The sequence below is a fragment of the Sapajus apella genome, unplaced genomic scaffold (assembly GCF_009761245.1).
Source record: "Sapajus apella isolate SASKATOON/1434 unplaced genomic scaffold, GSC_monkey_1.0 scaffold32, whole genome shotgun sequence".
Classification (NCBI taxonomy): domain Eukaryota; kingdom Metazoa; phylum Chordata; class Mammalia; order Primates; family Cebidae; genus Sapajus; species Sapajus apella.
In genome coordinates, this window is record NW_022436972.1 from 4,134,806 (window position 1) to 4,206,607 (window position 71,802).

The 71,802-nt window shown below is 44.7% G+C and overlaps 1 protein-coding gene and 3 long non-coding RNA genes across 4 annotated transcripts; 2 read left to right on the plus strand and 2 right to left on the minus strand.

The window, feature by feature from the left end:
- Positions 1-12,004: 12,004 nt before the first annotated feature.
- Positions 12,005-16,929, minus strand: LOC116562274. The gene is made up of 3 exons (XR_004273857.1): positions 16,598-16,929; positions 14,355-14,484; positions 12,005-13,503 (listed from the first exon to the last, which is right to left on the minus strand). It is a non-coding gene; the product is annotated as an uncharacterized LOC116562274 (long non-coding RNA).
- Positions 16,930-31,428: 14,499 nt separating this feature from the next.
- LOC116562275 lies at positions 31,429-33,215 on the plus strand. The gene is made up of 2 exons (XR_004273858.1): positions 31,429-31,465; positions 33,012-33,215. It is a non-coding gene; the product is annotated as an uncharacterized LOC116562275 (long non-coding RNA).
- A 6,394-nt stretch (positions 33,216-39,609) lies between these two features.
- Positions 39,610-43,031, minus strand: LOC116562276. The gene is made up of 2 exons (XR_004273859.1): positions 41,277-43,031; positions 39,610-39,873 (listed from the first exon to the last, which is right to left on the minus strand). It is a non-coding gene; the product is annotated as an uncharacterized LOC116562276 (long non-coding RNA).
- Positions 43,032-50,665: 7,634 nt separating this feature from the next.
- Positions 50,666-51,562, plus strand: UBE2L5 (ubiquitin conjugating enzyme E2 L5). Its single transcript, XM_032294409.1, has one exon. The coding sequence runs from the start codon at positions 50,885-50,887 to the stop codon at positions 51,347-51,349; it is 465 nt and encodes a 154-aa protein (XP_032150300.1). The 5' UTR covers positions 50,666-50,884; the 3' UTR covers positions 51,350-51,562.
- The last annotated feature ends 20,240 nt before the right edge of the window (positions 51,563-71,802 follow it).

Here is a 71,802-nt window from a genome sequence, read left to right on the forward strand (position 1 = left end):
AGGCCTGGAGCTGGCAGCTGATCAAGCTAAGGGTAAACTTGTTCACTGTAGAATCTTCACAAAGCTCAGGTATCTGGTACCTAACAGCACCAGGTACCTCTGGAAATGGAGGTTCAAAGAGGGTGGTGGAAATAAGGCCTTGGTAAGGACCCCAGAGATACACATCTCAAGATTCCTTCGCTGGTTCTTTGTCATCTGGAAGCTGCTTTGCCTCCATCCCATCATAAGTGAAAATAAGTGAATTAAAAGGATCAGGAAACACACACACCCACATCTCACTCTCTTAAGAGTGCAAAACAGAAGTTTCTGGACTTGGGAAGCTGAAAGCACCCTGTCAAAACCAAGAAGATTAAATGACTGTATGCACAATGGATGCTGAATGATGAGACCCCCAGACCCTCTGTCCCTGGCTTAGCTCCCAAAGCGCTGATGGCCAGATCTTAAGCATCCAGGCAGGAGACTAAAATTCTGCTCCAGAGAGGGCCGGGTGTGGTGGCTCACGCCTGTAATCCCAGCACTTTGGGAGGCCGAGGTAGGCAGATCACAAGGTCAGGAGTTCAAGACCAGCCTGACCAACATGGTGAAACCCTGTCTCTACTAAAAATACAAAAATTAGCCAGGTGTGGTGGTGGGTGCCTATAATCCCAGCTACGCAGGAGCCTAAGGCAGGATAATCACTTGAACCAGGGAGGCGAAGGTTGCAGTGACCTGAGACTGCGCCATTGCACTCCAGCCTGGGCAACAGATCAAGAGAGACTCTGTCTCTCTCTCTCTCTCTCTCTCTCTCTCTGTCTCTCTCTCTCTCTCACACACACACACACACACACACACACACACACACAAAATCTGCTGTAGAGAATCCGACCACTCAAGAGAAATCATCAGAAGATACTGAAATTAGTTTCATTCAACAAATGGTCCAGTCAGCCAGCTGACCCTGCAGCCAAGCTCCCAGGCAACAAGGCCTGCCTGGCACTCCAAGCTTCCAGTTAGCTTTTTGGTACTTAATTCTTTTTCATGAAGATACAGACAAAACAAACAGAAGGAAAAAACAAACTGGAGTGTATGCAGGGAGAAGAAAACTTCCTCCAAAATAATTATCCTCAGAGAGATGACAAAAGATCCAGGCAAAAAGGACAGGAAAAAAAACCCCACACAGAGAACAGCAACAGCTGGAAGCGCTCTTAAGAATTAAAAACCGGAGCATACAGATGACAAATTAAATAGAGAGCCTGGAAAATCGAGTTGATGGGAAGTATTCCAGAAGCTAGAGTAAAAAGACAAAGCTATAAAATGAAAGAGAAAAGGAGAGGATGAGTCCAAGAGGCCTGACATTTAAATAATAGAAGGAGCCTCGGGAAGAGAGAAAAGAGAAATCAAGGGAAACCCATCAAAAAAATTCGTCCAGAACAGGAGGATGTGAATTTCCAGAATGAAAAGCCATCAAGTGCCTAACACAATAGATGAAAATAGAACCACACCAAGGAACATCACTGAGAAATTTCTAAATACTAGTGAAAAAAAAATCCTACAGGTTTTCATAAAGAGAAAATAAGTGAATTAAAAGGATCAGAAAACACATTGACTTCAGACATTTAAAAGCAAACAGAGGCTGGGTGCAGTGGCTCACACCTTTACTCCTAACAATTTGGGAGGCTGAGGCAGAGGATCTCTTGAGCCCAGGAGTTCAAGACCAGCTTGGTTAACATAGTGAGACCCTATCTCAAAAAAAAAAAAAAAGCTGAGTGTGGTGTTGCATGCCTGTTCTGGCTACTCAGGAGGCTGAGGTGGGAGGATCACTTGAGCCCAGGTCAAGGCTGCAGTGAGCTATGATGGCGCTAACTGCACTCCAGCCTGGATGACAGACGGAGGCCCTATCTCGAGAGAGAGAGAAAGAAGGAAGGAATGAAAGAGGGAAGGGAGGAAGGAAGGAAAAAGAGAAGAAAGAAAGAAAGAAAGAGAAAGAGAGAAAGAGAGAGAGAAAAGAAAGAAAGAAAGAGAGAGAGAGGGAAGGAAGGAAGGAAGGAAGGAAGGAAGGAAGGAAGGAAGGAAGGAAGGAAGGAAAGAAAGAAAGAAAGAAGAAAGAAAGAAAGAAAGAAAGAAAGAAAGAAAGAAAGAGAGAAAGAAAGAAAGAAAGAAAGAAAGAAAGAAAGAGAAAGAAAGAAAGAGAGAGAAAAGAAAGAAAGTGGGAGAAAAAGGAAAGCACACAGAGAACGGATAGAAGTTCTGATTCTGGGTAGGAGGGCAAACACAAACTTTACCTGGACTCTCCCAACTGCACTTATAAAACCTGGACAGAATGTAATCCCAGCATCTTGAGAGGCAAAGGCAAAGGATCACTTGAGGTCAGGAGTTTAACAGCAGCCTGGGCAACATAGCAAGATTGTGTCTCTATAACCATTTTTAAAATTTTTGAATTAAGAAGAAAAGTAAAGTAAATAGAATTTATTTATTTATTTATTTATTTCTGCCACCGTGCCCGGCCAGTAAACAGTATTTCTGAGAAGTAAATAGTAGCAGGCAGATTGAGGAAGAGAAGAATCCAAAGTGCCACCAAAGCAGCAGTGTGCATGTCACTTTTTCCTCTGAAATACTCTAGGCCAAACTCAAGGCACTATGACAGAATGGCAACAATAACCTGAATATTATTCAGCAATAAAAAGGAACAAATGGGCCAAGTGCAGTGGCTTATGCCTGTAATCCCAACATTTTGGGAGGCCGGGGCATGCAGATCACTTGAAGTCAGGTGTTCAAGACCAACCTGGCCAACATGGCAACACTCTCTCTCTACTAAAAATACAAAATAATTAGCTGGGTGTGGTAGTACATGCCTGTAGTCCCAGCTACTCAGGAAGCTGAGGCAGGAGAATCACTTGAATCTGGGAGGCAGAGATTGCAATGAGCCAAGATCACACCACTGCACTCCAGCCTGCGCGACAGAGCAAGACTCTGTCCCCCACCACCCCCAAAAAAGAAAAGGAACAAATATTGACTCACAAAACAGAATGGATGACTTTTAGATCCATTTTGCTAAACAAAATAAGCCAGATGCAAAAGAATATTGTATAACTCCACTTAAATAACATTCTGGAAAAGGCCACATGATAGGAACAGAAAACATATCCGTGATTGCCAAGGAATGGGACTGACACAAAGAGACAGCGCTAGGAAATATTTGTGAGAGAGTGTTTGTAGGATTGAACAAAACAGTAAACATAGTGCTCCAGTGACCAGTTGTTCCCCCATCTCTCCCTTTCCTTAAGCCTCCCTATTTCCTGAGACACAATAATATTGAAATTAGGCCAATTAAGAATTCTACAGTGGCCTCTTAGTGCTCAAGTGAAAGGAAAAGTCACAAAATCAAAAGTTAGAAATGCTCCAGTTTAGTGAGAAAGGCATGTCGAAAGCCAAGACAGGCTGAAAGGGAGGTCTCTTATACCGAATAGCCAAGTTGTGAATGCAAAGATAAAGTTTTTTTTTTCACTTTAATCTTTTTTTTTTTTTTTTCTTTTTTGAGAGAAAGTCTTGCTCCGTCACCCAGTCTGCAATGCAAGGGCACGATCATAGCTCACTGCAGTCTCAGTCTCCTGGGCTCAAACAGTGCTCCCGCCTGACTTCCCAAGTAGCTGGGACTACAGGCACACCTCCCTTCATCTGGCTAATTTTTAGTTTTTTTATAGAAGGAAAAGTTATTGAAGGAAATTCAAAGTGCCACTCCAGTGAACACACAAATGATAAGAAAGCAAAATAGCTTTATTGTTGATATGGAGAAAGTTTGAGTGGCCTGGATAGAAGATCAAACCAGTCACAATATTCCTGTAAGCCAAAGCCTAATCCAGAACAAGGCCCTAACTGCCTTCAACTCCATGAAAGCTGAGAAAGCTGAGGAAGCTGCAGAAGAAAAGTGTGAAGATGATACAGTTTGGCTCTGTGTCCCCACCCAAATCTCATGTCGAACTGTAATTCCCATGTATTGGGGGAGGGACTTGGTGGGAGGAGACTGGATCATGGGGGCAGTTTTCCCCATGCTGTTCTTGTAAATAAGTGAGTTCTCATGAGATTTGATGGTTTAAGAGTGTGCAGCACTTCCCCACTCCTGCCTCCATGTAAGACGTGCCTTGCTTCCTCTTCACCTTCCGCCATGATTGTAAGTTTCCTGAGGCCTCCCCAGTCATGCAAAACTGCTTTTCTTAATAAATTACCCAGTCTCAGACAGTTGTTTATAGCAGCGTGGAAACAGACTAATACAGAAGGCATCAGAAGCTGGTTCATGACATTTAAGGAAAGAAGCTGTCTCCATAACATAAAAGTGGAAAATGAAGCAGAAAGTGCTGATGTGGAAACTGCAGCAAGTTCTCCAGAAGACCAGGCTAAGAGCACTGATGAAGGAGGCCACACTAAATGACAGATTTTCAATGTAGATGAAACAGCCTTCTATGGGAAGGAGATGTCATCTAAAACTTTCATGGCTAGAGAGGAGTCAAAGCCTAGCTAGCTTTTAAGCTTTAAAGAACAGGCTAACTCTCTTTTGAGGGGCTAAGGCAGCTGGTGATAAAGCCAATGCTTAGTTACCATTCTGAAAATCCTAGGGCTCTCAAGAATCGGCAAATCAGGCCAGGCACAGTGGCTCACGCCTGTAATCCCATCACTTTGGGAGGCTGAGGCAGGTGGATCAGGAGATCAGGAGTTTAAGATCAGGCTGGCCAAGACAGTGAAACCCTGTCTCTACTAAAACTACAAAAATTAGCTGGGTGGGGTGGCAGGCACCTATAATCCCAGCTACTTGGGAGGCTGAGGCAGGAGAATTGCTTGAACCCAGGCAGCAGAGGTTGCTGTGAGCTGAGATCATGCCACTGCACTCCAGCCTGGGTGACAGAATGAGATTCCATCTCAAAAACAAAAAACAAAACAAAACAAAAATTATGGCAAATCGGTCGAGCACAGTAGATCATACCTATAATCAATCCCAGCACTTTGGGAGGACGAGGTGGGCAAATCACTTGAGGTCAGGTGTTTGAGACCAGCCTGTCCAACATGGTGAAACCCCCGTCTCTAGTGAAAATACAAAAATTAGCCAGGCTCACTGGCACATGCCTGTAATCCCAGCTATTCAGGAGGCTGAGGCGGGAGAATCACTTGAACCCGGGAGGCAGAGATTTCGGCGAGCTGATATTATGCCAATCTATTCTGCCTGTGCTCTACACACTGAATAACAAAGCCTGGATGACAGCACATGTGTTTAGAGCACAGTTTACTGACGATTTTAAGCCCAACATTGAGAACTATTGCTCAGAAAAAAAGATTCCTGTCAAAATATTACTGTTCATTGACAATGCACCTGGTCACCCAGAGCTCTGATGGCGATGTACAAGGCGATAAAATTCGTTTTCATACCTGTTTACATATCGATTCTGCAGCCCATGAATCAAAGAGTCATTTCAACTTACAAGTCTTATTATTTAAGAAATATGAGAAATTCCTATGGCTATAGCTGCTGTAGATAGGGATTCCTCTTGAAAACCTTCTGGAAAGGATTCACCATTTTAGATGCCATTAAGAATATTCATAATTCATGGGAGAAGGCCAAAATATCAACATTAACAGGAGTTTAGAAGAAGTTGATTCCAATTCTCATAGATGACTTTGAAGTATTCAAGATTTCAGTGGAGGAAGTCACCGCAGATGTGGTGGAAACCGCAAGAGAACTAAAACTGGAGCCTAAGGCAAGGCACAGTGGTGCATGCCTGTAATTCCAGCACTTTGGGAGGCCAACGTGGGTGGAGTGCTTGAGGCCAGGAGTTCAAGACCAGCCTGGTTGACATAGTGAGACTCCATGTCTACAAAAAATAGAAAAATTAGCTGAGCATAGTACCATACACCTGTGGTCCCAGCTACTCAGGAGGCTGAGGCAGGAGGATCTCTTAGGTCCAGGAGTTCAAAGCTACAGTGAGCTCACTTCTCATGCCACTGCAGTCTAGCCTGAGCAACAGAGTGAGATCTTGTCTCACACACACACACACACACACACACACACACACACACACATACACACACACACAACGTGGATCCTAAGATGGGGCTGAATTGCAATCTCACAATCAAATTTGAATGGATGAGGAGTTGTTTCTTATGCATAAGCAAAAAAAGTGGTTTCTTGTGATGGAATCTACACTTGAAGACACTGAGAATATTGCTGAAGTGACAATAAAGGACTTAGAATATTCCATAAACTGGCCAGGCACAGTGGCTCACGTCTGCAATCCCAGCACTTCGGGAGGCCAAGGTGGGCGAATCATGAGGTCAGGATATTGAGACCATTCTGGCCAACATGGTGAACTCCCATCTTATGAAAATACAAAAAATTAGCTGGGCATGGTGGTGTGCACCTGTAGTCCCAGCTACTCGGGAGGCTGAGGCAGGGGAATCACTTGAACCTGGGAGGCAGAGATTGCAGTGAGCCGAGATCAGGCCACTGCACTCCAGCCTGGCCACAGAGCGAGACTCCTTCTCAATATATATACATATACATACATATACATATATATATGTATGTATACACACACACACACACACACACGCACACACACACATATATATATATATATCATAAACTTAGTTGATAAAACAACGGCAAGGTATAAGAAGACTGACTCCAATTTTGAAAGAAGTTCCATTTTGGAGAAAATGCTATCAAATAGCAATTGATGCAGCAAACTTCATTATTCTCTTAAGAAATTACCACAGCCACCCCAACCTTCAGCAACCACCACCTTAACCAGTCAGCAGCCATCAACATCAAGGCAAGATTCTCCACCAGCAAAAAGATTAAGACTTGTTGAAGGCTCAGATGATTGTTAGCATTTTTTAGCAATCAAGTATTTTTAAAATAAGGTATATAGGTTTTTTAGACACAATGTTATTGCATACCTAATAGACCACAATAAAATGTAAACATAACTTTTATGTGCATCCAGGAAACTGAGAAATGTGTGTGGCTTGCTTTATTATGATATTTGCTTTACTGCAATGGTCTGTAACTAAATCCGCAATGTCTCTGAGTTACACCTGTACATATGTTTCCTAGCTTTTTCTAATGAGAGGGCCTAGAAGCAATGACAGTACAATGTCAATAGCAATGACTATACCCAGTGCTCACACCTGTAATCCCAGCACTTTGGGAGGCCAAGGCAGGCAGATCATGAGGTCAGGAGTTCGAGACCAGCCTGGCCAATATGGTGAAACCCCATCCCTAATAAAAATACAAAAATTACGAGCATGGTGGTGAGTGACTGGAGTCCCAGCTACTTAGGAGGCTAAGACAGAAGAATTGCTTGAACCTGGGAGGCAGAGGTTGCAGTGAGCTGAGATCATGCCACTGCACTCCAGCCTGGGTAACAGAGTGAGACTCCATCTCAAAAAAGAAAAGAAAAGAAAGAAAAACGCTATTCTCTATTAAAAGGAACCAGGGCTCCTTAGGGAAACAGTTGGTGCAGGTGAGTCAGGGAAAATATACGATAAGCCTGGAATATCTTGTAGTGCCATAAAATAAGAAATGAAATGCTTCAAAAAGGCAATGATTAAAAGCACACAGGAGGCTGGGCGTGGTGACTCACACCTGCAATCCCAGCACTTTGGAAGGCCAATACAGGAGGATCATTTGAGCCCAGGAGTTTGAGACTAGCCTGGGCAACATAGTGAGACCCAATCTCTATTTTAAAAACCTTAAAAACTAAGAAAAAAACTTAGCCAGGTGTGGTAGCACATGCCTATAGTCCCATGTGGTCAGGGGGCTGAGGCAGGAGGTTTGCTTGAGCCCAGGAGGTAGAGGCTGCAGTAAGCCATGATTGCACCACAGCACTCCAGCCTGAACGAGAGTGAGGCACTGTCTCACAAAAAGAAAAAGAAAAAGAAAAGACACAGGAACCATCCTGCAAGAGCTCCCAATGGTCAAAGCTGGAACCATTTTGCTATACAGGATAAATAATAATATAATTAGATCATAGCACATAGGATAAAATAAACACCCATGAGTCCGTACTGATATGAATAAATAATTCAAAAATAAATAAATAAATGAGGAAGAAGAGAGAGCTCTTCCTTATAGAAGAATTCCAATTACCAAATGTGGGAGAAATGAGGAGAATCTTCCTTAGAACACCACAGTTAAAACTGCTGCCGGCAAGATTCACCAATGGAGGTTACCATTAGTGGGCAACTGTTTGAGAAGAAATAGGATATTTGTGTAGTGTAACAGTATCTCCCTCAAAATATCTATTAACTACAAAAGGAAAGATGGTAACTTTACATCAGCATAATCAGCTCCTTAATCAAGTGGCCACGGCAAACATCACGATTAACAAGAATCACAGACATAGTGAATTCCTTGATACTGTGCACTGCGGAAGGGCACATCACCTCCTGAGGTCAGGAGTTTGAAACCAGCCTGGCAAACATTGCAAAACCCCATCTCTACTAAAAATACAAAAATTAACTGGCTGTGGTGGGAGGTCCCTGTGATCCCAGCTATTTGGGAGACTGAGACACAAGAATTGCTTGAACCCAGGAGGTGGAGGCTGCAGTGAGGTGAGATCACGGCACTGCTCTCCAGCTTGGGTGACAAGAGCAAGACTCTGTCAAGAAAGAAAGAAAAAGAAAGAAAGAGAGAAAGAGAGAGAGAGAAGGAAAGAAGGAAGGAAGGAAGGAAGGAAGGAAGGAAGGAAGGAAGGAAGGAAGGAAGGAAGGAGGGAGGAAAGGAGGGAGGGAGGGAGGGAGGGAGGAAGGAAGGAAGGAAGGAAGGAGGGAAGGAAGGAAGGAAGGAGAAAGAAAGAGAAAGAAAGAAGGGAGGGAGAGAGGGAGGGAAGGAGGAAGGAAAGGAAGGAGGGAAAGAAATCAACAGAGAAACTCAAACAGAGGAATATTCTACAACATAACAAACTGGTTTTCTTCAATAGTAACAAAATCATGAATGACAAAGACTGAGGAACTATTGAAGATTCAGAGACTAAATGCACTACGGGACCCTCGCTTGGAAACCTGGTGAACTCCAAGTAAGCCTGTAGTCTAGTTAGTCGTACTGCACCACAGTTACTTTCTGGGCTTTGATCATTTAGCTCTAGTGCTTACATTCTGTAAGACGTACACCACAGGGGAAGCCGAGTGACGGATATACAAATAACCTCTGTAGGATTTTTACTTTTCCATAAGTCTAAAGTTATTTCAAAATAAAAAGTTTTTCAAAGACACATACTACATTAAAATAAGTCATAGTATATCCTTCTTCTAAGGTTTATACAGTAACGATGTGGAATTGTAAGCAGCTCCAGAACTCAATCCTAGTGGGCAACTGAGAGTCAGTGCCTGGGCCAGCAGGCTGGCTGATGCTTCTTGCTCATTTCTCTGCCTCAGCCAGTAGGTTTGGCTGGAATCCCAAGGTCTTGGACTTTGCTGGACTCGAAAAGGAAAAAGGAAAGGGAAGTAAATCACCAAGGGGGTCAAACCTGCTTTCCTGTGCTCTTCTGAGCTGCTCCTGGCTCGCGCTCTGCAGAGCTAAAACCTCTAAGGAAGCCAGTCTTTTATCAACTCCAAAAGATTACAGAATGATAGAGTCTAGGCTGGAACTATACCATCTGTTCATGCCCTCGGAATTTTAAAAACGAGCCCCACGTTTACAAATGTGAGCTGACATGTCACATTTGTGGAGAAATAACGAAGTAGCTGCCAGGCGCAGCAAGATTCTTCATGTTGAGAGGCTGCTCCACGTAGAAGCAGGTTAAGTCCTGAAAGATGGTTCTTAAGTGCACTGTTTGTCAGTTCAGTTGCCTGGGAAGAGTGTAAGCTTGCAGCCCTGAGACTCCTTTCCAGCAAACGGGCGTGTTTTAAATTTACGCACATGTTCCTCCTCTGAACAGGGGAATGCACCCTCAGGTACGTTTTTCCCCAACAAATCCATTTTTTTTCTACATTGAAAATTCCGTTGGGACAGATAACATCTGCAAGTGTTAAGAATCTCCTTAGCTTCGAGTCCACCACTCCACTGCATTTGGAAGTCAAGCAAATTCAAAGGGGCCTTACATAGAGGAAATATTCATGGCCTGAGGCAAACATTTCATCACTCCTAGGCTCGAAGTGTCCAGGAAAACAGCTGGCATTCTTCCGGACAGCTCTGGTAGACTGCGGATGCCTTGCCTTCAAGCCATGGCACTTTAAATCCTTTGGAGTTTCTCTACTGCTTTTTGCATCCGTTGCTGATTATTGTTGACCACAGAGGTAAGGCAGCCTTTATATATTACACACTTACCCTTTGTGCTTTAGAACCTTTCCTAATGTCGAATGACTCAGTCCATACACAAGGGAAGCATTCGTTACCTTGTCACTGTTTTCTATTTTTTTTAAATCTCTCATTTGTAACTGAATGCATTAATAAACCCTTTCATGGGCATGATGGAGTTCAATGTGTTTGTAAAACACCCTGTACCAGCAAAGCAAGCACACTTTAGGGCAGAGACCTGCAGCCAAGAACGCTGATCCCAGTCCTTGGTGGTGACTGACCTTTCTCAGGAGAGTGCAGCTTTGTTACAACCATGGAGGTTCTCAAGGAGATGGTGTCTGTACTTCCCATAAAAAGCAAGGAGGCCAGGTGTTGTGGCTCATGCCTATAATTCCAGCACTTAAGAAGTCCAAGGCGGGAGGATCATTTGAGGCCAGAAGTTTGAGACATGGTGAAACCCCATCTCTACTAAAAATACAAAAATTCGCTAGGCATGGTGGTGCACACCTATAATCCCAACTACTCAGGAGGCTGAGGCAGGAGAATTGCTTGAACCTGGGAGGCAGAGGTTAGAATGAGCCGGGATCATGCCACTGCACTCCAGCATGGGCAACAGAGTGAGACCCTGTCTCAAAAAAAAAAAAAAAAGAAAAAAGAAAAGAAAAGGCCAGGCACAATGGCTCACGCCTATAATCCCAGCACTTTGGGAAGCCTAGACAGGGGCTATTACAAAGTCAGGAGTTCAAGACCAGCCTCACCAACATGGTGAAACCCCATCTCTAATAAAAATACAAAAGTTAGCCAGGTGTGGTGGCACGCACCTGTAGTCCCAGCTACTCCGGAGGCTGAGTCAGGAAAATTGCTTGAATCTGGGAGGCAGAGGTTGCAGAGAGCCGAGATCACACCACTGCACTCCAGCCTGGGTGACAGAGCAAGACTCCATCTCAAAAAAAGAAAAAGCAAGGAGATTCTAAAGTTGATGTTTAGTACACTGTCTCCAGATCAACAAACCAGGAGGCTGGCAAAGTTATCTGAAGAATCTGGGGAGAAATATATTTATCTGTATCATTAAAAAACAAACAAAAACAGCCAGGCGCTGTGACGCATGAATGTAATCCCAGCACTTTTGGAGGTCAAGGCGGATGGATCACTTGAACCCAGGAATTCAAGACCAGACTGGGCAATATGGCAAAACCCCATCTCTACTAAAAAACGCAAAAACTCAGCCTGGCATGGTGATTTGCACCTGTAGTCCTAGTTACTCAGGAGTCTGAGGAGGGAAGATCACTTGAACCCAGGAGGTGGAGATTGCAATGAGCCATGATCATGCCACTGTACTCCAGCCTGGGTGACAGAGGGAGACTCGCAAAAAAAATAAAAATAAAAATAAGAAATCAGAGATTTGTTCAGAAATTTTAAAAATAGGTTAAACTGGTTAAGCATTTACTATGTATCAAGTGCTTAACCAGTGTAACGTGTTTTACACTGTGTAACCAATGAATGCACTGTCATTTAATTTTTTTTTTGAGACGGAGTCTTGCTCTATTGCCCAGGCTGGAGTGCAGTGGTGTGATCTTGCCTCACTGCAACCTCCGCCTCCGGGGTTCAAGCGAGTCCCCTGCCTCAGCCTCCCGAGTAGCTGGGATTACAGGCACATGCCGCCACACCTAATTTTTTTTTGTATTTTTAGTAGAGACAGGGTCACCAAGTTGGCCAGGCTGGTCTCAAACTCCTGACCTCAGTCCGCTCACCTCAGCCTCCCAAAGTGCTGGGATTATAGGCATGAACTACTGGTCATAATTCTTAAAACACCTCTACTATATAGATATTATTGTTACATATTACAATAGGGAAACTGAGGCATAGATAAAGTAACTTGTCCAAGGTCACAAGACTAATTAGGGAGCAGGGATTCCAACCCAATCTCTGACCAGAGAACCCTCAACCATAAGCTGAAGTTTTCAGGCAACCACTTGTCTCAGATTCACTCTGACCATGGGGAAATGAGAATGCATCTCTACTCACAGGTATTATTACCTTTTTCCTCACAATACTCTCATCCAAGAGGATTAGCTCTGTGTGCAGTGTGCAACTCTCCCACTCCTGCATCGGCCTCCTATCAGCATGTCAAAACCCACACTACCTCCCCCCGCCCCCCGCCTCTGTGCTTCAAGAATCTACAGAACTGGATGCCGATGGTGACAAAGTCTGTCAACAGAGCTCAAGCAGTGGCTCTCAATCAGGGGCAACTTGGACCCCCAGGGGACATCTGGCAATGTCTGAAGCTGTTTTTGATCATCACAACTTAGGTGGGAGTGGGGAGAGGAGCTGAGTAGCAGCCAGGGAGGCTGCTAAACACCCTATGATGCCCAGGAAGCTCTCTCACTTACCTCTCAGTCTGGCCCAAAATGTCAGTAGCGTTGAGGTTGAAAAACTCTAAGCAAAAAAAATCAGTAACGCTCATTAGCCTCTGTCCACAGCCCGGCCCAGGGCAGAGCATGGCGACATTAGGCAGGAAACTGTATTGGACGGGTTAGCTCTTCCGGGAGGGGAGAGGCCGCTGCTTGCACTCGGGCTTCTTCCATCCAGCTAATTAGCACATTTGCAGATTGCCTGAACTGACAGCCTCCTTTCCTCCCACAAACAGCACGCTCATAAGCCTTTCCAGAATCAAAATACTGTCCTGACAAGCTAAGGGAGTGATTCAGCAAGGTGAGTCTTTCTGCTGTGCGTGAGGCAAAAGCATAGGGCCTGTTCTAGAGGCAGTCAGTGGGGTGGTGTGCCCAGAGTGAAGTATGGCATTAGTCAGGGCAAGGGGGCACGGGCAGAGAAAGGCAGGAAATATCATTACCATCCAATGGGGAGGAGTGGAACTTTAAAACTGGTCAGGGAATCCTGTCGGCTGCAATCCCTAATGATTTTAGCAGGCAATGAGATCATGGTCTGCAGGAACAGAACTAAAGATCTAGGAGCTATAACCAGATAAGGTTGCAAATAAAGTCAGCTCCAGTACAGAAAGGATCAGAAGGCCTGGGCTGCATTCGATTCACCCAAGGTTCAAGGTCAGCTTTGTGCCACGAAGGCACCAGCGGAGCTGAGGGGAGGCAGGCACACCTGGTTTTGAACTCCAGCTTTGAAACACTCCCTCCATGTATAGGCAAGAAACAATCTCTCTCAGACTTCATCTCTCATCTGTAGAGCAGGAGTAATAATAGGAGTCACTACGCAGGGCTGTCCTGAGGCGAAAAGGGTGTGATGTGTGTGATCCAGCACTCGGATAGCGGGCTGTGCACAGAATGAGTCTGGAACAACAGCCGAGTCGCCCCTCTGCTCCCCTTGCCCTTTCCCTGCACATGGTTTTCCCGGGTGCCTGGCTGCCAGAGGAACCGTTCCTGGGGCTGAGTCCTGCCATCCCAACAGAGGCTTTTTATTAAGTAGAATTTACACTGACAAACTATTCCACATAACATGTCCAGAGAGCAAGTTCACCCCAAACAAACATACTCAACTTTTCTAGAGCCCAGAAAATGACTTTTTGAAACACTTATTGCGAACCCGGGGTCCCTAGAAGCAGATTTACCATGAAGTTAATGAAAAATTGGTTACCATTTGTTGTCAGAGAGTCTGATGCAGCCACTCATTCGGCTCCCCAAAATTCCTAGACTGGGTTAATGGGGTCATATTGTGAATGCCTCACTACAAAATGACTTGCGTCCAGTGAAACCTCATTAGGGTTAAGAATATTTCAGGGATGCTTAATGTTTTGATTTTTGTTTTCTGAAATTGGATTTTATTTTATCTTATAATTTCAGTTCACCTAAATTGTGTGTTCTGTACATGTGGTATTTGCACCACTGACTTACGGAAGCTCAGCACTGCATGTCTCTCTCTACACACACTGCGGTGCACTTAACTTGGGGAATTTTTAAACTAAAAATGTAGCATAAAGACTATTTTGAAGATTTGAATAAAGTGATAAAGATGCATTACAAAAAAAAAAAAAAAGAAACCTCAGGCCTCTCACTTCACCCACCCCCATGGGAGGCCCATGCCAGGGCCCCAGCAGCCTGTTCATATGGTCACTCACTGTTACAAACGCTGCAATGGTAAGATGCTTAGTTGCTTCAGATCACTGCCGCTTTCCACCTTGAATTCCATTTGGCCATATTTTCTCTCCTTTTGGGTGGCTTTGGAATGGCCATGGGCATTTTGGGGACCTAGCTAAAGAATCCAAGTTAGAGATATCTTTAGCTTTGGGTTGATTATGATTTATTGATTCAGTCAATTTCTTTCTTTCTTTTCTTTGAGACAGGGTATCGCTCTATCACCGGGCTAAAGTGCAGTGATGCGATCAGGGCTCACTGCAGCCTCCACCTCCCGGGTTCAAGCAAGCCTCCTGCTTCAGCCTCTCAAGTGCCTGGGACTACAGGCACGTACCACCACCACACCAAACTAATTTTTTAATTTTTTTTTCTTTTTCTTTTTCTCTTTTTGTAGGGATGGGGTTTCGCCATGTTGCCCACGCTGGTCTCAAACTCCTGGGCTCAAGCAATCTTCTTGCCTTGGTCTCTCAAAGTGCTGGGATTACAGGCATGAACCGCTGCACCTGGTTGATGCAGTCACTTACATATAGCCAAGCTACAGCTTAGAAAAGGTTTCCAGGGATATTCCTACCACCCACATGCCAACTTAGCTGGCATGGAGTTGTGAAGGCTCAGACCCAAGCATCATATGATATGAGCATGTCCCCAGAGCAAGGGGGAATACAAGCTGTGATATAGGGTCCTACACTAGTCTGCGGCAGTTTTCCAATCATCAAACTTGTCCAATCGTAGGTACACTTAAACGGATCACTGGTCAAGACGAAAGTTCTCACGTTTCAGTGACATAAGAGACCATCAATGAATATCTGCCCCAAAATGTGGGATAGAAAGGATTTTAGAGATATGTTAGTCAGTTAATTATGTTTTTCTAAATTTGGTGATACTTTAATACCTAATTTTGTATGTCTAAGTTTATATTCTCTTCCTTCCAAATTGTATAAGCTTCAGACCCAATGAAACCTAGATTCACCCCTTTGGCTCACATACTCTTATTTTAGCTTTGTTTTATTTTTTGTTAGTGTTTGTTTGTTTTTGAGATGGAGTCTCACTGTGTTGCCCAGGCTGGAGAACAGTGGCGTGATCTCAGCTCACTTCGACCTCTGCCACCCAGGTTCAAGCAATTCTCTAGCCTCAGCCTGCCGAGTAGCTGGGATTATAGGCACCCACCGCCACACCCAGCTAAATTTTTTGTATTTTTATTAGAGATGGGGTTCACCATGTTGGCCAAGCTGGTCTCAAATTCCTGACCTTGGCCTCCCAGAGTGCTGGGATTACAGGCGTATTTTCGCTTTTTGAAGAGGGTGGGATGGACAAAAAGGAGAGGAGTGAGAAAACCAAACTTCCTAACAACAATTCATGAAATAATTATATTTCAGTGACACAGTGAAATTCTTTGTATGTTTGTTCTCTCTGAAAAGAGCTAAATGAAATAGGATTAAGTCTCCAGACTACACCAGTAGATTTTCTTGTAAGGCTGCATCTGTACTGCAGCGTTTGGGGAAAATACTTTCTATACAATGTTAAATAAAACACACTTAGATTGTTAAAAAAAAAAAAAATGCTGTCGACTTTCTGCTAAAGCCTTTCATCTGTACTTTACCTACCCCTTCCCTCCAGCAGATTCTAAACTCTCCATTCACACCCACCATTGTCACTTCCACACTAAATTAAACAAACTCAGTTCGATCACCGAAGTTTTTGAAAGCACAAAGTAACACCACACAAGTTAGAGAAAGTGAAAGAACATCTTTCTAAATTCAAAAGGCTGAACAAGGAGACATTCAGGTAGGCAGAGGCCTTGCAGTTTCTGTTCTTACCACAGAAAACCTTAAAGGAGCCACATTCTGGATGTTGTTTTTCATGTTAACCAAAAGTCCAGACGGACCCCATAAGCTCACAGTGCTTCTCACCCCTCTGCCCTCCCCAAACACCATCCACCCAGAAGCATTAATTTCATAAGGAAAAGAAAACTTGGCTTTCTACTAAATTCAGATCTGAATTCAGCCCTCCATTTCCCAAGGGCCAGGACCCAGAGCCAAGTCAGCCCGCCCCTCTCTCGGGCTCCCAGACCCGAGCTGAGGATGCTGCAGCCCAGGGCTCCTGCAGGTTTGGAAAAGGCGGCTCCGCTGGGCAAGTTTGCAAAGTTCTGGGAGACGAGCGAAAGCAGGGAGTGTGTGTTGGCTCTTTTCCTTTCCTTGGAGAGCACTTAAAAAGAATGACACCCTACCCTCACTTCCAGTGCCTTCTCTTGCAGTCCTCGTTGTTTTATAAAAACTGAGTTCGTGTCTTTAAAGCCAGGATTTTCTCCCTGGGAGTCAGCAGTCGCTAACGATCGCCCGTCGGCCTCTGCTCTGAGCGCCATGTGACCTGGACACGTGACTTGGAGCCGGCTGCGGTTGTTACTTGTGTTTGAATAAGAAGATCAAGATTATTATTGCAGTAAAAGCCTGCGGGGCTTGTCTGTGCAACGTGATTCACCGGGCCGGTTACACAACGCGCCACAGAGCCTCGTCTTCCAGACACTCAAGTTGTTTCCTAAGGTAAAACAAACATGATTTTATATTTTCCAACGTGTTGTCCATTTGCCCCCTGGAAAATGTCTGATGATCCTGCAAAAAGATGAAGCCCAGTTTCTCCAAACCCTGTGAGTCCTCTTGCTACAGTAAGGTAGAACTAGTGCTCAGCACACAATTAGAGAAGAAAACAGTAAATCCAGACTCCTTTTCAAATAAGGATTCAGGATTGACGCTACCTTTTACTATTTCCCCTTCTCCCTCCCTGAAACAGTCTTCAAGATATGCTCTTATCTACCTATAAAGAATTACACTAAAAATGCCATGTTTAAAATTAAAATGTAAATGGTATGTTCATTTGGTGATTTTTTTCCCTATAGATTTCTAGAACATTAATAGTTTATTTATTTATTTGTTTATTTAGAGATGGAGTCTCGCTCTGTCGCCCAGGCTGGAGTGCAGTGGTGTGATCTCAGCTAACTGCAACCTCCACCTCCATGGTTCAAGCAATTCCCCTGCCTCAGCCTCCCCAGTAGCTGGGATTACAGGTGCACTCCACCACGCTCGGCTAATTTTTTTGTATTTTTAGTAGAGACGGGATTTCTCCATGATGGCCAGGCTGGTCTCAAACTCCTGACCTCAGGCAGTCTTCCCACCTTGGCCTCCCAAAGGGCTGGGATTACAGGTGTGAGCCACCGTGCCGGTCAATAGTTAAATTTTTATTCTCCACATACCCTGTAAAAGAGACATCGGAAGGATTTGTCTTTTTGTAAGTGGGAAGGGCTGGATGTCCCCTTCAGGTTAGGGTGTATGTGTGCATATATATATATGCGCAAATATATGCAGATTTGCTCAAGAGGGCTTTTCTACCACCAAGAAGGTGACATCTTTACCATGCATGTTTTAATATTTCCTCCCACCCCAATGCTAAAGAAGCCCTGCAATAATTTGCTTTCTTCTGCCTCTAAGGGTGATGACTCAGTTACAGAGGAAAGAAAGACCAGGGAGGAAGAGCAGCTTTGGTTATGTCTAATGAGCTATCCGATAACCATAAAACCAGTGCATTATCTCAGCCCAATGCTGGAGCCTCTGTGTGGAACTGCAAAGGGCACTTTCCTTTCTTTAAAAAAAAAAATAAAAACTTTGATTTTAGGTTCAGGTACCTGTGCAGGTTTGTTGTATGGACAAACTCATGTCACGGGGGTTTGTTGTACAGATTATTTCGTCACCCAGGTTCTAAGCCTGGGACCAATTAGACATTGACTCCCCATTTTCCACTGCCCTACCCACTAGTAACCACCATTCTGCTGTTGTCTCGATGAATTTGACTGCCCTCGACACCTCACATAAGTAGAGTCACACAGTATTTGTCCTCATGTGACTGACATTTCACTTAACATAGTGTCTTAAAGGTTCATCCATGTTGAAGCATGTGTCAGAACATCCTTCCTTTTTTAAGGCTAAATAATATTCCATTCCATTTTACGTATACCACATTTCATCTGTTCATCCATCCATGAACACTTGGGTTGCTTCTACCTTTTGGCTATTGTGAATAATGCTGCTATGAACCTGGGTATATACAATTATCTTCGTGAGTTCCTGTCAATTATTTCCTTTCTTTCTTTCTTTCTTTCTTTCTTTTTTTTAAAGACAGGGTTTCACCATGTTGGTCAGGCTGGTCTTGAACTCCCAACCTCAGGTGATCCACCCGCCTTGGCCTCCAAAGTGCTTGGATTATAGGCGTAAGCCACCACGCCTGGCCACAATTATTTCCTTTCAACTGAAGTCATGGTTTCAATTATTTTGGATAAATACCCAGAAGTAGGATTGGTGAATATATGGTAATTCTGTTTAATTTTTTTTTGAGGACCCACCACACTGCTTTCCATAGTAGCTGTCCCATTTTTTTTTTTTCTAGAGATGGGGTCTCCCTTTGTGGCTCAGGCTGGAATGCAGCGATGCAATCACAGCTCACTGGCACCTCAAACTCCTGGGCTCAAGGGATCCGCCCACCTCAGCCTCTCCCTGAGTTGCTGGGGCTACAAGCGCATGCCACCACACTTGGCAAAAAAATAAAAAATAATTTGTAGAGATGGGATGTCATCATCTTGCCCAGGCTGGTCTGAAACTCCTGGGCTCAAGCAGTCCTCCCACCTGGGACTCCCAAAGTGCTGGGATTATAGGCCTGCGCCACCATGTCTGGCTGAGGCTGTGCCATTCTGACACTCTTGGTGGCTCAGGTCTTTGTAAGAGGTGACCCTGAAGAAGATATTTATTTTATTCTTTGATTTTCTAAAGACTTACTGATGCTGGACACAGTACCTCATATCTGCCTTAGGCTCTCCTTCTACAGAGGGAAGATGGCAGTTACTGTCTCTCTCAGGAAAACAAGGAACTATGGCAAGTGTTGTTGACATAGGCTGGGAGAAATTTAGTTCAAAATACGGTATATGTCCGGGTGCAGTGGCTCATGCCTGTAATCCCAGCACTTTGGGAGGCTGAGGTGATCCTGATGGATCACCTGAGGTCAGGAGTTCAAGACCAGCATGGCCAACATGGTGAAACCACATCTCTACTAAAAATACAAAAAGAAAGGAAGGAAGGAAGGACAGACGGACGAACTGGGCATGGTGGCATACACCTGTAATCCCAGCTACTCGGAAAGCTGAGGCAGGAGAATCGCTGGAACCTGGGAGACAGAGGTTGCAGTGAGCCGAGATCGTGCCACTGCGCTCCAGCCTGGGCGACAGAGTGAGACTCCATCTCAAAAAAAAAAAAAAGTACAGTATACCCTCATCCTAAGTGTTGGGGTCAGAGACTATGCTGTCCCTTCCTCCAGCATGAACTGCTTCTCCTTCCAATGCACAGGTCAGGGTTAGAGATGGCCATGGGGCCACTTTTTGGTGGCTAAGGTCTGATATCTGCATTGCTCATGAGACATAAATGTCAAGGACCTTCTCTGAGGCAATGCTGCTTTTATAAAAGACCGTCCTTAGCCAACAGACACCTCTTGCCTGCATTTCTGACTTCTGTTTTGGCTCACCATCTTCCTTTTCCTTCGGTGTGAGCTATAGGTCTAGAGGGAAGAGGAGTCATTGAACGTCTGTCAAATCCAGCCAAGATTTCACTAAGAATGTGCTAGCTGCATCGTTTTTCTCAGTCTCCCCCTTCCCGACCTGTTGGCCAGCGCTGACTCAGGAAATCAGAGGCTCTGCCAATTTCAGGGCCCACTTTTGCTCTCTGTTCATTCACAGACCCACGTTAGGCCCTGTCAAAGCAGGGGAGGCCTCACACCTCTCTCTCACGAGACACACAAGCAGTATTGGCATGCTCTCCTTTGGAAGGTTGCCTGCAACTGTTCCTTGGCCCTCTGGCACTTTGGACAGGCTGGCCTTTTGGGCAGCACCTGCCAGAGTTTCTGGAGTGTCCTCAGAGGCTGGCTGTGGAGAAACAGGGAAGGGGAAGGTGTTGGCACTTGGGCTGGAACTGTGCGTCGTTTTGATCAAAGTTCACAGAGTGATCACTCCAGAGTAGCTCTGCTGTGTTTTCAGTCATGCTGACACCAGCGAAGTGGCCTCTGCACAAAGGCTTTTGTTGGTGCAGGATCAGAAACAGGGCTGGAGGGGGAGAACTCCTTCATGCTGACTTATGAGGTCTCTAAGAAACAAGATCACACCTGTATCTACCAGCAAAGGTTCAACTCTTGTTTCCGAAGCATCTGCTGCTAAATTAATTAGTCCTTAGTGGCCAGGAGAGAAGGGCCTTTGGTCACTGCAGCCGTGTGGGTAATCCCACTGTCCCCACTCTCCCAGCCCCACCAGGCCCCAGGGCTTGGCCTCTTGGAGGTGAGTTACCCCCTCTGGAGTGAGGCCCCATGAGGGCAGGGCCCCTCTCCCTTAGTCACTCTTGCAACCCTGGCACCTGCAATCATGCCCTGCGGAGAAGACATTCAACCAATATTTGTGGAGTGAGTGAATTCATGACTGCAATCTTCTGTCCTGGGCTGGAGAATGGGCTTTCTCTTAAGTGGAGAGGAGAAGAGACAGATTCTGTCTATGTGGTCCAGGCTGGTCTCAAACTCCTGGGCTGAAGTGACCTTCCCACGCTGGCCTCCCAAAGTGTTGAGATTACAGGCGTGAACCACCACGCCTGGCCTTCTCACCTATTAAGAAACAGATTTCTCAGTAGGTTATTGGAAATTCGAGATGGACTATTAACCCAGGAGCTGGGCTTGATGGGATATGAAGGAGAAGTTCCCAGGAAGTGTGATAGGAGAAATTGAGACAGCAAGATTCAGATGTTCTCTGCCTTGACTTTATGACAACGTCCAGCAGAACACGGCATGTTTCAAGAAGCCAAAGAATATTCCACACTTTTTTTTTTTTCTTTTTGAGATGGAATTTTTGCTCTTGTTGCCCAGGCTGGAGTGCAGTGACGTGGTCTCGGCTCACTGCAACCTCTGCTTCCCAGGTTTAGGCAATTCTCCTGCCTTAGCCTCCGGAGTAGCTGGGATTACAGGCACGAATCACCACGCCCAGCTAATTTTTTTGTATTTTTAGTAGAGACGGGGTTTCACCATGTTGGCCAGGCTGGTCTCCAACTCCTGACCTCAGGTGATCTGCCCACCTCAGCCTCCCAAAGTGCTGGGATTACAGGCGTGAGCCACTGTGTCCGGCCAAGAATATTCCACACCATACAAAGCACATACTTAATAACTCTTAAGCACAGGGCTCATAACTTGTTAGCTTGAATGCAGGGTAAAAATAAAATATAAATAAATAAAATAAAATAAATAAACAGGGTCTTTTGAGTTGCTAGAAAAGAAAGAAAACCCTCAGGCCTCCTTGGAAGAACTTAAGCTAGTGGTTCGGATGGCATCAAGTTGTTGACTACATTAACAGCTGACAGCTGCTGTGAGTGACACACTGATCAACCCAGAAACCCAAAATCAGATCAGATGTGGGAGAGTTCACCTTCAGCTTTGCAGCAAACCTGTCTCCTGCTTCCTCTTTTACCAAGTCAGACCTGGGCTGAGCCTGCAATGAATAGCCTCAGGTCGGAGTCCAAAAAGTCATTAGGAAAAACATATAAATGGCAAAGCCACAAATCAAGATGCCACCTAACTTCTCTACCTAGTGCCTCGTGTGATTGTTACACTATAGGAAAGAGTGCTTACTTAACTCTGCACTCGGCACTTGACACATGTTTATTGGCTACCATTCCTATTGTCGTTAGTGTTATACTGATGTGCCGCAGATATGGCCATTACCCTTTCGGAGTCCCAAATTAGGAACTTCTGGTGTAAAATTTGTTGGGCGCAGTGGCTCACGCCTGTAATCCCAACACTTGGGAGGCCGAGGCGGCACCAGATCGTGAGGTCAAGAGATCAAGACCATCCTGGCCAAGATGGTGAAACCCTGTCTCTACTAAAAATAGAAAAATTAGCGGGGCGTGGTGGCAGGCGCCTGTAGTCCCAGCTACTTGGGAGTCTGAGTCAGGAGAATTGCTTGAACCCGGGAGGCGGAGGTTGCAGTGAGCCAAGATCATGCCACTGCACGCTAGCCTGGGTGACAGAGCAAGATTCCGCCTGAAAAAAAAAAAAATTGTGCATATACTCAGAGAACAAGATAGGTTACTTTGACCCAAGACGGTCTAGAAAATTTCAGGCTATATGTGTAGCCCTTTTCATGGGCTCACTGTTAACAACCACTTCAGCCTAATTGTGAAACTTACCCAAGTTCTTATATTTTTGAGGGTACACAAGTACCCTCATCCAGCAACTCCAAATCCCAGTTGTTGCATTTCATTCAATTCAAAACACACATTGAGTAGCTAAATGTAAACTACTGAGCAGTGTGCTGTGAGGAATAGAAAACGGAAAAAGAGATGGCTCTGTCACTCAGACACTCAAATCATCAAGTCGTGGGGAGGCTGCCAGGCACAGGTACACAGACAACTCTAATTCAAGGCAGACAGCCCCAAGTGACACATGGAGGTATAAAAAGAAAATGCACTGGGAGTGTGACGGCCTGAGAGATTAATTCCTGCAGCGGGTAGGGGAGGTGATGGGAAGGGCTGCCCTCATGGTGGGTGCAGAGACTGGAGGAGATCAGCTTCATGATTAGTCACTGATAGCACCTGACCCACCTGGCTTTTGATGGCGGTTTAAAGTATTTGCACTTCATTTGGGCCCAGAAAGAAAATGAGTGCTCTCCATCCAAAACTGAAGGATGAAACTCCACAGCCAGAGAGCTTAGCCGAAGTCTCAAAGAGATGGGCTAAAACCCAGACAAGGGAAGGATCGTGGCCTGAGCTCAGGTCCGCACGCTGCCCACGCTGCCCAGGTTTCTATTCATCTCTGCAATTACAGACCTTTCAGGGGCCTTCCTCCACACTGCAAACAGACCTGTCCTTGAACAAACTAATTAATGCTAATGTGTTAGGAGAGGTTAATAGACTGTAGGCCCACAAGCCCCTCAAGGCAGATACTTGGATTTTATGGTAGAATTTCAGTGCACTGAGTGATGAGGGAATCGTTTTAAGCAGTTTCTGTTCTCATCTCATAAGAAGGAGGCCATCTCCTTTGCTTGCATGCGGGGCTGTCTCTGAGTGGAAAATTCTCCCCAGCATGGCTGTGTCCTATGCGGCCACTAGCTTAAAGCATTGCTCCACCCCTTTAAAAAGCAGGCAAGCCGGGCACAGTGGCCAGTGCCTGCAAGAGGCTGAGACAGGAGAATCATTTGACTGCAGGAGTTTGAGAACTGCCTGGGCAACACAGTGAGACCCTTGTCTCAAAAAAAAAAAAAAAGAAAAAGTCAGTCATTGGGGCACCGAGGCAGCCATGAGAGAATCTACAAATGAAAGACCCCACACGGTTGGCCTAGCCCCACTCACGATCCCACTTCTTCAACTAAGAGTCTAGCACCTTTCTCCACTGCAATCACGGCCAAGTTTAACTGGCGAGTTAGGAGCTACTTGGGGGCCCTTTTGACACCACCAGAGCTGACGGAGATGCTCATAGCATTGAAATACGGAGAGTCTGAAGAACGTATGGCACACCGGCCGAGTGATAATGGTCACAGGACGGGGTAGCTGGCTTCAGACATAGATCTGGGGATTCGGGGCATTCCCAGATCAGCTTGTTCCAGGCCCTCAGTATTCACCAAGAAGTCTGACTTGAGGTGTTTCCCAAATAGGCTCCTCTACCAGAAAGAATGATTCATTCATTGAACAAATATATTGATCCCCTACTATCAGCCAGAATGATTGAATAGAGTTTAGTGGGAAGGGCAGACAAAGCCATGCTGGGAGACCTCTGCGTGGTGCGTCTGCATTTGAAGGAGGCCCAGGGTGTGTGGGGTGTGGCGCAGACATCCCATCCAGAAGGTGGGTGAGGAAAGCTGCTCCTGGGAGATGACTGAATATTGAAGAAAGAATATATTAATATTGAAATTCACGAGATGCAATGAAAGAAGGCTTCCCAGGTCAAGGGATCCATATGGAGAGGTGAAGCAAAAATAAAATGTCTCCTGCTTTAAATGATGACATTGAATTTCCTCTGTGTCTTGAAGGTTTGGTCGCACGAATTGGTTATCATCCCAGGACCGTATCATCCATCCTAGAACCACTAAATCTCAAAGTTGCAGGCTAGAGGGAGTAGGAAACCAGTCCTTGGAATTCCAAAATGTGGCCACGACTTGCCTTTGACCCCATCTGGAGTAAAGAGACGCAGGAGCTGCCTGGTACAGCCACAGAGTAGGGAGCGGCCAGCGCTCAGGTGAGAAAGGAGCGCTGAGGACCCATTTCCAAGGGCCCCCTAGGCCATGCCGGCAGGTTGCCACCGCTCTCCTAAACACAGATGTGTCTGTTTAGCAACTTGTTATCAACTTGATGCTGAATGGCCACGTTTAAGCCTAAATCGACATTGTTGAAAGTGGTGATTTGCCAACCATTCTTGACCCCCATACTTGTAGAATCATGAATAGGGAGGCAGTTGGGGGATGACACTAGTACTAAAACCCCCTAGAAATGATAGATGGCTGCCCTTCACCTCATCAGCCTTCATCTAAATTAATGGAAAATGGCTTCTCACTCCCATCGTCTCTTACGATTACACACTGGCTCCCTTATGTACCTAAGGTTGGAATCCCAGATGGGGAGGTGATACATCTCAGGTTGTGTTCAAGGGAGGAACATGCTTCTCAAGTCTCAACTCCAAGACAAACATGCTGTTACTGCCATGCACTTAGCTTCCAAAAACACAGCCATGAGTAAAATGCTTCACGCAATGCGACGCCAGAGGTATAATTCAACTTCAAAAGGGTATCAATTGCATCATGTTCAAGAAAAGTGTAGAAAAAGAAAAGCAGTACTGAAAGAAACCCTAAAACAGCCCACCACCTACATTTATCTTGGGGAGAAGGAAAATAAACTGAAGTGATCTCCTGGGGCACCAAATTTGTTCAAGTAGGGCTTCTGTTAACATTGCATTGGGGAAGGGTGTTTCTTGCAATTTTGTCTTTTCCATATCTAATCTTTAAGAAAAGACACATTCCAGGATTTTAGTTACCATCATGCCTCTGGAGCAAAAGAGGTAACAGTTGTGAAAATAGTGTGAAACATTTAAAAATCAAACTATGTAATAATCACATGCTAATATAATTAATGGTTTTTTAAGATCACGTTTGTTGGGAAAAAGGTCAAGAGCAAGGGCTCCAGAGACAGATGGCTTGTTTCAGATTCCCACAGAGTCTTTTCTGCTCCCTGACTTTATATAAATAAAATAGCTGACCTTTCGGAGCCTCAGTTTTACTGGTTGTAAAATAGAGGAGTTGCGGCAAGGCTGAAATAAGTCATTCCACAAAAAATTTGGGACTCATTGGCACATATTCAATAGCCAATAAATATTAACTCTGTCGTGATGATTCCCATGGAGAGCCAGGGTTTCAGACTCTGTCTAGAACGTGCCAGTTTGCTTTGCAAAGACACACTCTGTCCCTTGGCTAAACTTTCTGCCCCTCGCCTTGGCTAACACCTTCGAAAGGCATGTTTTTAAGGGCCCTCGTGAGAGGGTGTAGACAAATCAACTAGTAAAAAATCAAGAGGCCGGGCGCGGTGGCTCACGCCTGTAATCCCAGCACTTTGGGAGGCCGAGGCGGGTGGATCACGAGGTCAAGAGATGGAGACCATCCTGGTCAGCATGGTGAAACCCCGTCTCTACTAAAAATACAAAAATTAGCTGGGCATGGTGACGCATGCCTGTAGTCCCAGCTACTCGGGAGGCTGAGGCAGGAGAATTGCTTGAACCCAGGAGGCGGAGGTTGCGGTGAGCCGAGATCGCGCCATTGCACTCCAGCCTGGGTAACAAGAGTGAAACTCCGTCTCAAAAAAAAAAAAAAATCAAGAAAGTCAGTGGCACCTTGTCCATATATGAAAGGTAGCATTTGTACTGTGAAATTATATGGATTTTAAAGGAAGAGTCATGTCAGAGGAGTCTCCATTTTAAAGCTATTTAAATAAAGCTGTGTAGAGCAGAGAAACGACAGCTATCACCATTCAAAATTCCAGAAGTCACACTTTGCCAAAACTCCAGGTTACTAAAGATGAAATTGATACTATCTTTCCGAAGACAGAAATCCTAGAGAAAATGGACAAACACACCAAAAATTAAAAAAAAATTTTTTTTAAGCCTGCTTCTTTTATGCCTGTTGCCTCTGTGTAGTTGTTCAGGCTTATTTAACATTTAAATGCCGTTAAAAAAAAAAAAAGGACAAATCAGGTTTCATAAACTGATCTGTGTGGCTTATAAAATGATAACCCTTCAGTCTACAATCAGCTTGGATTCTGATCTTAAACTCTGCCACTCTAAATTATTATAATCTAGGCCAGGTGTGGCGGCTCATGCCTGTAATCCCAAGACTTTGAGAGGCTGAGATGGGCGGATCACAAGGTCAGGAGTTCGAGACCAGCCTGACCAACATGGTGAAACCCCGTCTCCACTAAAAATACAAAAATTAGCTGGGCTTGGTGATGCACACCTATAATCCCAGCTACTCCGGAGGCTGAGGCAGGAGAATTGCTTGAATCCAGGAGGCAGAGTTTGCAGTGAGCTGAGATTACACCACTGCATTTCAGCCTGGGCAACAGAACAAGACTCCGTCTCCAAATAAATAAATACAAAATAAAATAAACATGTTATTTTAATTGTTAACACGTAAGGAAAGGGACAGAACCTTACCCTTAACTTTCTCTGGGCTCTCTTGTTTGCTTGAAGTAAGACTCTATTTAATACCTTCAGAATTTGCTTTTGCCTTGAAGCAATAGACAAGTATGTGCTGCTCTGTTCTATATATGGGAACAGTGAGTACAGATAGAAGATTGAAGATTTCCTTTGAAGCTCAGTGTTGCCAGTGCAAAGCCTCTCCCAAACACTGGAGCAGCAGGGACGTGCAGCGTGACAGCTCCCAGCTTCTAAAAGCTAACATATTAATTCTAGCCGGTGTTGGACTGAAGGTCAGAAATCGGATTTTGACCTTAGCACTAATGGGAATCCTGTGGGAATCCTGAGAGTGGCTGAATAAGTGCTGTAATATCACTAATAATTAATAATGATGATAATATCCCAGGTTTCTTGTTTTAGTGCTTTTTAGCCCCCAAAGGCTTCAATCACTTTGCAGACCAATTGTTTCACCCACGTTGACCTGTAACCGACTCAGCCATGGAGTATTGCCCTGTTGTCAAGAACACAGCCACATTTAGCTTGTTTAAGCATGAACTGACGAAAGATACCCACTGAAAATTAAAGTGTAAATTTTAAGTAGGCAGGTTATAATTATCCACTTGAAATCAAGCCAAGAAATGAAACTTAAAACCCTTTCTTTTGTGAAAAGCACCCAGGCAACTTTCTGGACTGTAAACAGATGTCAGCTTTTCATCCCGTCTAACTCAGGGTTTCTGATTCTCAGTACTAAGGACATCTTGGGCTGAGTGATTTTACACTGTGCTGGTGGTGGTGGGATTGGCGGGGTGCTGTCCTGTGCATGACAGGATGTTTACAGCATCTCTGGCCTCTACCCACTAGATGCCAGTAACATACACACATATATACCCTCTCCCAGTGTGACAACTGAAAATGTCTCCTGACATTGCCAAATGTCTCCTGGGAGACAAAGTCACCCCCAGTCGAAAACTGCTGTTCTAATTCCATATGTTTTCAAGGCAGTGGTATAGATGTTAGAAGCAGCTGCCTCACCAGACCCTTTATTTTGCTAAGTTGCTTGAAAGATTCCCGGAGAAAAAGAGACATTTATCTGCCAACAGCCTTGGGGAGTCAGAGAAACTATGGTTTACGGCTGAAATTAGTTCCTCCTTCACCAAAACAAACAAACAAAAAAAATCAAAGCAATAACACAACCCTGGACTATCAAACACCACCAGTTCTCTAACAGTCTCTCTTCCTCGCATATCACTTCCCGCAAAGTGGCTGCTTGAGATTATAACAGAATAGCATAGTGACAGCTTCAGGATCCCGGATGCCCACCTCTCAGACTTCATGCGGTCAGAGTTCCCCGACCTTCTGGAATCTACAGCCTCTGTCAAACAGCAGATAGGTGGCTTGGACTGAAATGCCTAGAGGCACCGTGATGATTCCAGTTACCACCAAATCTGACCATGATCTTTTACCAGCAGCTTCTCACTCACCCCCATTACACCCCTAAACCCTCCAGGAACCTCAGCTCCAGGAGCTCCCCTCGCCGCCTGGCCCAGGCTGGTACCTCCGGACACCTTCTACTCCCAAGGGAAGTGGCTTGTGAACATCTTCCACCACCGCTCATTATAAGAAACAAATTCTATGTCATGAGCCCCTGTCATTCACACTTACAAAAATACATTTTTTATTTTGAACTAATTTTAGACTTGCCGAAAAGTTGCAACAATAGTGCAAAAAATTTTTATATATCCCTCATCCAGCTTCCCCTACTATTAACAACTTTTATAACCATAGTACAATTGTCATAATCAGGAAATCAATGTCGGTATGATACTATCAGCCAAACTGAAGACACCAGCTTTCCACTGATGTCCCTTTTCAGTTCCAGGGTCCTATTCAGGACCCTGCACATTGCATTCAGCTGTCATGTCTATTTAGTCTCCTGTAGTCTGTGACTTTTTCCTGTCTTTCCTTGACTTTCATGACCTTGACACTTTTTTTTTTTTTTTGAGACAGTCTCACTCTGTCATCTAGGTTGGAGTGCAATGGCATGATCTCAGCTCACTGCAACCTCCACCTCAAGGTTTAAAACGGTTCTCCTGCCTCAGGCTCCCAAGTAGTTGGGATTACAGGTGCGTGCCACCACACCTGGCTAATTTTTTGTATTTGTAGCAGAGACAGGGTTTCACCATGTTAGCCAGGATGATCTCGATCTCCTGACCTCATGGTTTGCCCGCCTTGGCCTCCCACAGTCTGGGATTATAGGTGTGAGCCACCGCGCTCGGGCAACCTTGACACTTTTGAAGCCCTGTTTTGTTACATGTCCCTCCATTTTGGTTTGTATGATGTTTTTTTCATGATTGAACTGAGGTTATGCCTTTTTTTTATTAAGAATGTCACAGAGATTATATTGTGCCACCCCAAAATATATTTTTAAACAGAAGTTTCAGGAAACTACCTTTGCTACTTGAGATACATTATGACATTTTCTTTTGCTGTTGTTTTTATTTTGTTTTTTTGAGACAAGCTCTCGCTCCATCGCCCAGGCTGGAGTGCAGTGGTGCAATCTTGGCTCATTGCAACCTCTGCCTCTCAGGTTCAAGTGATTCTCCTACCTTAGCCACCTGAGTAGCTGGGACTACAGGCGTGCACCACCAAGTCTGGCTAATTTTTGTAATTTTAGTAGAGATGAGGTTTCACCATGTTGGCCAGGCTCATCTCCAACTCCTGACCTCAAGCAATCCGCCAACCTCGGCCTCCCAAAGTGCTGGGATTATAGGCATGAGCCACTGCACCAGGCCTTATATATATACATGTATAAAAAATTGAGACAGTCTCATTATATTGCCCAGGCTGCTATCACTCAGCCTCCCAAAGTGCTGGGATTACAGGCATGAGCCACTGTGCCCAGCCCACTCTGACATTTTGCATTATCCTTTGAAGTGCTGGTTTCACAACCATATTGGTTCAGAGCCCTCTAATGGTTTGGAAAACCCTGCCCAAGGCCAGCTCTCTCCAGTAGTTCTTTCTGTAATCTCTCTTCTCTGTGCCTAAATGACTCTGCACTGTCTTCGTTTTCTTCCCTCTCTGACCAGCAATTCCCTGTATGTTTCTGGAATTTTTGTCCTCCCCTAGTCTGTCTGATCTTCTCTCACCACACTTACTTCCTCAGTGAACTGAGCCATCCTTTAAACTTTCCTCTCGCCCAGGTGACCCCATTCTGAAGGCACGACCTCCAGACCAGTTCGCTTGTAAAGCCCAGAAGACTTTACTTCTCCAGCCTTTATGGAGCTCTTTCTTCTAGTACTAGGTGGCAATGAAAGTCTGTGATAATGATTATGGAGTTAGTCCTGCCTTTCCAACTAAACTGGGCTCCCAGAGTCCCAGCTCATAGTGAGTTGTCCTTATGCAGCGTTCTTGCTACATTTCTTTTCTCTCTTTCTCTTTTTCCTTTCTTCTTTCTTTCCTTCTTTTCCTTTCTTACTTCTCTCTCCCCCCTGTTCTCATCTGACGCTTGCTTCTCTCACTGTGACTGCTAATATAGTTGGTCACTTTCTTTTTTTTTTTTTTTTTTTGAGACGGAGTTTCACTCTTTTTACCCAGGCTGGAGTGCAATGGCGCGATCTCGGCTCACCTCAACCTCTGCCTCCTGGGTTCAGGCAATTCTCCTGCCTCAGCCTCCTGAGTAGCTGGGATTACAGGCACGCGCCACCATGCCCAGCTAATTTTTTGTATTTCTAGTAGAGACGGGGTTTCACCATGTTGACCAGGATGGTCTCGATCTCTTGACCTCGTGATCCACCCGCCTCGGCCTCCCAAAGTGCTGGGATTACAGGCTTGAGCCACCGCGCCCGGCCAGTTGGTCACTTTCATGTCCACACATTCTCTCATATACTCACAAGCACACACGCGCGCACAGACGCACACACAGGCGTAAGCACTAGTATAGTCTTTGTCTAAAGCAGGGGATAGGGAAATGTTCACCAGAGAACAATCTGGCCACCCTAAGGGAACTTAAAAGAAATCGAATGAGGCTTTGCTTTCTGTCTTTTAATGCCCGCGGACTGCAGAGCAACGCTCTAGCGATATCTTGGCTCAGCAGCTCCGGGAGCGGTCAGCGTTGGGGGTCAGGCTGGCGGGACATTTGGGCTCCCCCATACGTGGACCTGTGTTTGTTGCAAGATGGTTGGAAGAGCGTGTAAAGAAGACATCATGTTATGTCCTTGGAAGTTGAATGAAGAAGGCTCGCAAAGGAGAAGTGCGCGCAGTCCCGGCGCGGCCCGCTCTGCCGGGTTCTCCGCGCTGGCCTCGGCCTGGCCTGCTGGTCGGGAGGGCTCGCGGGCCCCGCATTGCCGCGTGCCACCGGCAGGTGTCTCTTTCCTGGCTTGGAACCCTATTGTGAGTTCACCAAATGGAGGCGCGAGGAGGAGGGGACGGGCAGGGGAGGTGTGGCGGGAGCCGGAGCGGGCACCACCCCCTGCCCGCCCGCGCCCAGAGCGCACCGCAGCCGGGCCGCGAGGCTGCCGGTCCTCACCTTTGAAACGCCGGCAGCTGCGCGCGCTGCGGCTAGCCGCGGAGAAAGCCACCTCGTCATGTGGGGAGGAAATGCCTTGCCGGCCTCCAAACCTACTGGCTCCAGTTGCTGGGGTTTTATGGCCAGGAGGGTCGGGTCACCTTTCAAACCCAAGATCAAAGGGCAGTGCAGGACCCATCACCCTGGGAAGTTTTCTCCCCTTTCCCGTCTTTCTCCTTGTCACCGTCTCAGAAAGGGTAGCGAAAGGGGCCTGCCACCCTACTGGCTTTCCCTTTTAGGGAAATTCCGTTTCCTAACTTGTCCTGTTTTGAAAGAGGCCCATTTTATTGGGTGACGACGGCAGCCTGCTAGGCAGAAGTCAGGCCAAGAGCAGTCACTTTTATTCTTTTATTCAACAAATGTCTACTGATCATCTCCCGGGTGCTAGGCACTGTAGAGGGGGTTCAGTAGTGAGCAAAGATCCCGCCTTGGCTACTCACATTACTGAAGAAATGAGTTACCAGGCGACAAGGTGACTTCTGGTGCCCAGTACTTGAAAATTCAAGACACCGCAGGGGGAAATCCTCTCTCATACCAAGCGTGCACACTTTGCCTCTGGTTAGGAGTAATGCCAGCTTTGCATTTCTTTGGACCTTTTGCTTCATTCAATAGTAACATTTGAAAAATCTTTACTGGGCGCTGACTCTGGGACTGGAGCTATGCTAGATGCAGGGAATACCGTGGCGGACAAAATTCCTTCCTGTCCTTAAGGAGCTTGGGGCCCAGTACAGATAGTGAGCCCGTAAATGCATAAACAAGCAGACCCTAGTCTGTTACGTGTCTGGATCCCACTGATTGTGGGGCATAAGAAGAACCAGGATACAGGCTCTGCGACTAGCACTGGGGTATGCGGTCAGACCCAAAGCCCTGTGATACAGAGTCACATAGGAAAGTCACTGTCTGGTGCTCATGACCAGGGAAGAACACCAGTTGTCCTCTTTCTTGGGAATAATAGAGGCATCCCAAATCATGATCTTGGGTCTGCTCTGCCTTCACTGATCCTGTTTCACTACAAATTTGTTTTCTGGGAAGTTGCTAGGAACTGGTGTCAAACATCCTCATACTTCCCTTCTCTTCTCATGAAACTCTTCTAGAATCTGGCTGATATCTCTTTGTCTACCTTTATGTAGCTCAGTTTTTGTTGAGTTTTTGTTGTTCTTGTTGTTTGCTTGTTTTTAATGTGCTGACATTATGTTTGGGCTTTTTTTCTTTTTTTTTTTTTTTTGCTTGCATTTTGAAATAAGTTTTTAAAATTCAGAATTCCAGGAAAGACTTTATTTTCTCACTTAGTAGGTTAACAGAACACTAGCCATGTGGTTCTAACCTCATGGTTTTTAGGCAGCAAAAAATCTCATCACATAGCCAGAGAAATGATCACAAATTCCCAGGACACACTTTTGGGCAGTATCATAGCTCCTGGCCTGCTCCAGGACGGTGGGAGTGAGTCAGCGCTGGGGATCTGAGCTGGAAGCTGCCTGGAGTCCTTCTGCACTGATATTTTGTCTCTTTCCTGTAAGTCAAAAACACACAGTCCTCTACAAACGTTGTTATGTTTCTTTGTTTGTCTATTTTGCTTTATAAAAACACCAGACCCCTGTTTAGTTTCCTCTGAGAGCTGTGTTAGTATTAAACATTCACTGCCATCAAAAAAAAAAAAAAAGAAAGAAAGAAAGAAAGAAAACTTTTGCCTCGTTGAAGAAGCAGGACTGAATCTTGTTTACTCTTGTCTGTCCGTCCATACCAGGGTACGACTGACTAGATATCTAAGTTACCTTAGTAGTTACAATGGGAGAATTCATTTCCTTTCTCAGCTGATGAGTGCTAAAATCATTCTCCTTGGAACAGATGCAATGTCTTATCTAGAAAGATACCCAGAAAGCAACATTTATGACTATTTATAAGGGTGGTGAGCACATTGGTTATGTAGATAAAAGAAAAGTTACATACATCCTGATCATTCTTAAGATGCCTTCGGAGTGATACATACTTCCCATGAAACCAAAATCTTTCTCTTCTAAATCTCACATAGTCCAAACTGTACTTCAGAAAATGGGCATAATTTCTATAAATTGAATCCACGGTCACATTTAAAACATTGAAGGTATGTTCACATAGGAAAATTACTTCAGTAGATCAAATTTTAAAAATACTTTTTAATAAGAAGGAGGTGGCCTGACCTGTGACAATCTCATAAAATTTCCGAATAAGGAAAAATCTTAAGTATCATCGAATTCAAAATCCAAACAGTACCCCTGACAAGTGGTTTTCTGAAATCTGTGGAAATACAACCAGTGGCAGGGACGACCCCAGTGACCCACCCTTTCCAACTCTTGGAAATGTTTTTTTCACAGAGCCTGAGATTCTCGAATCTTTTTTTCCTTCAGCACCTACTCATCATTCTATCCTGGCCATGTGGGAAAAACCTCTTCCACAAAGTAGCTCCTTCACGTGTTTGAATGCTTTTAGCTTTCCTTTTGTAGGTTTGCAGTATGGCCTCGTTTTATTCCTTGAATCCATCAAATATTGCTTATGGTGGCTGGATGCAGTGGCTCATGCCTGTAATCTCGGCACTTAGGAAGGCCGAGGCAGGTGGATCATTTGAGGTCAGGAGTTCGAGACCAGCTTGGCCAACACGATGAAACCCACCCTCTACTAAAAATACAAAAATTAGCTGAACTTGGTGGTGCATGCCTGTAATCCCAGCTACTCGGGAGGCTACGGCAGGAGAATCGCTTGAACCCAGGAGGCAAAGGTTACAGTGAGCCAGGGTCGCACAACTGCACTCCAGCCTGGGCGACAGAGCAAGACACTGTCTGAAAAAAAAAAATTGCTTATTGAGGTCCGGGCGCCATGGCTCATGCCGGTAATCTGTAATCCTAGCACTTTGGGAAGCTGAGGCAGGCAAATTGCTTGAGCTCAGGAGTTCAAGACTAGCCTGGGTGACATAGTGAAACGCTGTCTCTACAAAAAGTACCAAAAAATTAGCCGGGAGTGGTGGCAGATGCCTGTAGTCCCAGCTACTTGAGGGTCTGAGGTGGGAGAAACGCTGGAACCCAGGAGGTCGAGGCTGCAGTGAGGCAAGATGGCGCCACTGCACTCCAACCTGGGTGACAGAGACCCTATTCCAAAAAAAATTGCTTATCGTGTACCGAGGATGGCTGAAGGATGGAAGAGGAAAACAAAGCCACAGCCCTCCTGGAATGTATATTCTATTGAGGAAGACAGAAAAGAAACAGTTAAATAAGTACATTTATAATGTAATGTCAGGTAGTGATAAATACATAAAAGGAAAGGCAAGGTAAAGAGACAGGGAATGATAGTGTTTCCTTAGGTTGGGAGGTAAGAGAGGTCCTATTGAGGACATAACATTTGGACAAGGACCTGACTTTCAAAAAAAATCTCTGAACTGAGGGGATAAGCCAGTGTCAGTATCTAGGGAGAAAAACAAAGACCCTGCAATGATAAATGTCTGATGTCTGGGGAGCATCAACGAGGCCAGCACGGAAACAGTGAGGGAAAGAAGTAGGAAGGGAGCTCTGAGGGGTAGCCAGTAGTGCCACACTTTGAAAGCAGGGACATGACATGATTTCAAGACCCTTTCCATTTTCACTGCTATGTTCTCTTTATATTTTAGCTGGTCAAAGTCTCTGTAAAAGATAGTCACCCAGAATTGCCTCCAGTACTCCAAGTGGGGTCTAACTGGACAGAGTAAAGCAGGAACATCCCCTTCTTTATTCTGGACATTATATTTCTATTAATATAATCTGAAGCCTCTCGTCACATTTTAGAAAGTCGTTTATTGAGTTTGCTGTTTTCTTTCGTATATTCCACTTTTTTTTGCACTTTTTTTTTTTAGAGTCTCGCTCTGTCACCCAGGCTGGACTTCAGTGGTGCTGTCTCTGCTCACTGCAACCTCCACCCCCCAGATTCAAGCGATTCTCCTGCCTCAGCCTACTGAATAGCTGGGATTACAGGTGCCCGCCACCACTAATTTTTGTATTTTTAGTAGAGACAGGGTTTCACCATGTTGATCAGGCTGGTCTCGAACTCCTGACCTCATGATCTGCCTGCCTCGGCCTCCCAAAGTGCTGGGATTACAGACGTGAGCCACTGTGCCCAGCCACATACTACACCCTTAAACAATACTTTCTATGCAGGGTTCTTCCACAGCCTCACCCTCTTGTCCCCTGGCCTAAGACCTATTGACATCAAGAAGCTTCAGGAAACCTCATCCTATAAATCAAGTGGTGGCTTACTCATAGAAAAGTCTTTAAAGATACTTTTTTTTTTAAAGGTGGGGCCTCACTATGTTACCCAGGCTGGACTCAAACTCCTGGACTGAAGCAATCCTCCCGCCTCAGCCTCCCAAATAGCTTGGACTATAGATATGCGACACTGGGCCTGGTTCAGATACGTTAATGTATTTGCCTCATTCTGATGCCATTTAAATATGCCATGTTCCAAACATCATAAACTTCTTTAGGTAGCTTTTAAGGGGCCTGAATGTGGAATGCTATCCTATTAAATTCTATCTCATTAAATTTGACACGTTTCTCCAGTCTTTTAAAATGTTTTTGGCCTCTGGTTCTAGCATCTTACTGTATAAACTATTCCTCTTATCTGTGTGTCAACAATAGATTTCACCAGCATGTGACTTATAACAATATTGTATTGAGTGAGGCTGAAGATAGAGCCCCACGATGAGCCTGTAAAGAACCATGTCAAAGTTGAAATGGATGTATTACCAAGACTTTTGGGAAATGGTTGTTCAACCAGGTAACTGCAAATCAATCTAATTGTACCATGATTTACCCTACATCTCCCCATTAGCTAATCAACAAGAACACTACGAAAGATTTTTGTCTAATGTCTTACTGAAATTTATAAGCACTGCCTTGACCTTCTGCTCAACCATGCTGTCAAAGAAATTAAGTTCCACTTAAACTTTGAAGTTTATATGTTCTTTGGCACTGCCCTTTTACCAGCTCTAGACTTTTCCTCCCATTCTGGGGGTTTGTCTAACAGCAGACACCAGCCACACCTGGAAGCGTGCTTCTTCCTTTTCTACTGCAACTGTGCAATACACTTTTGTTTTCCTAAATGCATTGTACATATAACCGAAAAACTGAGTCAACTGGGATCATCTGAATCATGTTTTAAATACACAATGAACTGCTCAATCATTCCATCAATCAAGTTATTGATCAACCCCTCCATAAGTCTTACATTTCCAGAATGAAAAATCTTTTTGTAATACAAATGTAATACTGTGTGTGTGTGTGTGTGTGTGTGTGTGTGTGTGTGTGTGTGTGTGATGGAGCTTCACTCTTGTTGCCAGGCTGGAGTGCAATGGTGCGACCTCGGCTCACTGCAACCTCCGCCTCCCAGGTTTAAGCGATTCTCCTGTCTCAGCCTCCTGAGTAGCTGGGATTATAGACATGTGCCACCACGCCCGGCTAATTTTGTATTTTTAGTAGAGATGAGGTTTCTTCATGTTGGTCAGGCTGGTCTCTAACTCCAGACCTCAGGTGATCCATTAGCCTCAGCCTCCCAAAGTGCTGGGCTTACAGGTGTGAGCCACCATGCCCAGCACAAATATAATACTTTCCAACATGGATTTTTGTTTACCTTGGCTGAGTTTTCTCAAAACATACCATACCTTTAAACACAATAACAGACTAGGGCTGCTGTAAGTTAAATCACCAGTAAATCCAATACCTGGCACATGATATTCTCCTGCCTAGAAATTTCTTAAGTCTTCAGACTCAACGAAATAAATAGCAGGTTTAAAAAAAAAAAAAAAAAAAAATTGGTAGTTTATGTGAAGACAAATAAAAGCGGTTTCCATCTGGATTAATTTTACCTTGACCCTATATTGTTTTTAAGTCATACTGTCGTTCCTTTGCAAGCTAGATCCTAACTTTCATGAAGTCAAGGCCCATGTGTGTCTTGCCCTTCACTCTGTTCCCAGAGTCAAGCATGTTACCTGGCATAGGTAGAACAGGTGTTCAATAACTATGTCTTGAGCAGATAGAATGAGGAATAAATGAATGTATGTGTACAAAAGTGCTACTTCATCTATTCCTAAAAAAAAATCTCAGTTTTGTAGGGGATCAAGTGTAGATGTGACCAATGTCTTCTGGAAAAAAAATCTGTAGGGACAAAATCAGCATCTCAGATGCATGATATGGTTTGGCTCTGTGTCCCCACCCAAGTCTCATCTCAAATTGCAATCCCCACGTGTCGGGGGGTGGGAGGTGATTGGATCGCAGGGCCAGTTTCCTTCATGCTGTTCTCGTGATAGTGATTTCTCATGAGATCTGATGGTTTAAAAGTGTGGCATGTATCCCCCAACCCCCTGCCTTGCTCTGTCTCTCTCCTGCCACCATGTAAGACATGCCTTGCTTCCTCTTCCACCATGATTGCAAGTTTCCTGAGGCCTCCCCAGCCATGCAGAACAGCCAGTCAATTAAACCTCTTTTCCTTAAAAATTACGCAGTCTCAGGTAGTTTTATTAATATATAGCATTGTGAGAATGAACTGATATGGATGATTAAATAATAGTAATAATCTTTTTAAAAATAAATTTCAACCTTTATTTTACATTCAGGGTGTACATATGCAGATTTGTTACATGGGTATATTGTGTGACACTGAGGTTGGGGTACAAATGATCCCATCACCGAGGTTGTGAGCATGGTACCTAATACGTAGTTTTTTAGCCCTTGACTCTCTCCCTTTCTCCTCCCTCTAGTAGTCTCCAGTGTCTATTGTTTTCGTCTTTATGTCCACGTGTACTCAATGTTTAGCTCCCACTTATAAGTGAGAAAATGCAGTATTCGGTTTTCTGTTCCTGCATTATTCACTTGGGCTAACAGCCTCCAGCTGCATTCATGTTGCTGCAAATAACATAATTTCATTCATTTCTATGGCTGGGCTGTATTTCATGGTGTATGTGTACCACATTTTCTTTATCCAAGCCACCATTGATGGGCCCCTAAATTGACTGCATGTCTTTGCTATTGTGAAGAGTGCTGCAGTGAATATACCAGCACTTGTGTCTTTTTGGTGGAAAGATTAATTTTCTTTTGGATATATACCCAGTAATGGGACTGCTGGGTCAAATGGTAGTTCTAAGTTCTTTGAGGAGTCTCCAAACTGCTTTCCACAGTGGCTGGACTAATTTATGTTCCCATAAACAATAGATAAGCATTACATTTTCTCTACAGCCTCAGCAGCATCTGCTATTTTTTTTTTTGACTTTTTAATAATAGCCATTCTGACTAGGGTGAGATGGTAGCTCCTCGTGGTTTTAATTTGCATATCTCTAATTATTAGTGATGTTGAGTATGTTTTCATATTTGTTGGCTGCTTGTATGTCTTCTTTTGAGAAGTGTCTGTTCATGTTCTTTGCCCACTTTTTTTTTTGAGATGGAGTCTTGCTCTGTCCCCCAGACTGGAGTGCAGTGGCGCGATCTCAGCTCACTGCAACCTCCACCTCCGGGGTTCAAGCGATTCTCCTGCCTCAGCCTCTGGAGTAGCTGGGACTACAGGCGTGTGCCACCACACCTGGCTAATTTTTTGTATTTTTAGTAGAGACAGGCTTCATACCGCGGCCACCCAAAGTGCTGGGATTACAGTGGTGAGCCATTGTGCCCGGCCCCTTCGTCCACTTTTTAATGGGGTTATTTCTTACTCATTGAAGTGTTTAAATTCCTTATAGAGTCTGGATGTTAGCCCACTGTCAGATGCACAGTTTGTGAATATTTTCTCCCATTCTGTAGTTTGTTTATTCTGTTGATAGTTTCTTTTTCTGTGCAGAAGCTCTTTAAATACCACTAATATTCTTGAGCAGCAGTTCTCTAATGACCCCTCTATACTCTTAAAAATAGTTGAGAACCCCAAAGAGTTTTTGCTTATACAATATATATCCGTCAATGTTTACAGTATTAGAAACTAAATCAAAAATTATTTATTCATTTAAAATAACAACAAACCCATAATATATCAACATAATTAATATTTCATGAAAGACCTATTTTCCAAAACAAAAAAGTTAGTGAGGAGAGTGGCATTGTTTTACACTTTTAAATGTGCTGAATGTCTGGCTTAGTAGAGACAGCTAGATCCTCATGTCTGCTTCTGCATTCAGTCTGTGGTGATGCACATGGCATGTGCCTTCTGGAAAACTCCACTGTATACTCCTAAGAGAATGACAATGAGGCTGGGCGCAGTGGCTCACACCTGTAATCCTAGCACTTTGGGAGGCTGAGGTGGGTGGATCGCCTGAGGTCAGGAGTTCAAGACCAGCCTGGCCATCATGATGAAACCCCATCTTAAAAAAAAAAAAAAAAAAAAACAGAGAAAGAGAGAATGACAATGAAAGATGCAAACAGTGTCTTGGTGTTATTATGAAAATCGTTTTGATCTGTGGATCCTCTGAAAGGGTTTTGAGGACCAAAGAGTAGACACTAGTTTGGGCTTTGAATGCCAGAAAGTTCAGAACTACATTTAGCAATCACTTCAGGCCTGGCATGACAGTCCTTTGCAGCTTTGCTCAACTGTAATCTGTTTGCGACTTGCCCTTTACTTCTTTTTTTGGTGTTAACAGCTCTTGGCCATATTTTTTCTGTGTTTTTATTAGATGTTGCTTCAAATCCTTTGGAAAGCAGGATGGGTGTTTAACAAGGTAGGTAAGTGTGCACATGTACTTATATAGATACATTTCAACACAAGTTTAAAATTATACTTTGATTTCATTTTCAATATCCACTTAGCAAACATACCTCAAAAGAATGAAAATATATATGATAGTCAGTCACATAAAAGATTAAGACACTCCTGAGATCATCTGAATGAGCTTTTTACACAAAGTCCAGAGGATAGGGGTTACATTGCAAGAAATCTACTATATAAAAAGATACAGCTCTGGTTGGGTGTGGTGGCTCATGCCTGTAATCCCAGCACTTTGGGATGCCGAGGCAGGCAGATCATTTGAGGTCAGGAGTTCGAGACCAGCCTAGCCAACATGTTGAAACCCCATCTCTACTAAAAACACAAAAATTAGCCAGCCGTGGTGGTGGGCACCTGCAATCCCAGCTACTCAGGAGGCTAAGGCAGGAGAATCACTTAAAACTGGGAGGCAGAGGTTGCAGTGAGCCGAGATCATGCCACTGTACTCAAGCCTTACCAACAGAGTGAGACTCCGTCTCAAAAAAAAAAAAAAAAAAAAAAAAAAAGATAACAGTTCCATGATAGACAATTTATCATCCAGGAAGTTAGGCAAATAGTCAAAATCTCTACAGTTCTCTCTTGAGAACCGTTTCTCAAGCACCCTACTTAGACATTGCCATTTTTCTATATCAGTAACTAATTTGATTGAAGCCTATAACGCATATTTGAAATGTCTGCCCTCCACGCTCCTCTCTTCTTTCCTGGAGAACTGCCCTTCGGTCTTGCATGAGGTTGAGCGTCCCCAGATGTGCCTGTCTCAGAGCACCCTCTCCAGGGCACGCCTGATTGGATCAAGCTGTGCACCTGACCCAGGCTGGGACAACCAAATTCCCTCTCCCAGGAATTTAGTATTGGAATGAGGACAGCCACTCACCTTTGGCTAATCTCTTTAGGAGAGAAGATGCAGATGTGGTAGTTATTGAGGGATTATCCTCCACCCAGCTACTCACAGAGAAGAAAGTGGATTGCAGAGATGTGAAGCAGAGGAGAAGGCTGGAGAAGGTGGGCTGCCTAGGTTCCTAGCAGCTTCTCAGGTTACCTGGAGGCCAGTCTGCCCTTGAACTTCATGAGATACTGCTATACTCTAATATGTCCCCTAATGCTTAAGTCAGCTCAAGTTGATTACTTGGAACCAAAAGGACTTAGACAAAGACAAAGACAAAGCCATCTGTGAGGTTTTTTTTTCTTTATAACCAGGTCCCTTACAGCATCCTGGGGAGCACTGTAGGTCCTAAATACACAATATTTACTTTTCGAAGGCTTCCATTAGGCAAAAACATCTCCCCATCCAAGGCCAACTAGATTAGGAAATAGCATTTTCCCTCGGCTTTCTGTCCCCAGAGGGCAAATGCACAGATGACTGCAGTTAGCAATTGACTCTGTGGGTTAGTATTTACTGAGGGCACACACTCAGGGACTTGAATGACAGAAATCCCAGGTGCCAGGGAGGAGACTGGCAATTATGCCTCCAATCACCTGCCTGTTCTGCAGCCCTCTAAATCACCACTCCCCGCCACAGTGACCTTCAATGACTGGCAGGGTGACCCATTTTTAAAGGGCCAATTTTTAACAGCTGGAAACAATAAACGTCGTGGGAGGTGAAGACGCTGGAAGGCCTGCTTTCTCCCTTACTATCTTCAAAAGTCAAACAATGCTGGGTGTCATGGCAATAGCCACAGAAAGTCAGCACAGTTCCTGCCATGGAGCAGCTGTGTGATGGTGGCTTCCCAAATCCCCCTCCCTGGGCCGAGGTTCTTACAGCTGCAAAATGCGGCGGTAGAATAAGATGCTCTTTAATATCCCTTTCATCTTCAACTTTCTACAATCTTTGTAAGCTGCAAAGATTTACACAGGACTTCATCTTGATTTTACTACTTGTAGTTCATCTTCTTGTGACAGAGCCAGCAGCAGCTTGTGCATGTGAAAGTAAGTGGCTCTCTCTCTCTCTCTGAGATGATTTAAGAGGTGGTGAAAACCCAATGTACCTCCTTTAGAGTTCTGCCATAGCCAGGCCTGAAGCTCCCCTGCCCCAGAGCCAGACCTGGGATCCAGGTATCATTTACCTAGGTCAAAAGGCAAACACATACATCGTCCATTGTTTTCCCAGAGCATATTAGCCTGGACTTGCCTCTGGAGTCCCTAGGAATGACATTAGGCATGTGATCCAGCAGAGGCCAGGAAAGGTCTCTGGCACAGGGCGCTGTGGTGGCAGACAGGCCTGGACCATTGACCCAGTAGTGTGTGCCGGGTAGCCTGTGGGTGGCAGGAAGCTCCCAGGTGGGGAACAGCCCTGAGCCAACTGCATGCTGTTCAGCAGGGAATTGGGTTGTCAGCTCCAGGCACTACCCTAAGCTTTGCTTCATTTTGCTCACCAGATCCTCTTGCTCCTCTTCAGGCTGCCCAGCAGGAAGGAAGAGAGTCTCTAACCACCCTCCAGGGCCCCCTCCACAATATAAGGAAAGCCTAATATTAGGCCCCTGTAGGAGGAAGAATTCCTTAGCAGCAGCCTTAGCCCTAGCTTCTACCTTCTAGGCTGTCATGGCAAAAAGACAAGGGATAGTTGGCCATGCTGGAGAAAATGGCCATTCTGTTGTGAATGAATCAGCTGCCCAGAACCACTGAATACCTACCCCCATCTCCCCCCTACCGCCCACCCCCCACCGCCCCCAACCATGGCCCTTCCTTTGTAGGAGTTGTTGGGCGGAGCCAGCTTCCTTCTTCACTTAGATGTCAGCCTGAGGAGCCACAGATCCACTGACCCCTGCCCCAAAACAAGGCTTGGGTGTTGGGTTGTGTAGTAAGCCTTTTGGTGGCTTCAGTTCCTACCCTAAAAATAAATGGAGAAGGGATAACAGAAGGAGATCCTCCTAGAGCTCCTATGGGATATTTAATTATCAATATGGCAGTTACACTAGTTTAGAAATAAATGAACTATTAGATAGCACCCTAAGGTATTATCCCACCACACGGCCTCTTAAACACTGATTTCCTCTGTACTCTGTTGGAACATTGTGTAGACATTTGATTTGAGAACCAGGCTTCCCACTGACTTCCTTAGTAGGCTGGGATGTCAAATCTTTCTCTCACTTTTGGGGAGAATTTAGGGTGTCTTCTGGGTTCGTATGAGTGTGTAGATGTTAAGATGTAGGTGTTATGAGTGTGTAGATGTTAAAATAGCAACTGAACCATACAAAAAAAGAAAATCCTTAGTGGGATCTCGAAACCCTTTAGAAAGAAACAATCAGAGGGGCCTAACAGTATCAGGTGTGTTTCATAGCTGCTGGGGAAAAGCAGCAAAGGGACACACATTCATACTAGACTGAAGAATGTCCCCTCATCATTACTCCTAGACACCCACATCCTTAGGCTCCAGGTTAGGCCCCTTATAAAATATATGTGGGCCAGGAATCCCACGAATTCCCAGAAAAATGGAAATTTGGAGAATTGTTTTTAATCCCATCTGCTACTCCAGTAACTATGCGTATGGATACCAGCCTTGGGCACAGGGAATTTCCCTGAAGAACCAGAGACAACAGCTCCTCAAGGAGAAAGTCCAGGAATTCAGAAACTCCTGCTAATGAATCGCGTCAGTAACATCCTGAGGGGTAAAGATCCGCTGTGTCCATGGTGAAATGTGAGTGAGAGAGAACTGTGAGCACATACATATCCACCTGCTCCAAGCCTACCTGCCTATCCTCCAAACACAGGGTCCCTTCACTCTGCCCCAAAGCTGAACCCTTTTGTCTTAGGCCTCCCAAATACGAAGTCGTCCCATAGCATGAGTTTTGGAGTCCGAGGTTTGAGTCCTCAGTCGGCTGCAAAGAGCTGTGTGGTCATGGTCAAGACACTTAGCCCATCCAGGCCTCAGCATCACCGTGTGTAAAATGGGAGTAAGGAGGGCTCAGTTGTTCTAAGGAATAAATGCAACAGAGTTGGCAAAGTTTTGGCACAGTGCCTACGCGTTAGCTGTTTCTGGTGTGCCTGCTGTAGCCGGGCTCGCCGCTGGAGACGCAGGCACGGTGCTCCCTGCATACGGCCCACACCCTCATCCCCTCTACAAGCCCTGGCGGAGGCGCGGGTCCCACTGAAGATCCGGATAGTGATCATCCCTTCTGGCAGCAGAAGTCCCGCCCCCTTTCCTTCCCTGGGGCTTCTGTTGTCCAGGCCACCTTCGCGTTATCAAGGCTACTTGATCTTCACAGCCACCTCCCTCTGCACAGGCGTCCAAATAGGAAATTCCGCTCTCAAGGAACCTTCCATCCATCCACCTGCCACCAGCACGAACCTGCTGTCCTATTCTCTGGCCCCTCTCAGTCTCCTTTTTGCGCCCTCATTTCCCTGCCTAAAATAAAACGGATCGCTGCCCCTTTTTTCTGCATTAAGTTTGAAGAGCAGAATCTTCGCTAAACTGAGCAGAGCAGGGTGCGCTGCCCACAGGGCTGGGGCAGGCGCACGGGCCCTTATGCAAGGCCAGGCCTTCCCGGGGAAGAGCGAAGGCTCCGGGAAGGGGAGCCCGGGCGGCGCGGCCCGGCTTCGAGGACCGCCCCCGGGGCGGGGAGTGGTGTGAGCGGCGGCGCTGCCAGCAAACTTTCCTCCTCTGAATTCTTGACCGAGAGCCTTGGAACCACATTCTGCCCAAATCTGTACACGCCGGAGAAAGGGAACCGCCCGCCGCCCGGGGAGCGGAGTGGGGAAAGAGGGGGTGGAGAGAGGGGCGGGGAGGGGTGGGGGAGGGCGGAGGAGGTGGAAAGGAGGAGCGAGGGGAGTAGGGGAAGGTGGGGCGGGAAGGAGGGGGAAGTGGGAGACTGGGGATGTGGGAGGGGAGAGAAGGTGGAGGTGGGGGCGGAAGGAGGAGGTGGGAGAGTGGAAAGCGGGGCGGGCGGAGATTGGGGTAGAAAGTGGGGAGGGGCAGGTAAGACGAGCGCCAAGGGTGGACACGCGGCCCCGGGGAGCGGCGGGCGGGCGAGGCGAGTTCCTCAGTTTCTCCCAAGCCCGGGAGCTGCTGGACGGATAGGAGCGCCTTGCTACCTAGAAGGCGTCTTTGGGTTTCGCGAGCGCCGCAGAGCTTTTATGCAGCCGCTAAATAAATAATTGCCGACGCCCGCCACGCCCCGGCCCGCCCCTGCCCGCCCAGCCCAGCCCAGCCCAGCCCAGCCCAGCCCAGCCCAGCTTAGCCCAGCTTCCCGGCCGCGGCGGCGGTGGTGGCTGCGGCGGTGGCGGCGGCGCAGGCAGGGTCGGGCGCTCGGGGGAACTCGGCTCCGCGAGGCTTCCGAGAGTGGGGAAGCTGTTCTTCTCCTTTGATGCTCTTTGGTTTTACAGTGGAAAACTACAATTAAAAAAAAAAAAAAAAACATAGCCATGAAAATAAATGAGACTAGAACCTGCCGGCTTCACGTCCTGGAGGCTTTTTGTTGTGTCTTGAAACTAGGATCTTTGCGGGTCATCCCTGTAAGTGCCTTTTTAATCCATTCACGCGGATGCTTGTGCGTCTCTGCCGCGTTTAACATCGGTCAGCGGGTGACATTGCATTAATTTGCTCTGCTGATGATTTCTGCTTTGCTAGGTTAGCATTGCCTCGCTTGATGACACGCAATAAACGCACACACGTTGCAGAAATTAGGACACAGAGGGAGAGGCACCTTTTTGTGCCATGAAATAGGTAAGAAAATCTCTTCTAAAGCGATGCCAGTGTTGGGAGAGTGGTTTATTATTTAGACTGTGAAGGTATTAAAAACAACAACAAAACCTAATTAATTATTCCATTGCCATTCAACATAAAGTAACATGATAAAATCATTAAATGATAGCCATGATAAAACTCAATTCGTTGTTCTAGACTGTTTTAGAATGTTATCGTGTCATATATAGGAAATCACACATCATCTAGTTTTTGTGCATGTGTGTGAGAGACAGACAGATATGGATAACTTCTGCGATAAACAGCAGGTTTAAGGCTTCAGTACAGAGAAGTCCCATCTAGAAAATCTCCAATACGATTACTGTAAAGCAGATACAATACAGAGTGTTATTAAACTGGAGGTTCTTCCCCCTGAGAGTTTACTCTATTTTCCTTTAAAATAAACTGGGGCAGCCTGGTGTAGTGACTTAACGCCTGTAATCCTAGCACTTTGGGAGGCCGAGGCGGAAGGGATCATTTGAGTCCAGGAGTTCAAGACCAGCCTGGGCAACATGGCGACATTCCATCTCTAAAAAAATACAAGATTAGCCGGGCATGGTGGTGCACACCTGTAGTCCCAGCTACCAGGGAAGCTGAGGAAGGAGGATGGCATGATGAGACAGAGAACAAAGAAACAGGCCCTGGCTGATGCCCTGGCTGGTCCCGGCCAGCATGCTGATTGATCCTGCAGCTCCATTGGATGCGCTGCCTAGGAAGTGGAGGCTGCAGTGAGCTGAGATAGCACCACTGCACTCCCACCAGACCTTGTCTCAAAAGAATGAAATAAACTGAAAGGCCGGGGAATCGTACATTTAAAATTGCCCAGTGCCCATTGACGATCACTCAAAAACCAGAATGAGGCATCCTTATGGTGGGAAGGTAGGGTGATAGAAAGATGCAATTCCAATTTACAAAAATTGGGCCTTCAGGCCACATGTGATACACTTGTATAAAATCAAAAGATGATGCAATGCATATTTTCCTAAATTAAACCAAAAATAGTGGTAGGGATACACCTTCATGCCAACCGATGCACAGACAGGTTCTGATGGAAACCGTTTTCACTAAACCATATCCCGGTTACTTTATGTAGCTTAATGCCCTGGGATTTCTCTGTTCCCAACCAGAGGGTGCATGCTGGAGCTCCATGGGCCTGAACTTGTCTTCCAGACCTGTTTGTTTGGCCTGGGGGGTGTAGTTTAAACTTTTGAATTAGTTATGGATATTTCAAAATCATGATGTTCCAGATGGAAAGCTGGACTTTGGGCGTCTCTGAAACATGAAAAGGCGGGGACACCCTGGGTGGGACTATTGGCTGGAGCCAACAGCAGTGTTAGGTGTCGGGGTGACAGTCTGCACCTCTCCAGCTGTCTTCCCCCACCTCTGCCTTCACTCTGTTAAGGCACTTGTCCACTCTGCACATGTGAATTTTCTAGTACGGATTCAGACAAACCACTGTACCCAGTGCTTGGACTTACTAGGATTTTTAAAGTCATAGATTGACTCTGACACTCTAGGATCTAGAATTATGAAATGTTATAACCTCAGCTCTCGATTTCCAGAGATTCATTTAGGCAGATTCAACCAACAGAGGCTGACTGTACACTTCCTGAAGACAGGCACAGCATAATGTCCTGGTTTTCTGGATTCTGAATTTCCCTAAGGTGCCAGGAGATATAGGAGAGTCTCTGAAATTAAGCTCAGGAATTTGGATCCCAGTAGTTACTTGCCATGAAGTGTTAAGCAAGTCATCTACTATCCCTGAGCGCGTGTCCTCAAACACAGATAGTTGTAATCAAACTACCTCTGTGGATTATTACATATTAAATTACTATATGTGTCTGCTGAGAGTTTACAGCAAATTTAAAAATAAATAAATGACTATATGTGAAAGTACCTTGAACAGTACCTGGCCCACAGTGCCCACCCAAAACAGTTGTTTCTCTTGCTCTTAGAATTTCAGTTTCTGGAGTGCAGTCAATCACAGCTCACTGCAGCCTCAACCTCCTGAGCTCAATGATCTTCCTGGTCCAAGTAGCTAGGGTTACAGGTGTGTGTCACCTTGCCCACCTAATTTTTATTTTTTTATTTGTGGAGACCAGATCTCACTATGTTGCCCAGGGTGGGCAATCCTCCTGCCCCAGCCTCCCAAAGTGCTAGGATTACAGGCATGAGCCACAGTGCCTAGTTCTTGGATACCTGATTTACATTCCAGTTTCTGTCCTCTCACTCAGGATTTTGATTCAAGAAGTCCCAACGGGGCCTGAGGGTTGACATTTTAATGTTTAATCCTTGGGGAGAAGTTCTCAGGCCACACTGTGACAGTGCCCATCCTGGATTGGCCACAGTTGTTCAAGTAGATGAGACAGAGAGCAAGGAAATAGGCCCTGGCTGATTCCCTGGCTGGTCCCGGCCAGCATGCTGATCCTGCAGCTCCACTGCATGCACTGCCTGGATCCCAGTTGTCTACTTATCAATTCATGGACATTTATTGAGCACCAACTAGAAACACAGTGAGACAGGTGCTTGGCATTCAAAGGTAGGTGAAGTGGTTCCTGTTCTCAGGGTGCTTGGGAATGGAATACAAGGCCCAGAGCCTGGCATTGGGTTCCAGTCCCTGCCTTTCCCACTACTCACCATTCAATACCACCTCTAATGCCTTCTTCCCAAAGACAGTTGCTCCTCCCCACCCAGCGCCATTCGTTCTCATCCCTTATTACTGAGGCTTAGATAACAGTTACTTTTGCATTACATGCCAACACTTACCATAGTACTGTTTAGGTGTCCATCACTTACTTGTGGGACTTAATTTTCTGTGACAAATCTATCTTCTGAAACTTCAGCTTATGTTTATTCACTCATCAAATATTTATGGCCCGGGCCTGATGGTTCATGCCTGTAATCCCAGCACTGTGGGAGGCCCAGATGGGCAGATCACCTGAGGTCAGAAGTTCAAGACCAGCCTGGCCAAAATGGTGAAACCCAGTCTCTGCTAAAAATAAAAAAATTAGCTGGGTGTGGTGGCGCATGCCTGTAATCCCAGCTACTCTGGAGGCTGAGGCAGGAGAATAGCTTAAACCTGGGAGGCGGAGGTTGCAGTGAGCCAAAATCATGCCACTGCACTCCAGCCTGGATGAGAAGAAGGAAACTTCGTCTCAAAAAAAAAAAAAAAAAAAAGTGTGGATTTCAGTCGAGGCTTACACAAAAGTGAGGGGTGGTGAGTGGGAATGTTTGGAGCACCTTCATAAGCCAGACACTGGCCCAGAAGCTGGGGATACAGCAGTGGATAAAATTATAATTCCTGCCCACATGGAGCTTTTAGTCGGGGAATACAGGCCATATAAACATACTATTTTGAATTCTTACCTGTTCAGTTGTTTTCTGTATCCTGACATCTGCTGCAATCTTATTTGCTCTCTGACTCCCACCTTATTTTCCTGCCAGTTGGACTTCTTTTCTAACCCTGGTCTACACAGCCCATGCTCAGGTGGTGATTTTATCTATAGATAAGAGAACTCTCTGCTTATCCTGTTACATTTTGACTCACAATGTCTGTGTTTCTTCCAGGCTTTGATCAAGATCAACCACTCATTTCCAAAATTCAGAAGCTTCCACAACAAGGTAACTTTAAAAAATGCAACTTGTATATTCTCTTCTTACAGAATATTGCAGAGAAGGCTTATTGAAGCCAAGTGACTGCTATCCCATTTTTTGTTGTTCTAATACTGCTTTTCTTTTTAAGCTCCTTAGTTCTTATGCCAAATATAAAAATAACTCTACTTTGTATTCTTATTCCATAACTTATTTTGAGTAGTAACATTAATAATTTATTGTAAAAGATCATCTTACCTTTAAATATGTGATTTTTAAATAAGTTTTGCTGCCTTCTTACTGAACTTTTCATGTCGTTCTGGGTATAATACTTGTTCTACAGAAATTCAAGTCCCATTTTATAATTAAAATGACAGGTTTCAGTATATTAAATCGTTTACAAAGTGAGTTATATCTGAAAATTACATTTGTACTCTAATGTGACAACTTTTTGTGAAAATGCCTCAAAATATATTATTTCTATCCCTTTGCATGAGTATTTTTATATATTTAACCTCTATTCATTATCATCTTTGGCTCTCAGTTCATACATTTTATCATTTCCCATGTCTGAATTACTTCCTGTTGAGAACATGAACTGGATTAACAGAAATTCTTCAGGAAACATATTTAAACACCAAGGATCTCACTTTGTGCTGTGAAATGCAAGATGAGCAATCTGATCTAAATATAATATCAGTCTTCAGTCAGGCAACAGGTGAATATGCAGGTAGAATTATAATGTGTAAGGCCGGGCGCAGTGGCTCATATCTGTAATCCCAGCACTTTGGGAGGCCAACGTGGGCGGATGACTTGAGGTCAGGAGTTGGAGACCAGCCTGGCCAACATGGTGAAACCCTGTCTCTACTAAAAATACAAAAAAAAAAAAAGTTGGGCATGGTGGGGTGTGCCTGTAATCCAGCTACTTGGGAGGCCGAGGCAAGAGAATGCGTGAACCCGGGAGGCAGAGGTTGCAGTGAGCCGAAATGGTGCGCTCCAGCCTGGGCAACAGAGCGAGACTCCGGCTCAAAAACAAAAACAAAAATTACATATGTAGGTTTGTGGATGATCACTCTAACCAATGGCTAAGTTACTTTGCTCAGCGGAAGTTCAAACTGCCACATCAGAATTTTATTTGAGTGTGTTCATATGCAACTATTAAAAGTGGCCGTTACCGCGATGCATTCTGGGAAAGGAGCAGCACCAACTCCAAGATGGCGGCCAGCAGCAGGCTGATGAAGGAGCTTGAAGAAATCCGCAACTGTAGAATGGAAAACTTCCGTAACATCCAGGTTGATGAAGCTAATTTATTTACTTGGCAAGGGCTTATTGTTCCTGACAACCCTCCATATGATAAGGGGGCCTTCAGAATCGAAATCAACTTTCCAGCCGAGTACCCATTCAAACCACCGAAGATCACATTTAAAACAAAGATCTATCACCCGAACATCGACGAAAAGGGGCAGGTCTGTCTGCCAGTAATTAGTGCTGAAAACTGGAAGCCGGCAACCAAAACCGACCAAGTAATCCAGTCCCTCATAGCACTGGTGAATGACCCCCAGCCTGAGCACCCGCTTCGCGCTGACCTAGCTGAGGAATACTCTAAGGACCGTAAAAAATTCTGTAAGAATGCTGAAGAGTTTACAAGGAAATACGGGGAAAAGCGACCTGTGGACTAAAATCTGCCACGATTGGTTCCAGCAAGTGTGAGCAGAGACCCCGTGCAGTGCATTTAGACACCCCTTAAAGCAGGACTCTAGAGATTCATACATGCCACCGCCTGGCGTTCCCTTGTGGCAGTTACTAACTTTCTACAGTTTTCTTAATCAAAAGTGGTCTAGGTAACCTGTAAAGAAAAGATTAAAAATTTAAGATGTTCTAAAAAAAAAAATGGCCATTAATAGATTGAACTATACATCGGACCAGTTGGTGTTTTAAAATTATAAAATCTGGCTACCCTAAACAGGATGAGAGCAGACAGCAGGATGTTGACACAGGGTCCTACCAGAACCCAGGGTTTACTAAGAGAACATGAAAAGAGGTTGTGTGCTCTATTCCTTGCTTTTTTTTTTTTTTTTTTTTTTGGTGTGTGGAGAAAAGCGATCAGATGAGAGTGGCCACAGGAATTGGTATTGGTTGTGGGAAATCCATTTTTGTTTTAATTGATGTTTCCGGTTAAACAGATTCGGATTGAAATAGCTGCGGGCAGGGCGCCGTGGCTTTCGCCTGTGACCCCAGCACTTTGGGAGGTCGAGGCAGGTGGATCACCTGAGGTCAGGAGTTCAAGACCAGCCTGGCCAACATGGTGAAACCCCTTCTCTAGTAAAAATAAAATATAAATAAATAAAATTAGTTGAGCGTGGTAACAGGCACCTGTAATCCCAGCTACTCAGGAGGCTGAGGCAGGATAACCCCTTGAACCCTGGAGGCGGAAGCTGCAGTGAGCCGAGATTGCACAATTGCACTCCAGCCTGGGCAACAAGAGCAAAACTCCTTCCCTGCTCCCCACCTTCAGTAGATTTAAATACCTGGAGTGCACACCATAATTGGGGTGTCTTTAGGCTGAAATAGAGACAACAGAAGGTGAGGTGCTTCGGAGGGACTCAGATGGCATTAGTAGAGGGTATGAAACAAACGCAAATTTCACAGACAAAAAAGTAGCTTTGCCACCTCTCATTTTTGCTGGGCTGCTCTGGAGTGCTGTATCTTTTATTGTGCCTAGGCTGTCATCCTTAATGACATTTTCATATTCTCCATCCCCCATCCCCCACCACTTCTCCACTAAGGTCTTACTGACAAGCTGCACTTTCCTGCTTTAGTAATTGGTGATAAGCTTTGTCCTGCAGAACATACACATGGAGGATTGTTCACTCTCCTCCTTTTATGAAATAATTTTAGAAATTGAGCTGTTGGCCGGGCGCAGTGGCTCAAGCCTGTAATCCCAGCACTTTGGGAGGCCGAGGCGGGTGGATCACGAGGTCAAGAGATCGAGACCATCCTGGTCAACATGGTGAAACCCCGTCTCTACTAAAAATACAAAAAATTAGCTGGGCATGGTGGCACGTGCCTGTAATCCCAGCTACTCAGGAGGCTGAGGCAGGAGAATTGCCTGAACCCAGGAGACGGAGGTTGCGGTGAGCCGGTATCTCGCCATTGCACTCCAGCCTGGGTAACAAGAGCGAAACTCCGTCTCAAAAAAAAAAAAAAAAAAAATATTGAGCTGTTAAAGGTTGTGTTTGAAGAACTTTAATTAAAGGATCAAAAAGCCCAAGCTCTTGCTTTTTACTAACTGAAGCCAGTGTCTGTAATTTCTCATATCTAAAATCTATAGAAACTAGTGTGATTGCAGGGATGCACGAGGTCCATTGGATGTCTGAACAGAAGGGCGTGGGAGGGAGAGCCGCACCCCTGCAGTCTTGCTCTGCTGGTGTAGGGGGAGCTGCCCACCCCCACCCCACCCTGCACTGAAGGCTCCAGAGTCAGCAGATTAAGCATTTTATAAATTGTATTTTAAATATATATTTTAAACTTGTCAAAAAGATAAATCTATAGAAATTGTTATCAGCCTGGTTTCTTTTCCCTTCAACTTGTAACGAAAGTTTGCCTTCTTGAGTTCTCTTTGTCATGTGCACTAGGAGTAGCTCATGTGAACATCGTCAGTGAACGGAAACCCACACATTCGGTAAGCAACGAGAAATCACCATGTTAAGATTCCAGGGATTTTCTTCGCTGGGCATTGTCGTAGCCAGTGTCTTCATGGAAGACATATTTTCATTTCATTACTATATTTGATGCCTAAGCACTTAATATTATCAGTTTATGACTACTAAACCTTAGAGGATCTTAGAATTTAACTGGCTCTAGAAAGTGGCAGAGAAACCTGCACATGATTCCATGTCCTAACCCATAAAACATAAGCGATACGTGCTGAGGAGGGAAGGTGAGTCACTCTCCTCCTGTTAGTCTGGGGGAATGTGTGTGAGTCATTTTGTGCTTCTTTTTTTCTTTATTTTATTTTATTTTTAGCATAATAATGTACCAAGCAAAGAGTTGTCTTGTTTTTGTTTTGGAGAGTGAGGGCTACTGGTGAGGGTAGATTCCTGAACTACCCCAGAGAATGCAGTCAGGACCTCCCCAGCAGGCACAGAGAGGAGCCATCAGCTGGAGGGAGAGAGGAAAGGATTAGAGGAGGTAAGGGAACTAGGATTGCTTAACATGCAAAGAGTAAAATAGAGGCAGAGAGACTTTTTGTGCCCCAACAGGAGCAGGAAAACTGAGAAGATGCCAACCAACTTCTAAGATTATTTTATTGATTCAGAGAAAATACAAAATTCAACCACAGCTAAACATTAAAAAGGGAAACTTTTCATTTAGAACCAAGAGTTACCATGAGTTGAGTAATAACATGAGCTGCCCCAGAGGTGATATCCTAAACTGCTGGAGTGTGGAAGTGTTTGTTAAATTGCCTTCTCTAGCTAACATTTTTCTACAATGCAAGCATCTAGGAAAAGACTGAAAAAGTGGTGACCCAGATATTTGAAAAGCCAGCTTTCACCCAAAGTTGAGAAAATTTTTAAATGTCAGGTAGGCGATGATGTTGGTCTTGCTCCTCCAGGGCCTTTATCTTGCAGGGACACTGTTGGGGTGCATGTGGGGCGGTCATGAGGTCACAGACTTGTGCCATGAAATCAACTTGAAAAGCGTGAGCTCACTTCCAAAAACACTTCTCAAGCGTGATAATAACCAACTATAGATTTACTTTGAGGGAATAATCTTTTACAAGCTTTTATGTTCACTGTGTTGACTTGTGGTAGCTAGTGAAAACTGGGTGATTTCCCCCCTTAATCTAGAGGTGGACCATTTGGAAACACAGCAGAAGAGACTTCCAAAATGAATAAATATCTCCTGTTGTTTGAAAAGGGAACCTTCTAACGGATGAAGAAACTGCCCAAGCAGGTATTCTGAGTCACTGGGTGATTCTCGACATGTCGTTCGAACTTTCTCCAGCCTTAAGTGAAGTTAATGTTTTTCCTTCCACTGACTCGTGATGGTGCCTTGGAGACAGAAGAAATGAATGTTAAAAATCCCAGTGCAAATTTCTAAAATGCCACAGGAAAAATCAGGAAAGAACCACGTGTGTGTGTGTGTGTGTGTGTGTGTGTGTGTGTGTGTGTGTGTGTGAAGTGTAGCTGCTGTATAAAAGACACACGGCACACAGCCTTCTTGGCTCACAGGCAAAAATATTCATCTTTCTATAATTCAAAACCAAAAGTGGAACAACACCACGGAAGGTTTTAAGAAGGGAAGCAGAATGTCCTTTTTAGACCAATGAGGTGAGTCATGTTCTTTTCTCATGTCTCTGGGAAAGATGTGATCAGCGTAAAGATGTTTTATTGCTAATGCCTAGGTAAAGAAATCTCACCATTCGTGTCTCAGAAACATGTCTTCAGATGCAGCTTCACCTCTCTAAAAATGAGCTCTCCTATGGGCAGATTTGGTTACTAGTATAATTATAGGCTTCTGAGGGTGCCCTGGCTGTGTCTTTTGTTCATTCCCAACTGTTGCTCCTTCTTTAAAATATACATATGTCGTGCCTTTGCATGATCTCGTGACAGTACTGACTAGAATGCCTTTTCCTGCTAGTGGGCCACATGCATAAAATAGTTTCACAACACATGGTTGTCGGAAGGGCCATCTCTGAAGCAGCATGTACACCAGCACTTAATGTTAGCATCTCTCACCACTTTGTGAACAAATTTAGTCACAAGTCAGGCTGGGATTCTAATTTTGTTATTATTTCTTTATTTTACAGATAGGGTCTCTGTTGTCCAGGCTGGAGTGCAGTGGCATGATCGTAGCTCACTGTAACCTTGATCTCCTGCCTCAGCCTCCAGAGTAGCTGGGACTACTACTGGTATGCCACCATGGCTGGCTAATTTATTTTTTTAAATTTTTGTAGAGACAGAGTCTCACTGTATTGTCCAGGCTGGTCTCGAACTTCCGGCGTCAAGTGATCGTCCTGCCTCAGCCTCTCAAAGCACTGGGATTACAGATGTGAGCCACCATGCCCAGTGCAGGCTGAGATTCTAAAGACAGGCAGGCAAGGGCCTCTGTTAGAAGGAAATTGTCTAAAATTTCGCAAGCAAACGTGTATTTTTTCTTGTTGAGGACACCATACAACACAGGTCTCCACTCATGCAAGACACTTGGAAATGGGCTTTGCCAGAGATATGTCCATAAGAAGTGAGGCGCTAAGAAAGGTAGTTGACCGGCCTCAGTAATGAGCAAGAGAAATAGGTCAACATTTCTGAACCACATAGAATACTGAGGAATTAGTGCGGTACGGAGACTCATGCCCAGGTCCCTCACTACAGTTCAAAGGATACGCCTTTACACGTGGGAAGATGCTATGCAGTGACTATTAGAAAAGGATAGAAGAGTTTAAAAGGGTTTTTCGTTTTCTGGTTTTTTGTTTGGTTGGTTTTTTGGACTCGCCGAAGTAGCCATTAGACCGTCAAGTTTGAGAGACACACTTCAGAAAACACAAATGCCTGTAATCCCAGCACTTTGGGAAGCCAAGGTGGGTGGATCACTTGAGCTCAAGTTCAAGACCAGCCTGGGCAACACAGTAAGACCCCATCACTACAAAAAATACAAAAAGGTTTGCCAGCGTGGTGGCTGCATGAGAGGCTGAGGTGAGAAGATCGCTTGAGCCCAGGAGGTTGAGGCTATAGTGGACCAGCATTGTGCCACTATACCCCAGCCTGGATGACAGAGCAGAGCAAGGCCCTGTCTCAAAAAAAAAGGAAGAAAGAAAAAAAAGCAAAAGAAAACACAAATGCCTGCTTCGGTATTAGGACACTCTTGTTCCTATGAAAAACTTGAGGAACCAGAAATGTAATTTGTTTACTCTTTCATTCAGTTGTCCAACAAACTTTATGGAGCACCTACAATGACCAAAAGCTGCACTTGGGCCTAGAGATTATACAACTATAAAGGGGACCCATGCCCTGCCTTTGAGGAGTCTCCAGCCCTTACTCCATTTTAGGCTCTGCATATGTAATTTCAGGCTAATCTGCACAAGTGGACCACCTATTTGGAACATGAGAATCAGAGACCAGTGGTTTCTTGAACTCATCAATAACCAATTTCACTAAAAATGCGGGGCCTAGATATGAGAGAGAATTCACAAGACCTATTTCAAAAACCTCATTTAAAAATATACTTGGTGGCTAGCCATGGTGGCTCACATCTGTAATCTCAGCACTTTGGATGGCTGAGGTGGGAGGATCACTTGAGGCCAGGAGTTCAAGACCAACCTGGACAACACAGGAAAACCCCATTCCTAAAAAAAAAAAAAAATAATAATAATAATAATAATAATAATTATCAAGGCATAGTGGTACTGCCTATAGTCTCAGCTACTCACAGGGCTAAGGCAGGAGCATCACCGGAGCCCAGGAATTTGAGGCTGCAGTGAGCTATGATGGCACCACTGCACTCCAGCGTAGGCAAAAGAGAAAGAGCTTATCTCTGGGAAACAAAATAAAAACAACTCAGAAAACAAAAGTAAAGCAATGGACTTTTTTATTCTAAAGTGAAGTAATATTCCTGAACACCCACATATTTTTCAATATCCATAACAGGAGAGCAGAACAGGTGAGGTTAAGGGGAGATGCTTGTTGGGGCCCCTTCTTTTCCATCATTTTAGAATCAACCTCTCTTCTATGTATTTGAGAAGTAGTCAAGGCCATCACTCCCAAGAGGCCAAAGAGGCCAATCCAACTGTAATGGATTCACACAGACTCACATATTCAGATAGACTTGGTGTTTTGTTTTGTTCGAGATGGAGTTTCACTTTGTCACCCAAGCTGGAGTGCAGTGGCATAATCTCGGCTCACTGCAACCTCCGCCTTCCTAGTTCAAGCAATTCTCGTGCCTCAGCCTCCTGAGTAGCTGGGATTACAAGCGTCAGCCACCACCCTCGCCTAATTTTTGTAATTTTAGTAGAGATGAGGTTTCACCATTTTGGCCAGGCTGGTCTCAATCTCCTGACCTCAAGTGATCCTCCCACCTCGGCCTCCCAAAGTGCTGGGATTATAGGCATGAGCCACCATACCTGGCCAGACTTGATTTTTATAGAGGGGTAAAAAGGTAACACAGCTGGCCAGAGTCTGGATATGGAGGAAAAAGTCCAGTTTTGAAATGACTGATCTGACATGTCCCCTTACTTTTTCTGGCCTCAGGCTCCTCACTTGTGAAATGAGGGCATTGTGCTGGATGATGTGTGAGGTCCCTTCTCACATTCCATTATTCCATGATAACAGTGGCATTCTGAAGCATATTTTGTGATTTTAATTCATTGATTAGGTATTTCATCAATGACCAAAGTTGCTTCAATGCTAAGATTAGAACAATTTTGGTAAGGCTTCAAAGTTAATAATTAATGCAAATAAATGAGCCATTTCAACCTCTACTAGTATGCTCTCCTTTCAAATTCTCTGTATAGGAGAACAAATAAATAGCAAACAGCAATGAATTAATTCACAAGCAAAGATTATTTCTGGGAATTAGGAAAGACAGACTCTTTTCTGTTTATATATCCCTATTCTGTATATAAATACCTGTTCACATTTATAAATATCTGTTCACATTTATAAATATATATATGTACCATTTTTCATTAAATAAAAATATTCCCACATAATAACATTATGATGCTAACACTTAATAATATTTACTGAGCACATACTGTGTGCTAAGCACTGCTAGGACTTCATAGACATTATCAATGATTACTTATTTTCATTTATTTCTTCTAATTCCAGTCTTAATGCCACAGCTGATTTCTCAGAATACAGAGATTTACAAAATTTATTGTAAACGTCTTACCTAGCAGGCATGACTGTTAATCAGAGTGTAAGGAAATGACAGTTTCTAAAAACTACTCTCAATTTGTCTGAATTTTGATGAAGAACTTTCTGGAAATGTATTCATTTGAGCATGTTTATCTGGGTTCAGGGATAAACTTTCCTCTTTTGTCTCCACAAAAAATTTCCTCTCTTGGACAGAGAGGAAAAATCCTGGAGATTATGGAAGAAGGGAGACACTTCCATCCCTAGTGAGATCAGAAAATTTTAAAAATCTCAGTCAGCCTCAAGGAAAATTTCCTGGCAATGAGGTTTATATTTGATAAGTTGTGATATTTGAACCACATGCTCTGGAAACAGTTATAAAATAAACTTTCACATAACTGAGACAATTCAGGTGTGGTTCTTTTAATCTGGACCATATCAGAATTCCTACTGGTACTGAAATTTCTTAGGACTACTAATTTCCATCTCCTTTGTGCATGCAGAACTCTCAAAGCAGTGATGAAACATTTAGTAGCATAAGACATGCGTTTCATATTATGATGGTTGTAAGGCTACATGTTTTCCCAAAATGTACAATTACAATGTGCCATATATTTTTTTAACTCATATGCCTGCATATGGAAAACAGATATAAAAATTGTTTACTTTGGTGACAACAAATGCCATTCTCTTGCATAGTGGCTTTTGATATCCTTTAACCAAAGAAAACATGCAGCCTGTCAGGATACTAGAATCTGGCTGAGCGCGGTGGCTCACGCCTGTAGTACCAGCACTTTGGGAGGCCAAAGTGGGCGGATCACCTGAGGCCAGGAGTTTGAGACCAGCCTGGCCAACATGGTGAAACTCTATCTCTACCGAAAATATACAAAAGTTAGCCAGGCGTGGTGGTGGGTGCCTGTAATCCCAGCTACTCGGGAGGCTGCGGTAGGAAAATCACTTGAACCCAGGAGCCAGAGGTTGCAGCGAACAGAGATCACACCACTACACTCCAGCCTGGGTGACTGAGTGAGACTTCGTCTCAAAAAAAAAAAAAAAAAAAAAAAAGATACTAGAATCTGTATCAATTACAATAATGAATTTCTTACTCTCAGCCTGCTTTTTCTCTCTCTTCCCTTTTTTAATGACTCCATTGTTAAATAAGAAATGGATAATGTCAGCTTTCCCAACGGCACTAATAGTATTTGTTGCTGTTTCATAAATAATTGAGGAAAGCAACTGAAGCATAAAGAAGCGAATTATTTATAATGGTCTTCTTCTCTACCGAATATCACTATAATCTTTAATATTAATATCTTTCTTACAAGTGTATGGTTGGAAAATTGAAGTCAGTGAGTTTCATTGATAAATTAAGCAGCTATGAAATGTTATCAGGTGACTAGCTGATCCTGATTTTATCATCAAACTAAAACAGTACTTTGCTTAATTCATGCATTATCTAAATATTTATCTTAAGTGTGTGTTGACACATTCTTTTTTTTGTTCTTTTTTGAGACAGAGTCTCGCTGTGTTGTCAGGCTGGAGTGCAGTGGCACAATCTTGGCTCACTGCAACCTCTACCTCCTGGGTTCAAGCGATTCTCCTGCTTCAGCCTCCCGAGTAGCTGGAACTACAGGCGTGTGCCACAATGCTCAGCTAATTTTTGTATTTTTAATAAAGACGGTGTTTACTAAACCATCTTTATTAAAGATCCGCCCACCTTGGCCTCCCGAAGTGCTGGGATTATAGGCTCGAGCCACCTCCCCTACATATTCTTAATTGTTGCAACACCTTCTTTAAGTAAATCTTTTTTAGGGTCATAAGCAGTTTAAGCTGGTTCTCATAAGTCAAGTGCAAGCTTACCAATCAACAGTTCAAAAACCAGTGTGGTATGGACAAGACAGATCGAGCCAGGACAGAGCAACAGCCTGAGTAATGAAGAAACTGTGCTCAGAAGCCAGCCTAGCCAGGGCTGGCAATTTAGGCAGTTCACAAAATAACTCAAAAGCCACAATCTGGGAGCCTAGAATCAGCAGAGAAGTGTCTGATGTGGATGTTGTCGGAAAGTGTGTGCATTGTATGGCCAGAGTACTCAGAAGAAACATGATTCTAGGATGTTGCTCTTGAAACTCTGCAGGATGTAGGCAGAGATCATTACACAAATGGATGTCAAAAAGGACAGGACACTCCTTGCCTGGTTCAGCTACCATCTCCGTAACGAGAAGTGCATAAAACCCACACAGATAATGCATCTCTAACCGCCCATAAACATCCTCGAGAAGCAAGAAGATACCTAACAGTTTTCAAGTCTCTCGATGACTTTGTTGTGCAAATTAGTCTAAAACCACATGTGCAGAGGCGAAAGATGCGAACCATTTTCTCAAATGAGCACTACTTCTTTTCAATTGTTCTGGAATTGGTGATACCACCATCATCCTCTTGATTCCTGTAGAATCTTCTTGGACCCTGCCTTTATTGTCCATTTTGCCTGCCCCATGCTGACCCAGCCCCAGTGAATCTTTTAACTCCCATGGCAGGAACAGGCTGCCTAAAGCACCATTTATTTTTTATTTGTTATTGTTTGAGACAGGGTGTCACTCTATTGCCCAGGCTGGAGTGCAGTGGCATGATCTCAGTTCACTGCACCCTTAACCACTTAGGCCCAAAGGATCCTCCCACCTAAGCCTCCTGAGTAGCTGGGACTATAGGTGCTCCACCACGCCTGGCTAATTTTTAGGTCTTGTAGAGATGAGGTTTTGCCATGTTGCTCAGGCTGGTCTTGAACTCCTGGGCTCAAGCAATCAACCAGCCTTGCAGCCTTGGCCTCCCAAAGTTCTGGGACTACAGACCTGAGCCACAGCACCTGGCTTTTTTTTTTTTTTTTTTTTCTTTTGAGACAGGGTCTTGCTCTGTTGCCCAGTCTATAGTGCAGTGGTGTGAACTCAGCTCATTACAGCCTTGACCTCCTGGTCTCAGGCAATCTTCCCACCTCTGCCTCCTAACCACAGGTGTGAGCCACCACATCTCGATAACTTTATTTATTTTTTTGTAGAGACAGAGTCTCCCAATGTTGCCCAGGCTGGTCTTGAATCTTGGACTCAAGCAGTCCTCCTGCCTGGGCCTCCCTAAGTGCTGGGATCACAGGTGTGAGCCACTGCACCATTTTTGTCACTGTCAATTTCCTGCTTGAGAAACTACAGTGGCTTCTGTGTCACTTTAATAATTGCATCCTCCTTATGACCCTTTGCCGTCTCTAAAGGCAGGGCTCCTCTTCTGTTCCTGAGCTGATCTATTTATTCCCTCCCTCCTGTGCTTGGCTTATCCCTGGGCCTAAGCCTCACCACTTGCTAGTCTCCCTCCAAATTTGGATTTCTTCCCCTCTCTTGTCTTCAAACCTACTGTCACTTTTGAATTTGAAGACATGTTGCTTTGCATGCTGCTCCTCTTTGGGGCACATCTGTGAGCACCTGCGTGTCTAAGAGGGAGTGCTCAGTGAGTACCCAGTGAGTGATGAAGTTGTGCATGAATGATGATTGGATGGGAGAGGCAGCTCAAGTGCAAAAGTGGTATTTGCTTTTCAGTACAGAAAAATGTCGTGATATTTTTCTGGCACATTATAGATAAAATGTTATATTGAAGCAAATTGATATATTTTAACTTTGTGTAGATGTAATAGGAATTACTTTTTAAATGGTGTATGGAGATAAAAGAAGTGGTTGAAAAGAACAATTTTTCAAATGAATGTGTCTAATGTCTCTCTTTTGTCCCTTCCCAAAAGGAAGGGAATAGAAATTTGTGAAGAGGATCACATACCATCACTTTTACACACTCACACACCGTGTGATTTTGGAGTAGGATTAGAAAAGTCAAATTCCATAGTCTAAAAGTAGAAAATAGTAGGAATTAGGGCTGGGTGTGGTGGCTCACGCCTGTAATACCAGCAGTTTGGAAGGCCGAGGTGGGCGGGTTGCTTGAGTCCAGGAGTTAGACACCAGGCTGGGCAACATGGTGAAACCCTGTCTCTACAAACAATACAAAAATTAGCCAGATGTGGTGGCCTGTGCCTGTAGTCCCAGCTTCTTGGGAGGCTGAGACAGAATTGCTTGAGCACGGGAGGTCAAGGCTGCAGTGCGTGGTAATGGTGCCACTGCACGCCACCGTGGGTAACAAAGTGAGACCCTATCTCAAAAAAAAAAAAAAGGCTGCGAGGTGGCTCACACCTGTAATCCCAGCACTTTGGGAGGCCAAGGTGAGTGGATCACAAGGTCAAGAGATCAAGACCATCCTGGCCAACACGGTGAAACCCCGTCTCCACTAAAAATACAAAAAAATTAGCCAGGCATGGTGGCATGAGCCTGTGGTCCCAGCTACTCAGGAGGCTGAGGCGGAAGAATTGCTTGAACCCAGGAGGCAGAGGTTGCAGTGGGCCAAGATTGCGCCACTGCACTCCAGCCTGGTGACAGAGCAAGACTCCGTCTCAAAAAAAAAAAAAAAAAAAAAAAGGAAAAGAAAATAGTAGAAATGGCTAACTGATGAACAGGTTAGTTCAAAAGAGAGCTCCCAACTGCCCACTGGCCATGCCCCAATTAAAGTAACTTCCAGAAATAATTCTTCAAAAATACACCATCTATGCAAAGGATGCTTTATTAATAATGTACATCAGGGTTTGGCAAACTATCTGTGGGCCAAATCCAGCCCGCCTCCAGTTTGGGTGACTAAAAGTTGCTCAGAGTACAGCCAGGCTCGTTCTTTTTGGATTGCCGATGGCTGCTTCAAACTACAATGATGGAGCTGAGCAGCTGTGATAGAGATCCTGCAACTCACAACACGGAAAACCTAAGTTGAAGATTGAAAATAACCTTACAGGAAAAGTTTACTGACCCTTGACCTACATGATAGGAGGATATAGTGTGTAATTTGGCTGAAGCGCCATTAACTTGCTTTCTCCAATGGGAATGTCGCATGACTGGGTACATTTATCCTGAAATAAGTGAGAGATCCAGGCCTCCCATGTGTCCTTCCCATTAGACACTCACCTAGGGCCTGGAATCTTCCTAGCTTGCTAAGGAAGCAGTAACCTCTGGTTACCAAGTAGAGTGATCAACTCCTCCTGGCTTTCCAGGACTGTCATGGTTTAAAAACAAAGTCTCACCTTCCGGGAAATCCCTCAGTCCTGGGCACACCAGGATGGTTGGTCACCCTACGATATAAGGATAGGTCACAGGGCCTAGGGCAGACTGACTTGAGCTCAAATCCCACTTCTGCGACTTCACACCATGCAAACTTGGGCAAATTACTTTATCTCCCCAAACCTCAGTTATCCTGTCTATGAATTGGGACTGAGTCTATTTGAGGAGTTGTAAGGATTAAAGGAGATGATGGGCTGGGCACAGTGGCTCATACCTATAATCCCAACACTTTGGGAGGCCAAGGTGGGAGGATCGGATCACTTGAGGCCGGGAGTTCGAGACCAGCCTGGACAACATGGCAAGACCTTGTGTCTACAAAAAAAAGAAATAAAATTGTGCACAGTAAAAGAGCTTACCTTGCACATAATAGGCATTGACTAAATACTAGTTCTCTTTCTATCTTTTTGACCATCATTAGCTAAATTTTTTAAAAACTCAATCTTTAGCCCAAATTTCTTTTTTCATAAAACTATCAGAAGGAGAAAATTAGGCCAGGCATGGTGGCTCACGCCTGTAATCCCAGCACTTTGGGAGGCCAAGGTGGGCAAATCACTTGAGGTAAGGAGTTTGAGACCAGCCTGGCCAACATGGTGAAACCCCATCTCTACTAAAAATACAGAAAAATTAGCCAGGCATGGTGGTGCACACCTATAGTCCCAGCTGGAGTCTGAGGCACAAGAATCTCTTGAATCCGGGAGGAAGAGGTTGCAGTGAGCCGAGATCATGCCACTGCACTCCAGCCTGGGTGACAGAGTAAGACTCTGTTTAAAAAAAAAAAAAAAAAAAAAAGAGTAAATGTAATTAAAATAACTTTCATATGCTCCCCATGTTCTAACGATGTCATTTTTTGCCCCTTACAAATACATACCTACTAAACAAATAACTTATTCTACAATGCAGAAAATAAACCATACACATAGCATTGCCTGATTACTCTTTTGTATTTTAGAGTCTGGAGACAAGTGGTTGTTTCATTCTGTTTTGTCCAACTATGGATGCACTGCAGAAAGGTTTGCTCTGCTCTACTAAAGTGGCACCTGGTGCCCCAGGCCCATGGCCAGATGCTGAACTCTGGGCAACAAGGGTGAGGGCCTTTTTCTAATCTAGCAGTTCACGCCTCGAACGGAAAATGTTGACAGGAAGTTGATACAGCCTAAGAGTGCTACCTCTCTCATGATTCATCTAATGGATCAGTGTGACCCGAAGCACTAAGTTAACCAACAGGCTCATTAATTTTTAAAAGACATTAGTAATAAACCAACAGTGGTACAAATCCAGTAGTAACCTACACACCTTCAAAAGTCCCCAGAATGAGATCAAAGGACAAAGCAGCATCAGTTTCATTCCAACAATGGCATTTTGATGTAACACACACTTTGTTGGCAGATGTGTAGGAATTAAATAATGTGTGTACTCTATAGTAATTTATATTCTAAATTACACTGAAAAGCCTAGCTGGTCCCCAACAAATTCAATTTCCTTTAGACTGTAGCTATAGGAGTTTGAAGAATCAAGTTTTTACTGGATGAACTGATCAAAGAAATCTAAAACTACCAGCATTTTAATGGAATATCCAGTTTCTTAGTAACTCTTTGGAATAGAATTAAATAATGCATACCTAATGTATCATGATACCCACAATCAAAATTGTTCAAAATACCCGCAATCATAGCTGGTTCCCAGTGAATTTAATTTACTTGAGCTTGTGGCCATATGGTTTTAAGGAATCAAACATTTTGCTTAATTAATTAGTCAAAGCAGCCAAAATTTATAAATTCAGTGAAAAAAAAAATAATTGTTTGGCTAATCTAAGTGGCCAATGCAGCAAAGTGAGTCAAATTATTAGCTTGAAATACATAGTGCCTTAATTTGATCTAAACTATAAACATCTTCTCTTGTCCTTTTGGTTAGGATGACGCCAAAAAGCGTTAGTTTCCAAACTTGGCTGAGCATTAAGAATCACCAGGAATACTTTTAAAACTTCCAGAGCACAAGCCACACTCCAGACCAAACCAATCAGAATCCCTTGAGGCCAGGAGTTCGAGACCATCCTGGACAACATGGCAAGACCTTGTTGGATGGTTCCAATGAGGTCAGGGATTCAAGACCAGCATGGGCAACATAGCGAGACCCCATCTCAAAAAAAAAAAAAAAAAAAGAAGCAATAGCTAACAATTTATTAAGCTGTTACCAAATGCCAAGCATAATGGCAGGTGTTTTCCATGGATTCTTTTATTAAATTCTCACACATACCAGTGAAACCTTATAAAGTCAGTATGATTATTATGCCCATTTGACAAATGGAGAAATGGAGGCACAGGAGGTCAGGTACTTACCCAAGGATACCCATACTAGCAAGTGGTCAAGTGAGAGTGGTCACAAATGCAGTGACTCCAAAGCTTTAACTTGGATTATTTTTTTAAAACTAGTGCTTCTTTAAAGCACTAAAACTTAAAACTCAGTGCTTCTTTAGGTCTTTGTACTTCGTTTTATCTTATCTCTAAAGGCCATTGGTTTATTTCACTTTTCTTTGTTTCTGGATGCCAAGGCCTCTCCAAATAGTACACGAAAGCAATTTCTCACACCCCTGGGAAAGAGGTCGGCCTGGCTTTATGGATATGATAGGCAGAGGACTTAATATTCTACATTAAGATCCTCTCTCTCAAGGGAATTTCTGGCAGACTTAAAGCAGTCATAGGCAGCAGAAAGGAAGCCTGAAACGCACATCCACCTGGAGGACACATACATATTTGCTAAGGCAAGTTTCAATTTAATTGAAAAAGAAGAATGTAGTTGTGCCTCTCATTTACTGCAAATCTTATTTCATCTTCAGTGTTGACCTGTCAGCTTGTATGGGTTGTTTAAAAACGTTGTATTTTGGGGTTTTGGTTTTTTTAGGCAGACTGCTTAAGTATCATGTGCTACTGAATACCAGCTGAGTTCTTTTGTTGCTGTTGTTTTTTGAGACAGTCTCACTCTGCTGACCAGTGCAGTGGCCCCATCATAGCTCACTGCACCCTTGACCTCCTGAGCTCAAACGATCCTCCCACCTCAGCCTCCTGAGTTGCTGGGACTACGGGCATGCATCATCATCATGCCCAGCTATTTTTCAAAACAAATTTTTGTAGAGATGGATATTTCACTTTCTTGCCCAGGCTGGTCTCAAACTCCTAGCCTCAAGCACTCCTCCTACCTCAGCCTCCCAAGGTTCTGGAATGGCAGGTGTGAGCCATTGCATCTGGCCCACCAACTAAATTCTTGACATTTAAATTATAAATTTTCTGTTGCAGAACAAAACTGAAAAGAAGAAAGATGAAAATACAACGCAATGTCACGGTCATTTGCCCGTTTCCTGTGTACAGCTCTGCTGCTGTACACTTATTTCTTAATCAGGCTTTGCCTCCCTTTTTCACATGAAGAGCTCAAAGAGGAGCTAAAACTGCCCTGAGAAGCTCCCCCAGGACCTTGGCCGACCATCAGAGCGGAATGGGGCCTACCTCGGCAGTCTAGTTTCTTCATTTGGCCCTCTCGCCTCAGGAGAGCATTTTGTCTCGCTCAGAGGAAGGAGTGGCCGCTCTGTCACATACCCTGTCAGGCCACGAGACTGGACCTACAGTGTGTGCTCAGGCTTCCAGTTTCCCCAGCTTTGAGAGGGCCCAGAACTCCTTTCCATGCCAGGCTGAACCCCGAGGAAGCGAATCCATGTCCTTGTGGAAGAGTAGGCCCCAAAGGGCCAAGCATCAGCCCTGTCTGTGTGCTGGAGAGCCACCTGTGCCCTGCAGAACTCACGCCCATGCAAGGGTGCACCCACTCAGCAAATGCCGGACACCCTCAGGAAGAACAAGACATCCTCCTCAGCTTCCCTCCTGTCACCTTTCCACTTCCCTCTGGGGAAGGCGTGCCTGGGGTTACACACAGGCCAGGGCCCCCATCCCTGTTCCCCTTGTGTGTGACAGAGCAAGGAGATGTGTTTTAAATACCTTTTGGGCTAGATTTCCTTTTTTTGAGACAGAGTCTTACTCTGCCACCCAGTCTGGAGTGCAGTGCCATGATAACAGCTCACTGCAACCTCCACCCCATCAGTTCAAGTGATTCTCCTGCCTTAGCCTCCCAAGTAACTGGGATTAGAAGCGTGCACCACCACACCCAGCTAATTTTTTATTTTTAGTAGAGATGCTGGCCAGGCTGGTCTCAAACTCCTGACCTCAGGTGATCTGCCCACGTCAGCCTCCCAAAGTGCTGGGATTACAGGCGTGAGCCACCGTGCCCGGCCTAGGCTTCCTTCTTTAAAGACAAATTTCCAGTGGGACTTTGTAAGTAATCCTCCTATTTTCGCATTGAGGAGCGTGGTTAGAGGAGGTGAGTCTTGTGTAGGTAGCAGAGAACACAGGAGGGAAAAACGGTCAGGAGATAACGAGAAAGGACTGAAACCAGAAAGAAAAGGCCAGGCTCCAGGAGCGCAGGGGCTGGAGGGATTCTGCTTCCCCATGTGTCCGCTCTGTACAGGCGGTGCAGTCCCTCCTTCACCTCAGTGTCCCTGTTTGTGCAAATGAGGCGATCATTGGTGCCGACCTACTTCCCGGGCAGTTGTGAAGAAAAGTGGCAAACACTGAAGGGCGCACCCTGTCCTCCCCCACCCGCCCTGCCTCCCCACGTGTGCACCCACACGGAAATAAAAGCCATAATTTGCACTGGCGAGTCCGCCCGCCTCGTCGGGGGTTCCGCTGAGCTGCTCACAAGGGCGTGCGGAGGCCCGCGGCCGGCCCTGGCCCCTGCGGTGGCACCAGCTGGCTGGCTTCCCGGGCGGCTACCTCCAGCTGCAGCTGTCGGTGCTATTTGCAGCAATCCACATCCTGAGAGCTGGACGCTGAGGCCCGCTCCCTGGAGGGCGTGAGTAAAATGCTGCAGCAGGGCGGTGACGAGGAGATTACCAGGAAAACTGGGAGCCGGCTCAGGCTCGCTCTGGAGCAGGGAGAGGCCTGGGAAGTTGGAAAGCGCTGACCTGCAAGGTCTTGAAGAACTGTGGGCCTGGGCGGCCGCGGTGGGTCATTGAACGATAATCAGCCACCAGTCCTCCTCTAAGCCAACCCAAATAGAGTCGCCAGGCAGAATGACGAATGCAGTTTGAAAGAGAGCGAACTTCCTCCCTTTCCAGACTCTGGAACCCACCCCTGACACATCACCGTGTTTTGTTACCCTTGTGGGCCTGCGCAGCACCCGAAATGATCTGTCTTAGGTATGTGTGTGCTCGCTCATTGTTTTGTCTTTCCGTGAAAATGTAAGCTCCTAGAACCTTCGTGAGGGAGGCGGCGGGTCCGCTTGGTTTACCTCTGCACCTCCAGGGCCAGAGCACAATGCCCAGCGTTTGTAAATGAATGACGGAGTCCCGTACTAGCAGGCTGCCTACTCATCAATCAAGTAGTTGTTGGGTTTCTCAGTTTTACCTTTGAAGATGTTATCTGCTACCTACGGGGAGGAACTGATCTATCTGAGGGTAAGGAAATCATCCTCCCTGGGTTTATGTATTTTCCAACCCATCGCGTCGGGTCTGACAAAGTATGAGTGGTCTTCACTGTTTCTTTTGATGATGTCTGCCCCTTGTTACTATTTAATGTAATCTCATGCCATTTAAAGAAAGTAAAATTAGGGGCCAGGCACGGTGGCTCACGCCTGTAATACCAACTACTCCGGAGGCTGAGGCAGAAGAAGGACTTGACCCCAGAAGGCAGAGGTTGCAGTAAGCCGAGACTGCGCCATTGCACTCCGGCCTGGGGAACAAGAGCAAAACTCCATCTCAAAAAAAAAAAGTAAAATTATAGGGTAACTAGAAAGTTGCAGTAGTAAAACCTTAAGCATAATAATTTAGAAGATTTTCACCAATAAAGTAAGTTTGAGACTCAGTTCAATTCAACACATTTGACTTTTGGACAGATCCAGTGTAGTCTGTTGTATTTAGAAAGAATTCAGACCTGTATAAGTAGGATTTCATGACATTAATGAAATTTATGTGTTAATGGAATTGAAGGACTTCACTCTAAAAGCAAGTGTTCACTAAAACCTCAATATTTTAAGAAGAAAATTAGTTGAAAATTTAAAAACTTGTCAAAAGTGACAGTCATTTCTTTTCTTCTCTTCTCTTTTCTTTTCTCTCCGTTTCTTTTCCTTTTTTAGCAGTGGGGTCTCACTATGTTGCCCAGGCTGGAGTACAGTGGCAATTCACAGGCACAATCATTGTACACTACACCCTGAAACTCTTGAGCTCAAGCAATCCTTCTGCCTCAGCCTCCCAAGTAGCTGGGACTGCAGACACACTACCACGCTCAGCAAAAGTGGCAGACATTTCGAATACAGACATCCACACCTGGACATACTGTGAAAATTGTATTCATTGGACACATTAGTGTCCATTCTTTCCAAGATCTGAATTCATAACACTTTCTTCTATAATCGTAATGAAATGTCACCATTTCCTACTAGCATTATACCAAATTCCTCTAGGCAACTGGGTAGCAGGGTATGCCAACCTAGGTTTTTGGAGATGACTTGTATGCTGTTTGCTATTAGAACCAACATGTTAGAATTTGTAATTTGTCACAGAACAGAAAACTAGTTCACTCAAGAAGCATTTACAGCTAGTGCTCGACTTACGACCACGATTGGTTCCGACAGACCGGTCGTAACACGATTGGTTGTAAGTTGAGTAGGCTATATGTACAGTACTGTGAAATGATGTTATAAAAATCTTTAAATCATATTTTATCATAATTTTCTTTCATTATTGTTATATATCATAATTGTCTTTGTTCATTTTATGCCATTTGTATCATGTCTACACCATTTTGATTCTTGTTTTTACATTTGTCAGGTTTAAGTAAAACACTGCATTACCAGTACAACTGGTTTAATATTTGCAAAACATACAAAATTACAAAATGCAGGTGCATACAAAAATACAAAATACAGGTGTAAAAAATGCCATAGGAAACATTTTCCCAATTGCAAAACATATCAAAATATATAAACATGTACGAAACATTTTATTGGCCGCTGGTGCTTGGCTGCGGATCGTTGATGTCGTCATCTGAGGCAGCAGTTGGGGTTACCGGAGCTGGTCTTTTCATAAACATGGTGAGCTTTGTCTGAATTGTATGTTTCTTTTTTTCTTCGTAAATTTCACGATACCGACGAAACACATCGTGCGCCATCCGTTCAATCCTTGCAAATCGTTCGATGTTTGGGTCCATTGCTTCGAAATGTATAAGAAGTTAATTGGGAGAGGTTTGATGAAAAATATCCAAGACACAAAACACAAATTGTTGTACCGAGTCTGGGATAACAGTTGAAATGGTGCACTAGGAGACGGTAGTGCTGCCAGAAGCTGGTCCGCACTGTCGTACGCCCAGCTGGGCAACGTTTGCGCTGCCAGACGTGGAGCAGTCGTGGCTAGCGATTGTGGTCGTAAAGTCGAATGGTCGTAAGTTGCATAGGTCGTAAGTCGATCGATACCTGTATGAGCACCTACAGAGGAGTCAAAAGAATTCTGAACCTTCTGGAACTGACAAACTTACTGGAGAAATAAATGTTACCACATCGCTTGAACAAAGTCACAAACAATTATGCAATTAGTTGTGTTTTGACTCCTTCCCTCTTATCGTTTTTTTTTTTTTTTTTTTTTTTTTTGGTGGTGCGGGGAGGAACAGAGTTTTGCTCTTGTTGCCCTGGAGGGCAATGACGCGATCTCGGCTCACTGCAACCTCCACCTTCCGGGTTCAAGTGATTCTCCTGCCTCAGACTCCTGAGTAGCTGGGATTAAAGGCATGCGCCACTACACCTGGCTAATTTTTTGTATTTTTTTTTTCTTTTGAGATAGTTTTGCTCTTGTTGCCCAGGCTGTAATGCAGTGGCACGATCTCAGCTCACCGAAACCTCTCTGCCTTCTGGGTTCAAGTGATTCTCCTGCCTTGGCCTCCTGAGTAGCTGGGATTAAAGGCATGCGCCACCACCCTCAGCTAATGTTGTATTTTTAGTAGGGACCGGGTTTCTCTATGTTGGTCAGGCTGGTCTCGAACTCCCGACCATAGGTGATCCGCC

Coding starts and splice junctions, on each gene's coding strand:
- UBE2L5 (XM_032294409.1), top strand. CDS start 50,885: ATGGCGGCCAGCAGCAGGCTGATGAAGGAGCTTGAAGAAATCCGCAAC.